Below are 72,089 nucleotides of genomic sequence, written 5' to 3' on the forward strand. Positions count from 1 at the left end.
AGGTTCAACTCAGCAACACGCGAGAGTTACAGCTACAATGTTTGACACTACTCCAGCTAAAACTTTGCCACCACAGTATGTAAAGTCGAACGTGCGCTAACGACACATGTCATGCCAAATAGATTTGTAAACATCAGATCAGACTGCTATGTTCTATCCCGCCTACAATAAATGGCCGTGTTTTTCCTTGTCATTTTTCTGTTTTTTTTTTTTTTTTTTTTTTTTTTTTTTTTTTTGGGTGTACTAAGTTTCCTCCTTCCCTATTCTTGTATCCTCATCATCCGCTGCCTTTTTTTGGTGTGTGTTCTTGTAATGCTTGGAAACACGTGATATGCTTGATAGATAAATCCCTCCTCAACTTAAAACTGTCGTCTTTTATTCGGTTAGTAGCCACTTACTAATAGTATTAGCTTTGTTAATTGCCACGTTATACAAGAGTTTGTATGAATCTGTATATTCAATTTTTTTCACTTCGAATTTGTTATTCAGGGCTTTCCTTGCTGCATTAATTCTTACCAGTGTTCGGATCACTGCTACGGTGGCTTACTGCCCTTTTACATGTCGTGTTGATGTGATTGAAGTTTATGAGTTTTGTGGTGAGAAGGGTGCATTGTTACTTATGGGGCATCTTCTTTGAAATGCAAGTGTCCTGAAGAGTTTGGTCGTCTCTACTGTTTACGATATCAATCTGAAGAAGGAATTGAGGATCCGTAAGGAGCTGTTGATGCTTCCAAGTATTTCAAGGGATTGTTGTGTAAAAATGAACAAGGGTAACAAAAACATCTCTTTAACTCGTATTCCATGTCAAAGATTACGTCTATATTGACAAATTTGGTGGGAACGGTGTAAGACAGTTACCGTCGTTCACAGGGACATGGAAAGGAGCGAAACAAAGGGTTCATTCCATTTTCCCCTGTCCAGCGGAAATCGGTTGGATTTAGATAAGTGGCGGAGAAGGAATCCATTCTCTATTCTTCCTGCTACCATGTATGATCCGGGGAGTTAATTCTAATTTCTAAAGAATGGTGTGTAAGGGTGTTATGCAAACCAAAGTACTACATAGGCGTGAAGCCCTTGTGTTACCTGCGGGTAAGGAGACCTTTTTATTTAAAGCTTTTTCTTCTCTTCCTTTCTTCGAACCTTTTGGTATGTATTGTCCCCTAACTATAGACCTCTGAATGGGAGAAAGAGGTTATTAATTAGAGATGCGACTTTCATTTCAAATAATTTATGTAAATATAGTCATATAGATGTAAAGTGTATCATTTAACAGAAATTCAAGTGGGATTTGATCTACTTTTGAAAGGTCTGGATTGGAAAAACCTCGTCTTTAGGTATCTAGAATAGGAGTAAATGGGTAAAATGGTGGTGTTTGAATCCTGAAAACTGAGAACTGACTGTTTTGAACTTTTGATGCTGTTCTTCTCATGGGAATGATGTGATACACAGACTGACAGAAGGTCTCTTCTCTTTCCATCACTGCTGCTATGCGCCGTGCATGTGTTCTGGATAAAGCGTCGTCTGGGAGATAATAATGAAAAAAGCGGCTATTTGGAAGCTCTCAACTCTCCTGTCACATCTTACAGAAAATTGAAAAAGGGCCAAGAACAAGTGATTTTCCTCAGGAATGTCTTTCGTATATTGGGAAAGAACTGTTGAAGTTTCCGGTCCCCAGTTTGGAACGAAAATTCTCATTTTGAGAGAGGTAATGTTCTTGTTCCTGATTGCTTTTTCTTTGTTTGCGAGTTCACTCATCATTAATGGCACATACACTACCTTAGTGAACTGAAGGATGATAACATGGGTATTTTTTGCTTCGGAGATAGTTCTGGGACTGCTGGAATTGCAGGAATATATGTGAGGGCAGATGATGTGCAGTTGATTATCACCTTACTTTCCTCATGAACGTGACGTATAGTGGTTGTATGGTTAGTATGAAGGTTGATGGATCTTGGATTAGCGATAAAATGGTAGCGTTTGGATGGATTGTTCTTTTCCTTAGAGGATTGAATGTTCGTATCTTGGCAGCCTTTACAAGCGAAAGCTCTTGGGAGTCAGGAATGTTCTCTATTGCTATTTTTGTGAATTTAAAATCGAAGTCACAAACGAAAACAGCAATGCCTTGCTATTTTTTCGCCAATAATTAAGTTTTGGCTACTAAATTGAAGTCACAAACAGAGACAAAAATTTGTGTTTGTATGGAATACATAATATTGATCTTTATTATATAAAGTATATGAAACAAACATCACTTGAAATTAAATAAACAGCAGCTGCTTTGTAATTTGTAACTAGTGTACTTTTGAATCAATCATCTTAATTTTTCCTAATTTTTCCTAAGTAGCTGTCTCACATCTTTAGAAGCATAGTTGTTTTGGTTGTTATCAAAAAAATTTGTATGAACATTCTCCAAGATACTCCAAACCCTTGCTAACTCTTGATCATCGTCATCATAATCAGGAGGGGCGGCCCCATTTTGGAAGAAGATATAGGATTGAATTTTGATGACGTTACGTTGATCTTGAGGCGCCCACATGTCTGCTACATCGTCAACAATTAAGGTAACATGTTGATGGGATAAGACAATGTTGAGAGATTTTGTGTTGTCTTTGGCAGAATACTCATTAGAGATGACGCTTGAAAAGCGAACTGAGTCGGATTCGAGTACTTTCACAATCTCCTTAGCGTAATCTTTCTTAGCCATTGTGTACATGCTTAAATCGAACAATTTGGAAGCCTTTTCAAGGAAATCACGAACACCGGGCCTTAACTTGACGGAAGTCTTCCCTTGCAAGATATTGTAAACATCATCATTATTAGACGATGAAGATGACTTCTTCTTCTTGTTGTTGTTTTTCTTCTTATTATTGTTCTTCTTCTTGACATTGACATTGACGTTATTATTACTCTTTTCAACTGCGTGAATTAGAGTATTATCAAGATCAAGAACGAGATGGAGCTTCTTACGGAGCAAGAGTTTATCGAGATCAAGGTCACGGAGATGTCGAATAGCTTCGGCGGTGAGGGATAAACCGCAAAAGAGGTACCCAAACGGAAGAGTAGCCGGAATTTTAAAGTTGTCGGACTTCTTACAAAGGGCGCATACCTTTTTTTCTATCAAAGCCGTATGTACACATGCTTGCTCCTTTTTACAAACGGCGCATACCTTTTTTTTCTATCAAAGCCGGATGTAGACATACTTGCCCCTTATTAGGGTTTTTCTCACCATCACCATCGATTAGAGATAGAGATGCTAATATATCTTTCATTCTCTCTCTAAACTCTTATTCTCTCTCTTTTTTTTTCTTAAAAAAAAAATCACAAAATCACAATTTTGGATGTATGCCTTTTCCTGGGTACATGTTTGCTTTATATAGGAAACGATCAAAACAATAGTGATTGTGTTTTAGGAAAGTTATTAGACAAGTTTTCTGGAAATTGTTAACCTCTTTTATGCTTTTAGGAAAGTTAGATAAGTTTTTGAAAGTTAATTCTCTTTTTCTACGCTTCTAGGAGAGTTACACAAGTTTTTGGAAATTATTAACCTTTCTACGCTTTTAAGAAAGTTAGACAACTTTTTGGAAAGGGACGTACTTTTTCACATACGCATTTTACTCTTTCACATACGACTTTTACAATGTTACCCTTGTCATTTTTTCATTCCCTCACTCAATTACTTTTTTTCCTCTCTTCCCTCATCTCCCATCACCACCTCCGTTCACCACCTCTGGTCATCACCTCCGATCAGCCACCGACAAATTTTGCTCCGGCCAACATTGGCTGCACTCCCCTTCTTCCGATACTTCTTTTGAAAAAATTCAAGGTAAAATCATACTGATTTTGGAAAGCACGTGAATTTTTTTTTTTTTTGGTTATAAAAAGGTAAAGCACGTGAAATTGAAAGCAAATAGAATTGGTATGCTCTCTGACAGTTAGTGGCAAATTCATCTTCTAAAGTCCATTTAATCACTTGCTCCAGAAATGTTCTACGTAGTATGGAAAATTTGGATCTATTGCAACACAAATCAGCAGATTAACTTGTTACTCCATATTTATTATACTCAATTCGTCTCTTAATTTCTGAATTAATAAAGATAATAGATGAATCGAAAAGACGGTATAGTGAATAAGATAAAGATGAATCGAAAAAACATTAGTTTTACTAATTTATAAACCCTAAAAAGTAAATTATTTCGTTAATTAGACAATTTTAATCCATTGTTCAATTTTTTTTTGAGCAATTAGATTCGATTTGAGTGAAAACCTACATATAAAACTTACTTTGGTTAGGTTAAGAAAAAGGGTATACTATGGTAACTTAATCTACGCACCCAAAGGTGACAATCGTGTTTGATCATATCGGATTCGAATTATGCTGGGTCAGTGATGGGTTCGGGTCGGGTCGTTTATGTCAGGTCATCTTCAGGTTGGTTTATCAAAGATATATTTTTTTGTTATATTTTTAGTTTTGTATGATAATTTTATAATTAAATAATGGATAGATGTATTAATTGTAGTTTTAAGTGAAAATTAATTTAGATGAATGGCAATTTGTTGTTATTTAAACCATTATTAACCTAACTTGTAAATGTAGAATTTGAAACTTATTTTTTATTTCTTTCTCAAATGTGTTAAAACAACAGGTGGCAGCATCTATGAATGGAATGGTGAATTACGAGAATAGGTAATTGACAGCAAATGCGAATTCAGAAGAGCCATCAACTATCTGCCTTGTTTCCTTCCCTCTAGGTGATTACCCCCTTTATTTCCTTATCTCCGTAATTTAGTTTATATGTGATATATTTGATACTTGTAGTTGAACTTTTTGTAGCTTTGATTATGAATTTATGATGGGTTTTCAATCTAGTAAGACTCTTGAATATAAAAGAAAAAAAATAAGAACTTGTGACTTACGAGAGTTGAATTCATATCTTCTAGATGTTTTCTCTACAAATATTTACAGAGTACTGTTGTTTTTAGGCTATTAGGATATTGTATTCATATCTTCTAGATGTTTTCTCTACAAGTAAACTGAAGTCTGCAGTTGTTGCTATGGTGTTTGAGAGTTGTGAATAAGTTATAGGTGTATAATGGATGATGTTTGCTTGTGTTATACCTGTGTAGTAACTCTTCCATGTTCTTATTATTTTGTAATCAGAAACTATCCTTCTTTACATTTAACTCGCGGGTTGATAAAGATGATGATTGAGTATTATATTGCCTTTGTAATGTCCTTATTTTAGAAAGCGTGGTTTGCTATCTTTATTAGATTTGTGATTGTATATTCCATACTTTCTCAATAATGGCATTGATTTGTTAAATGTCAATTATGAAGGTGAGACGACTTTAAGCGTAATCACCGCTTTAACGTGATTGGAGCTAAGAAGAAGGCATACAAGAAGGTAAGCTGATATAAGTTTCTTAATTGTTTGTTATACAACTTTATTTCTCCTGCAATTGATTTGACTATAAGTTGATTCATTGTCTTTGATGAACTTCATAAGGTTATTGTCAAACTATTTGCCTGTTACTCTTTGCCATGTGGATGAGGAGTCGGGTTGTAGGAGAAGGAGAACCGCAAACAGGAACACACACTGATTAGTCTTTTAGTCTTGGGGCGAGGGCTTTTTAGCGGAACATTAACGCTTACGTAGCTGAGTGTTTCTCTTAAATGCCCTTGATGTTTAGGATGGTTGATAGGAGTGTTTAATATAGATGGAGTAGTGAAGAGAGTAATGAGTGGAAGGTAGAACAGTGAGCGGTATAATAAAATGGTGCTCAAGTCTGGTATTATATTAGTACCCATCTTCTGACATCTTAAACCGGGATTGCCTAATTAGATATGACCACGTAACATTCAACACACACTATGCTTGTGCACAGATGGTCTAATCTATTTCTCAGTCTATCTGTTTAGAATTCCGGCAAACAATCCCTCTACTCCTTGATTGCAATGGTAATTCCCTACTCTATCGTGTTTGCTTGCCTTTTGATCGATCATCTTCTTCCCTGCAAGTGCATGTGTTCTAAATAAATGGCAAACTCAAGGTATTTAGTTTAAGTTACATTTGCTGCATATATATCTGACCTGATAGTCTTCACTCTATAGAACTGCAAAAATTTCCAAAAAAGATGCTACAAAATAGTACATGGTAACTCACAATAGCACTGTGTGTTAATTCTACAAAATTTCCAAAAAAAAAAATGCTGCAGTATCCCTCGCAATAGCTAAGGTAGTTTTACAATTTAGTGCAGACTCTCTCTGCTGATCATCATACAACATTTACTCCATAGCCAACGTTTCAACAACACCCAATTTCATGGCATGAGGAAATATGGGTGCAGGGCAGGTTCCATATGCATCCATGCATCCAGGCATGAGAAATGCAGAGGTTAATATATGAGAATGTCAATCTGTCATTCAGGCAATGTACTCATAAAATGTTCCAGAAAACCAATGCAGGTTAAATAGCCAAGCAAATGTCTGCTGTGTCATGTACGATTTGTAGTGTCTTCCTGTATGTGTGTACGCACTTCTCCATGTGTCGGAATCGAGGAGTAAAATAAAATAATTTAAGTCTTTTGACATAATGTTGGAAAGGATTTTCATTTTGAGTATGGATTATTGTTCGTGGAGGTGTCCGATCTTTGAATTTAGTTAGCTACCTTTGTCTCTTTGTTAATGATGTTGTGTGGTTCAGAGTTACCATTATTCTGTGGTTCAGAGTCACCATTATTGAATCAAATATTGTAAAGCATTTTCATTTTTCTGTGCTTGGATCATTGTTGTTGGAGGCGGCTGACTTTTGTAGTTTGGACAGTTTCAATATTTTTATTTGTAAATCCCTTATTTATTGTTCTTATACTTGTGATATTTTTTATCATCGTTTTTGTAGTTGTAGGGTTGAAGGATAGAATAAATAACAAAGTCCATAATTTTTTTTTCAGGAATCAAGAAGAGGCAGTGGAATCAAGAAGAGGGATGTTGGATATAGCACCTGTTGTGATGATTACGACAAAGATGATGGTTAACATTTGGTTATTTTCTCTATGATTGTGTCTATATGAGGGTTTCGGACTTTCGAGTGTGATTTTGGACCTCTTTTATTCTGTTCGCTTGTTTGGCCTCCGTTCTCTGTAGAAGCTGGAAAGTAAAAATGCCACCTGAGCACCATAAGAAGTTGCGAAAATGGTGAGAACGCTCACCTGTCCCAGGCTTTGCACTGTCTTAATTACAGAGTACCAAATAAAACACTGTCTTAATTACAAAATGATATTACATATTTGAAACGGCCTAAATTTCAGTATCAGATTTAACTTGAAGTGGGTTTACTTCCATATTGGTTATGAACAAACAATATGTAGTGGAGTATATCTTTCATAGATGACTTGTGGATATTTTTAATCACACAATTGTTTTGGCATTGTCACATGATTGTAGGCTGAGTCTGAAAGAGAAGCAGGAAAAAACAAAAGGGGTTTCAGATAGGCCTATTTGATGTAAGATTTTTTTCCATAATGTTCTTAATCTTACACTTATTATTGATTTAGCTGTATCACCAAAGTTCCTGTAGGAAATCAACCCTACTAACATATAAGATAGAATTAGGAAGACGATCAGGGACCATATTAAAAATTGAATTATGTTGCCAGTTAGTCCTGCGAATTCGGATTTGTTCACCTCTGATGCCCTTCATGTTGGGGTGGCCAATCCAAGTCCCACATTGGAGAAGAAAAGGAGTATTGCCTTCTTTATAAGAGACCCGCCACTCCATTGGTATGAGGCCTTTTGGGAAGGAGCCCAAAAACAAATCTGTGCGGGCTTGGCCCAAAGCGGACAATATTATACTAATGTGACGGTGTAGTGGAAGCGGCAGTCCCAACACTTCAAATGTCATAAGTAGCTGACCCAAAGGGTACTTACAGACAACTATAATGTAAAGTTAAGCTTAGCTGTTTGTTACATGATTTAATTACTCAAACAACAAAGAGATTTTAGCAAACCATTATAATAAACCATTATATTAGGCATTTAGGCTGAGTTTATCCCAAGTGGGAGTCTGAAGCTCAGACTTTGTTCAGATTCACCAAGTTTATGCAATAATGTGGAAGGCACTATTCATTTGTCTCAACTTGGGTCTTGGATTTCAAAGACTCACTTTGAGACAAGTGAATAGTAGTTTGTGAGTAAAAAAACGTACTCAAACGGATCCCACTACTTAATTTAGAGTTTTTTTGAGGAATCTGAGGGATAAACTTGAAGAAATAAGGGAGGATGAATTAAGTCTTAAAAACAAAAAATTTCACTGTTGTTAAGACTTGTATTAAGTCTAGGGTTAAACATAGTCTTAAATGATTGAAGTCACTTGGATGATTGGAGTTACGTATCGCCCCCATTAAACGTTTTCTCACAATAATCTACTCACCTTAACAAAAAAGTCCCCAGGGAAAGTTACTGTACTCGAACGACGTCGTTTTGCAGTTTCACCTTTTTTTTTACCTGTTTTCTCATATTTGGTTTCTCTCTTCGCTATTCCCCACTCGAATCCTCACCTTCTCTTTCCATTATGCCCTACCTTTTTCTCTGTGTTCCCTTTCCTCTCTCTATTAGCCCAATTTTTTTAGGGTTCTTCGCTCGACTCTCAACTCACTCACACTCAGCAGTTCTACAGCAATAATGGCTGAGTAATTCAAGCATTCTAATTAAGTAGTCTGAATCTTTTGTTGTCTTTTGTTGTGTTGCAGATCATCATTAATCATCATTAAGTCGCCTGGCATTCGTTCTTCATTGGAACTCAATTCCATTGAGATTTTGGGACAAGACCTGGAAAACCATCTCCTCTGTTTGTAGGTGAATATGTTTCTATCTTTTGTTGCGGATTATTTACATTTTGCTTCATCGTTGGTATTTTTAATCTCAAGTTGTTTTGTTTCTGATAATCGTAGTTGTTGTGTTGGCAAAAAGTTTAAATCTTTCATGATTGATTAAAAAGATTACGTCCGATCGGATGTGTTTTAGTCCCACATCTATGTTAGTATGTTGGGTTCTCCTGTTTTAGTCTTATTTTAATCTGCCTTTAGATCAGGTTATTCTTAATTAATTTCTATTTTGCTTGAGAGACTAGGTGGCCGAAACCTCTCCGTTGCCAACTTTATTAGCTAGGAAACTATGTCGCTTAACTCAAAACTTGAGGAGTGTCCGAACAGTAAAGACAGGACTATGAGGCTCAATTAATTGGAGTTTAAGAAGCTTAGAACAACACAAGTATTTTTGCTTCTTTGTATCATTATACATAGCAGGGATTCTAGAGTCTAGGGTACACCTGATAGGGAAAAAGAAAACGGTTATGTTCTTTCTTTTGTTTGTCCTGCACTCCTGCCTGCATGTTTTTACTACTAATAGTTCAGTAGTTTCATTCTAACCATCACTAGAATGTGCTTAACTTAGACTTCTAATCAATTTATGCTTACGAGATTGACGCAGGAAGATGACATCATTTGATCTCGTCTATTTTCAGGAAAATATTGAGGATAGTATGGAGTTAAACGTAAACAATGGGAGCGCATGCAGCCAAGAGGCTAGATGGATATTTATTATCAGGTTTGTTTTCTTTTGTGATAACTAACCTTGTTTGACGAGTCCATAATTGTGTGAATCAGCAGATGAATATTGCTATGATAATTGATAAGCATATGGTATCGTTCTTTTTTGCTCCTTTGCAGGTTTTGCACTATGCCTTCAAATATCAAACAAACCCAAAATTGGCTACATATGAAGCTATGTATTACAATGGGTAAGGTTTTGAGCTATGTCTCTTTTATATCTACGTAACAAATGTACGACTTGTGTAGTTGTATATATATATTATTGTTTTAGGCTCTGTTTTAATTTCTTCTGAATTGCTGTTGCTCTTTGTCGAGACAGCTTTTAACTGCTAAAATGAGAAGTAAACCCAATTGATGGTCCATGAATATTTACTAATGTGTGTAGTGATAAAGAAACCATATTGGACATGACTGGCATGTTTTTTTTCCCTTACATATGCTCTCAGCATCTAAGAAAATGCTCCATCTCCATGGTTTAGTAATAATACGCAGTTAATGTCTTCTTATACACACACATCAATACGAGGAACCATATTCTGAGGTTCTTGAAATCAACGGGGGGAAAGAGCCTAAGAAATCATTGTACCAAATATACTTTCTTTTTTGAGGAAATGTTGAGAAATTGGTTACTTGGTCTGATATTGTTATCCACTTGTCTTGTATTCGAGGATAAGGTTGATCTCTTATTGGTGTTTCGATAGTTCTGAGTTGATGTTCTTCAAGGCCGAAAGCAGATCTTCTTCAACAATGTATTACTATTATCTGCAAAGTAAGTCCTGAACTCGCACATTCTTCCTCAAAGCCGCTGCACGTTAATTCGAAAAGCCACATTGCTTTTTCTCCGATTAGTTGACATTCCTTTGTTTTTTTTTTTTTTCCATTCTAACGGCACAAGGCAGAGCCTTTAGGTTCCTATGAAGGCAACGAATGCTCGTGTATAGTGCCAAGTTATGGTGTGCCCCGAAGTTCGATTCGATCGGGCTTTCCAGAAGAAGGGCTCCTAGCACAGCCGCTCCTGAGACGCATTCTGCGGCGAGCAGGTAATAAGGGGTTTACATCTCGCCTGAGGAAAAGCATAGAAGGGAGGGGCTTAAGCTGCAGAATGAATCTTTTACCATAAAAACGGGTTGGTTAATCTGTTTTAAGTTTTTTTTGACAGTTTATTTTATGGAGTTTAGTTTTGCACATTATTACCAATTATATTTACAATTTCTTCTTACAGAAATGAAGAGGCCGGGGAAGAGGAAAGATTGCACATCCAGCGCGAGTGTATCAGTGATACTGCTGCAGAGGTTTGTACTTTAAAGTTTCAACTTTATGTTGCGAAGGATAGCAGAACAAGAAAAAGAGAATGTGACTGAAAGAAATGGACAAAAAAATCGAAGCAGAGAGATTTCAAGATTTAGGTCTTCATAACTCATCGCAGGTAACTTGCATTTGGTTGTTTTCTCAAGGCTATTACTCCTGAGAAAATGTAGTTTACTTGATCTAGGGTTACGTGGTAAGACAGAAACTTGTGTGAGTGGCAAACAACTGGTGCTAATCTGTTTCTCGAGTATCAAACCAAACCGTAAAACCGTCATGACTTGCCTTCCTACGATGAGCTTTTCTCACGATGTAGCCACATGTCCCACATGGTTAATGGCGGAGTCACAAGATTTTGTTTAGGGTGTTTCGTGAAAATTTCAAAGTTAATGTTATGCATTCATTATAATTAAGGTTTTAATTTTTTTTAGCAAAATTGGTTTCAAATACACAATAAATTTTGATTTCGGTTGTTCCTGACCCCGATGTAGTTGAACAAGTATCCACTGATTCACAAGCTGTTGACGAGTCGGTTTCACGATTAATAGTCAGGACTATTATGTTTCAGCTACACTGGTTGGCGCTTTACCACGGGCTGTTTATCAGTCAATTTCCGAGGGTAAAAATCCAGAAACCCTTACAAATGGTGGGCTCAGATGATTGTGTATATGTGAGTATGTTTGACTGTGGGAGTTGCCATAATAACAGTGGTACAACTGGACAAGGCTTGTCCTATTTTTGTATCCAAACTCCAAGGACACTCTAGAGCTGGTTTGGTGGAGGAGCGGTTTGGAGGGAAAGGGACGGGAGCTAGAAGTTAAAATTTCTTTTTTTGGTTAGCAAAGAGAGTTACAAGGAGGAGCGAAGGGGGAAGGGAGGACCGGAGGGGAATGAAGGGATCTATTTTCTGTCCTGTCCTGACCTCCCTTTCCTTTCCCTTCACCCCTTCCTCTCTCTTCGTTCCTAAAGTTATATCCAAGAAACCTTTTAACATTAGATGAAATGAGAAACAACAGGTAAATTCATGGACACTAGGAATCTATCACAATCAGTTGTACATCTCATGAACTTTCTACATGAAGAATGCTTATATACAATGCCCCATTTGCCAACCGTTGGGACCATATCTATGTACATAGTTTCTGCATGCACAACCCTTTAGTAATGGGAAACAGACACTATACTCATGGAGTGGTGCAATGTAGGGGTAAGGTATACTCTCTGTTCCTATGATGTCATGCCGTTACTTAAAATTTGTGGTCTGATATGTCCGAATCGCAAACTATAAATTATGTTCTAGATTGGGTCGACGATTACATTATAATCAGCTTTCTTCCTGTTATATTTGTATTTTCTTTTCTTGTGTTTAGCCTGGCTTAATAAGTAAGTTGAATTTTCTTTGATTTCGATTTGTGTGGAAAAATCGTCTTTTTGCAAAAAGATATCTCGTGCATTAACTAGAAAGAAATAAATATCCGAGGTTTGACAGATGATTGAGAAGTGATAAAAACCTTCCGGAATCTTGGTTCTGGTGTGCTCCCATCTCGAACATGGAGCAGAGGACCATAATGTATGACAAAATGGCAAGGGATTTGAATGAGAATGCGGTAGCTTTCCTAAAACACGGCAAACTTATCAGTCACTTTCACTTAATGAACTTTTTATTGTAAAATTGGTAGTGTAAGTTGTAACCCCTAATCAAAGGTAGGATCTTAAGGTGGTTGTATCTTGTGATTGTTTTTTTTTTTTTTTTTACCCCTACTTGTTCCTTTTTCGGCAAGTATGTAACAATTCAACTCCTATTTGCAGCCCGCTAATCTGCGGTCGAGCAAATATTTTGTATTAAGATCCAGAATATTCAGCACCACTATCGTATGTATTATTTGGATTAGTAGTGTCCTCCTCCAGTAAGGCAAGATATTGTATTAGAGTATAAATAACGATGCTGATTTTTTAATGAAAATAGACGAGAACTTGAGAATTTATAAGTGTCTTAAAACGATGGGGTTGCAATCGGTTAGAAACTGTTTGTTTAATGCTTTGCTTACACATTATATTATCATTGTTATTCAGGGTGTGTTTTTCATGATACAACTAGTGAAATGAATGGCAATGGAGTATTGGTTTTACATTTGAGTTGCTTTAAAAGGGAAAGCACCCTTTAATTGGATGTATAATATGGGTAATATTAGATTAGTAAAGACTAATCATTTAATCAAGATGCACATATACAACACACATACTATTACAATTTTATGAAGTCAACCATTGACATAGGACTTAGAATTTGGGACATGGACATATTTCGGAATTTTAGTAGTCGTAGGTACGATGTACGACAGTGGGTAGTTAGTGAACACAACAATTCGATCACTTTTGTTTCGTATAAAGGCTTGTCCTTATTTTCGTACAATTTTCAATAGGAAAATGTCTCCACTTGATCTAAGTTACACTAGTTAGTGACCATTTCTACTTTTAAGATTTTGTAAGTGGACATATCTCATATCTGAGAAAATGATGTCGGGTTAAAACGAGTTAAAAAAAAAACTGCATTAATGACGTGGTACCGAGACCGAATTGAGTATTGTCTTTTGTATTAATATAGATAAGATTATACCAGGAAAACAACACAAGTAAAAATATTTGTCCTTTAAATACTACAATAGTGGACCCCATAGTAAAAGTAAGAAACTAGGTAATTAAAAGTCAAAAGAAGAATAAGGGCAGTGGTGGCTTACACGCAACAAACCCCGTGGAAGTGTACATTTTCCCCGCGGATATATCACTACCCTATATATAATAACTCTAGAACCGCCATCTCAATACTCCAGTTTACACACACACACAAAGGGAAAGGTAAATATCACACTCAACACCTCACCGTCGACTCCGCCGCCCGCCGCCCGCCGCCCGCCGCCCGCCGCGGATATATCACTACCCTTCTCTCTCTCTCTTCGTCGGTGATCTCGTAAATTCCTACAACAATTTCGCCGGAGAATTCCGTCAACCGGCGAACTCCCCTCTCTTTTTGATCGATCTCATACCTCCGCCATGAATCCCGAGTAGTAAGTTTCTCTCTTTTTGATCTCAATTTCCTTTACTTTTCGTTAATTCTTGTAATTATCTTACAATTGATTGATTTTTGTTCGCTATTTTGTTGTTTATTTAGATGTATATGTGCGTTGCAATTGATCCTTCGAATTTTGTCGGTGATCGCGCGTTTCCTTAGATTATGATTTTATTTGATATTTGATGTGATTGTTGATCCTTGGAATATATGATTGCGGAATTTATTTATTATTTTTTTTTTTTATGTATCCCTTGTCAAAACAGTTGTTGATCGAGGATTTTTGTAGCAGAAATTAGTATAGTTTTGGGTTAGTGATGGGGGAATTGTGGGTTGTTCGTATGATCTTCGCGAGTTGTTGTTTGAGATGACCTGAAAGTAAGGACTTTTAAAGATTCCCGAGCTTCAATTTGAGTGTTGCGTCTTCATATTGTTTTCCTCTCCCAAATTCAAGAAGAGGAAAGGGGGTTTTAGTTTTATTATTTTAAGGGTTGCTTAGTGGAGTATATTGGCGGTGAATAAAACACATAGAAAGCGCCAAAGTTTTGGTTTTAACTTTTGTAATCCCGCGTCATGTAAGGATATGTGAGGCGCTATTTTGGAACGCTACTTGAAAGCGCCTCATTTTTAAGCGTTATTTGTCCAAACTCAGTACTTTCTATAAGAGCGCCGCAAGTCGAGCGTCGCCACAAGTAGTTTTTGTAGTAGTGAACCTTTCTCTTGATGAACCCGACATGGAAATAATGTTCTTTGGTGATGATGAAATTGGTGAGTTTGATGATAATGCTTTGGGTAATGATGTTTGATGGTGTTGTAAGATTTGAACTTTGGTTTGTAATTTGGAATATTTATTTATTTTTGTAAGACTTGAATGTTTATTTAAATTTGGGTTTGTAATTTGGATCTTTGTAATTTGTAAGACATGTTTGATTTTGATGTATAAGACAATAATATTTGTGTTGTTATTTTACGAGTTTGTAGCCTTCAATTGACCAAAGTTTAGATGTTGGTCATAATGTTCATCAAATTCCCTTTATTTTAATATGTATATTGATTTTTTTTTGCCGTGTCCGTGTCCTAAAAATTTCCAAGTGCCGTATCCCCGTGTCCGTTTTCGTGCAACCTAGCTCACAACTTCTTGGGAAACTCTCCAAATAAACACAAAAAGTGACCTATATTTTTTGGGAGACCTCCCCTAAAAGTAAGATTCCCAAATGATGAGAAGGTTGATGTAACAAAGGGGAGCCCGATATGAGAAAAGAGAAGGTATATAGTGAGGCAATCGATTGCCTTTGCGAATGCTTTAACAACCCATTTATTTTAAAGGGTTGACACACACGAGTGAGTCAGTTTGAGTTGAGCTTATTATCACAAAACTGAATAACCTAATTCTTAAATTAACCCGAATTATTCTCATCACTCGTTAATATATCTACGCTTTCCAAACGTTGAAAGACTTGAAAATATGTTACTGACATGACCTGAAATTAACGAGTTCTGAAGGAGTCTCATTGGTAAAATTAGGTCGAGACGAATACACAACAAAAAAATTGTGTAGTAATTTGATGATTTTACATATGCATTTTAAATAGTTTTGTAGTAAATCTCACCAATTATATTCAAACTTTTTTTGCAGGATACAGGAACAACAACATACTACATACTACGACTACACCCTCACTCTTTATAATCTTTCTGTTTAACTCGTTTTATTCTCCCTTGATAACATAATTTTTTTGTTTATCTTGTTTTATTCTCCGTTGATAACTGTTTGTTGCTAGTTTGTTTTTCCTTTTTTTACAGGTAACAAATATTAGGAGCCTCACATTTTTCCGAGCCCGAAAAGGTACGTGTCTCATCCTACATTTTAACTAAATATTTTTGCATATATATAGTAACTAAATTAAACAAAATAATTGTCAAAAAGAATTGAAAGAATAAACCTTAGAAAGTGTCGAGTTAATATTTTCCTTATTTGTGTTTATTCTATCAACAATTAGTTACATTGAAAAACATAGAATAAGAATGCAAGAGTTTGGAGAATATATATGTTCAAGTACTTCTTGGCAATTCCAAAGGCTTAACAAGAAGAAGAAAGAAATACAATTAATGATATAAGATAAACATGATGAGTAGGGCTGAGCAAAAGCGGTTAACCGCACCGGTTTTGCAATTCGGAGCGGTTAACCGGTTTTAAAAGTTGTCATTTTCTTGCACTGAATCCGAACCGAATTAATTCGGTAAACCGGTTTTTTTTGAGAATTGAAACCGAATCCGGAAACCCCTGACTTGTTTTGAAAAACCTAAGTTTTCCATAATAAATGTTCAAAGTTCATGCATACAACTTTAAAATAAGTCTTTATACATAAAGAAGTCCTAAAATACAAATAAAGTAAAACACATACAAATTAACTTGAAAGGTAACAAATTACATAACAAATTGTCCATAATCTAGAACTCCAAAACAAAATAAAAAACTTGCATCTTCGAAGAAGACATCAACCATCCGTCTCATCAATAACCATAAGAGGTTGTTGTAACACAAAATCCGCCATATCTACAATTTTTAAGGAAAACGAAAGCAAAAATTAGATATTCATATTAACACAACACAATAATGAGTTAACAATTGAAATGTAAAAAAACAACTACAAAACAATGAGTTAGCAATTGAAATATAAAAAACGAACTTGCCTTTGTCTTCTTCAATATTCTCCATCGCAAATAAGATCTCTTCAATAATCATTGGAGTATGGGAGGTACGAAGCCAATCTTGGGCACATATAAGAGCTTCCACCATTCTAGGGTTCAAACAAGTACGAAACGAATCAAGAACCCGACCTCCGTGTAAAAGCGGACTCTGATGCCACCGTAGAAACGGGAATGGCTAGCACATCCCGAGCCATTTTAGCAAGTATAGGGTATCGTTTTTGGTTATCCTTCCACCATTGCAAAATATTAAGAGTAGAGTGCCTACTTTCCCTATCATCAGTCAAATACTTCTCCCATTCACTTTTACTCTCATTCTCTGCCCCACCCATTTCCATTTCAAATTTGTTCCCCAAGAGAGCACCAAAGTTAAATGTATCATCTTGATTATTAGTTTGGGGGAATATATTAGTAGTGGTGGAAGAACTAGATGCACTGTTTGAAGTTTTAGGAATAGAGGAAGCATAAAAATCAAAGAAAGTCTCAAAGAAGTATGTAATATTCATGGCGAGAAGACGGCCTTTATCATTACCATATATGGTTTTAACCATCCATTCCACATAAGTCATTTTATATCTTGGATCGAGAATAAGAGAGACAAACAAAAGCAAATTGAGATTCTCAATCTTACCCCAATACTTGTCATACTTCAACTTCATTTTAGAAGCCATATTCCGAACTCCTTCATCCTTGTGACTAAGATGTTGAGAAATCACTTCACCAACCCCAAATATAATCTCCACATAATAATTACTAGTAACATAACGACTACCGGACAGCTTTAATGTTGCATCATAGAAAATTTTCAAGAAAGGCAAAAAGTAAGACACTTGTTTCCACTCATCAATTGTAAGGTAGTCACCAACCTTCTTCATTTCCTTTTGAAGATTAGAATCTTTTACAAGCAAACACCCAAAAGCCTTCTTAAATTTTATCGCAATATCAAGCATTAAGTAAGTGGAGTTCCATCTAGTTTCAACATCCAAACATACAAGACTCTTACACTCTATTTTCTCTTCCACAATACAAGCTTGAAATTTTTCCTTTCTAGCGGGTGAAGCTTTCACATATTTACAGAGTACGGATTTTAATAATTGCATTCTCAAGATCATGCAAGCCATCTTTAACAACCTTGATTTAGAATATGAGCCGCACACCTCATGTGTAAATATTTCCCACCCATAACATCACATTCTGAGTTATTAAATTTTCTCCTCAAATAATCAATCGCAACATCGTTGGAGCTAGCATTATCGATCGTGATTTGTCAAAATGTTCTTTAAGTTCCATTCACTCAAGCATTTCTCAACAGTTTTACCAATTATCTTACCCGAATGACGGAGAAAGTTGACAAAAGTTGATGATTCTTTTATGCAAAACCCAATTATCATCAATAAAATGAGCAGTGAGACACATATAGGCTAAATTTTGACCCGATGTCCAAGCATCTGTGGTGAGACATACCCGAGAAGAGAGTCGACCAAAGAAATCATACAATTTTTTTCTTCCTTCAATAAATAGAGCATAACAATCTCTAGCCAATGTGAATCGTGAAGGAATAATAAATTGAGGGTTCATGTCTTTACAAAAACCTTTAAATCCGTCTTTTTCAACACACATAAAAGGCAATTCATCAACAATTACCATCCTAGCAAGTGATCTCCTAGCAATTTCGTGATTAAAAGTCCATACTTTTGGAACACTGATAGTTTCAGCGGAACCATCATCATTAATAATAGTGGTCGTCTCAATATTGATCAACTTTTGTCTCTTATCCACATTAGCTGGCGCTTTTGGACATCTAACAAGATGACCACTTAAATTACTTGTCCCATTTTTGGAAGAGGACGCAAAGTTACGATTACGAAGAATTGCACTTAGCAAAATTAGGGTCGTCGGTTTACTATAATGACACCAAACTTCGAGGCATTTTTCTTTTATGAGAAGAAGACTCACTTTGACTTTGTACTTGGAACTTTAGGAGGTCCGGGTGGTTTGTTATTCTTTCGAGACCAAGTGAAGCTCGACGATGAGAAGTTTGAACCTCATCCTCTTCACTTTTGTCATCCAAATTGATCAACCTTTCATTATCGTCATTCTCATCAAAACTCGATGACATCTACAAAAAAATTTGAAGCTTTAGATGATAATAAAGCAAGAGCTAAACTCGATGACATCTACAATAAATTGATCAACCAATCCATAAGTTCTGAGACTATTTCTAAAAAAGAAGACCACCATCAAGAACGCCAAGACCACAAAGAAAGTGACAAACATGAATGTTGTTGCGGTTATGTTAAGAGTTAGACACCATTAAGATAAAAATCGTGATGTGGCTTTAGCCCTCAACCTCAAGTCGCGCAAATCGACATGTCAACACTTCCAATTTACAAATCTCTATCAAGCAAATAAAAAGGAATATTGGAGTGGGGATGCATGAATTTGAAAAATCGGAAACAGTAACAGCAAATCTATAAACCCTAACAATGAAAAACAAAGTAAAATCCGAATCAATTATACAATCAAACTAAAACATAAAAATCGAAACAAACAAATCATCGAGACCGAAACAATGAAAAACAAAGTAAAATCCGAATCAATTATACAATCAATACACAATCAAAACAGTAAAAATATATGATTAAAGACGAAAAAAAGATCAATATGATGTATAAAAGGATGAATATACAAACCTTAGTAGTTAAGAGCTCGAAAATTCCAGTGAATTAATGGTAGATCTGGAGTTATTTTGAAGAGATTTTGAAGAGAAGAAGAGGAGAAGAGGAAGGCTGCGTTTGGTTTAGGAATTAGGGTGGTCTCAAATGAAAAATGAAAAAGAGTTGGGTTTGGAGTTGGGTAACTGGGTTTACGCATATTTGGTTTGGAGTCCACGTGTTTTTCTTTTTTTTTTGAAAATTTTAATTTTTATTAATGTGGATTAATGTGAACTGACACATATACTTGCCCAACGTACATTTTTCAGATGGCCACTGTTGATGTTGAAGATGAAGAAGATAAGAATCTAACGGAAGAGCAAATTACAAAAATCATCCAAAGAGTGAAAAATGCAAAACCATCAAAGAGTGGAGGCTTTGCAAAAATTTGGACTTTCAAAGATGAAGGCTTGGCGGTGAAAAGAGTAAGCCGTGACTATAAGGATCAATATGAGGTAATACATTATTGCAATTTTATTTGTTCTACAATTAATTACAACCTCCACATCGTACTATACTCTTTATTTGGCAATACTTCACGTTATTTGCATATAAAAGACTTCCAAGTTCCAATTACCCATCTTAAACCTCTTAATGATAGCTTGTGCATATTTCTTTTGTGAAATAAAGATACCTTCCCATGCTTGCTTCACTTCCAAACCCAGGAAAAAACTAAGGCCTAATTAGTCATCTCAAATTCTTTTTTCATGTTCCTATTAAATCCAACGATCATAGCTAGAATGTTTTTGGTTATATCATATATATAGAGAAAGGATCATCAATTCTCATTTTGTTTCTTCACAAATAAAGTAAGTTGGAGCTACCCATAAAGGGCATTATTGAACCTATAAACTAGATTTTCCGTAACATATCATGATTCAAATGGATCTTCAAACCCATGGGAATAAGACATTATTGTCGTACAAATTAGCTACAAGTCTTTTACCTTTTGGTCAAGTAGCATTCATAGGAAGGGGTTTATGGTGTTCTGGGAGAATTTGGGATCCATTGTAGTGCGTGTGCTTGCATCGAATGCTCCCGTTGTTCCTTGCATTATTATTCTTCTGGAAATGCTGCTTAAGTTTTGAATTTTATTAGCACTTTCTGAGCCTTGGAACTCCCCCTTTAAGTTAATAATTTAAATAGCTCTGAAGAACTCCCCCTTAATTGTCTCCCATATTTGTGTTGCCGAAGATGCATTGACGATTCGTGAAAATTTTTTGTCGAGCTGTCAATCTAAGTATTTTAAACCCGTGTTTGATAATATCTAGCTTAGAACCCAAACTTCATCTTAATACACCCACGTAATTTTCAACTATGAAAATTTGTGTGGAAGAAATTGCTCACGCTTCAATATTTTTTTAATTTTTCTTTTTTTGGGGGGGTGGTGCATTATAACATATGTTTGATATATCTAGTCTAGAAGATTTAGGTAGTATAAACCTATGTTCCATAAAATCTATTCTAGAGCACAAACTTCATCTTAATACACCCAAAATCGTATTTTTCATCTATGAAATTGGTGCGGAAGAAATTGTCGACGCTTCGACATATGAGCTATTTATACTAGAAGAACTTCTATAAAGCACTTAAGACATAAGTCTAAACCCCCCTACATTAAACTTACATTAAACTTATTAGGACTAGTAACAACATTGGGTTACTTTGTAACCTTACTAAATTATTAGTCATATCTTTCACCATTTTTATTATTCTAATTTTGCTAACTATATATTTTAGTTATTTTAATTTTGTTAACTATGTATTTTAATTATTTTAATTTTGCTAATTATATTTTCTGGCCGAGCTAAAATCATTAGAAGTCTCAAGCCTCACACAAACATAATAAAACTCTGGGGAAGCTTTGAAGATCACAGATATTCTTACCTATTGCTAGAGCACTGTTTATGGAGTTTAAAGGAGGTGCTTGATGGTAATTACAAATCTTAGTCATTCATTTTACTCCTCCCATTTCATCTTCCTCGCTTCAAACATTCTACCCAATTATCCACTCTTTTTCTTGAATCGGATTTATGTTTTGTTGCAACATTATTCGTAACCTACAAAATTGTAGGCTACAAAAAATTAGCCCTACTTGGATTTGTATCTAATTAATTTGATACAAAAAACCTGATGGATAATTGGTGAAATCAGAGTTGTCACTTATTTATTATGACAATTAAGGTGCGATAATAGATGATTTGGTGAGAGTTTAATTAATTTGAGGAAAAAGAAACTTTTTTACTCTCTTAGAAAAAGAGCATGTTAGGGAAACATTATGGGAAAAAAAGTATATGAAAGAGTAAAACACGTACATGGGAGAGCAATTACGAATTTAAATACGTAAACAAAGATAGTCCGTCAATGTTAGGTTTAGAAACCGCGTGAGAAAAATAGAAAATATAGGAGTTTTTAAATTATATGATACACAATCACACTAATTAATATTTTTTTGTGATTTCTAACCAGATAATGAAAAACTAAAACTGCTCAAATGGGAAGAAACAACTCAAATAGCAAGAGGAATAGCAAGAGGCATTAACCACATGCATGACGCAAGAATCACACACTGCGACTTGAAACCAGCAAACATCATGCTCGCAAAGGTTCGATTTCCACATTCATTGACATTAATATAATTCTAATTAAGGAGTGAGGGAAGGGATTGAGAATTATGGGATGACAAATGAGAGCATGAGAGACAAATTTAGGCTTCTATTTAAGCCTTTCGGGTCGTTGGCATACTTTATGGGTCTTTAAAGTTCGGGTATTTGACCCGCGATGATGTTAAGGTGAACCGAAACCAAACCGATTAAAGTATATACGAACCGCATTCGGTGAATTAAACACAAAAAAAGAGCGATTTTGGGTATATACGACCCGCATATAACAAAGTTACATTTGGGTAACTTACGGCAATGGAGAAGATGATTTAAGGATGTCTATCGTTTATAGTTTTAACAAATTGATAGATTGATTGATAGGTCAGGCATGCGAATCATCGAAGAGTTAATACTCCATCTCACATTGATCTTCCCACTTTACCTTATTTATTTATCCTCATGTAAACAAGGTAATTACACACTCCCCCTTAACTTGTGTTCCTAAAACAGAATTCGAACAAAATAAAAACATTCTCGTTTATATCCCCCCTCCCCTCAACACTCTACCCTCCCAAGTAGTAGTCCCCGCACCTTGCACGCCAACCATCACCACCTACAGCCTACCGTACTTACATCACCATGAAACTCTACCAATGTCGGCAGTCCATGTGCACCCAAAACTTCCATATGTATAGTATTTGGTTTACAATTTCCAACAATATTTCTATTTTTCAATTTCATGGGCAAACACCATGAAAATCACCAATGATGAACTCTAAAACTGTATTTGTAGCAATTTAAAACAAAAGCTCAATTAAACCATTTGCTATAAAGACTAAATTAAAATATTAAATTACCATTTGCACTAAACGTTGTGAATTGCCACAACCTTTTTCCTATTGAAGATGCCGCAACGAACATAGCCCTAGATAGCACGGACACTTCTCCTAATCGGCCTTCACGTGTCGGACACCTCACCATTCAGACACGCGTCAAAATGTGTCGGACACCTCTAAAGGCGTGTCTAACTTTCATCTTTTATTTGGGCACGTGTCCATGGTATTTGTACACTTTCAAACGAAATCAAGTTGAATTTAAGGTAAATAGAGTGGATTGTTATACGGTTGAATTTGGTAGGGAAATAAGTTGAATTTGGGGCAAATGATATTCTTTAGACGAGTAATGAGATTTCGAAATAGATTGATTATAAGTTGGATTTTGGTTTTGGAAATGTGAATGAGTTATAATTAACCTCAAATTTTACAATCACTTATTTAAATTTAATATCATATACTTTTTCAAAAATAAAATCACACATATATAACTATGAAATATATATTTATTAAAAATAAATAACGTGTCCCGTGTCCGTTTTGGTGCTACCTAGACATAGCCACAAACTATTTCCCATAATAGACTGGTGACAGCCAACTCATGACGACAAGAGCTTGAGGGACTACAATGAAGGCGGTAGAGGAACTCATGGTGATGGTTGTCATGGTGATGTTTGTAGTGATAGAGCCGGGTAGTGAGTTAGAAATGTTAGTTGGGTTGTGGATGACTGAGAGATTACTAGCGGTGGGCAGAATTGTTCATTTACGGTAGAGATTGGCATTATGATCAAAATTAACATGCAAATCGTGCAAATCTGATCCTAAACAAGTTGTTAACAAGCACCCATACACTCACGGGAATGATTGGCAGCAAAACAAAAAGCCTCTTATGATCAAAATTAACATGCTCACACATCATCAAACATCTTATCTGCACATACATTAACATTAAACAATTTATCATTGAAAATTTTGAGATATGGCGAGTGTATGAGGGGTTGAGGGATGAAGAGTCGAGGGTGGCTGAACAACCCAACGGTGGGTGGGTGTAATGGTGGGGGTGTCTAGTGAGGAATATTGAAAGTTTTATAACTGGATTTGCCGATTAAACAAATTATGTTCACTTAAATAAAATTATTATTCAAGAATGAGTGCCATATAGAAAGTAGAAAGGGGGAGATCAAAAAGCAATGGAGGGACTACTAAATAAGGAAAAAAGAGCATAAAAAAAACATCCCAAAAGGGAAATTTAAAAAAAAAATGCTAAAACTTGATTGAAACTTCAAGTGTGATAGGAAGTTATGCCAAAAAGAGAAAGAAACACAAGACGCACAAAGTCTTGAACATTAGGTGGGGAGATTAGAGACACACTAGCAAATCACTACTAGACCCAAAATTATAGTCTTTTGCAATATGAAAAATTCTTAGGTCCTCCTGGAGTACAATTAATGTGTCCTCCGTAGCCAATAGAAGCTTTCATTTCCAATATTTTACTTAAATTTGCCTTCATATTTGTAACTTTTAAATTGAGATGAAAACTCCTATTGGCTAGAGGAGGACACATTAAATGTCCTCCACGAGGACCCAAGAATTTTTCTTGCAATATCACCTCATAATGGATGCTCAATTAAGAGTTAAATACCTCGACGTAGGTTTTCTTCAACCTCAAAAAATGACCTAGTTACTCCTAAATCAAACATATAAATGAGTAACAAAGTGTTTTGACAATGTGTGAAGTTGGGCACCACAAATATACTTCTGAAAGGCAAGGGAGACAGCGTGGTACCCAAATTAGAGTTGAGAATCGGTAAAACAACAATCAAAACAAGGCTCCTTAAATCAAATATATCTTCTCTCCTCTCTATCTAACTTCTGAAATAAATAAAAAGAAATAGTGGGCAAGAGCTAAGTGTCACGTGAAGAAAGAAAAGGAGTCTTCCCCTCTTTGGAATTTACATCTACTTCCTATGTGAAGATGCTCTCTTCTTTCCCATATAAAGAGCATCTTTCCAATCTACTCCCCTAGATTTTTACGTGGTACCCTAATTCTACACCAATACACCCTAGACTTTTCTATCAAACTCAATTATGCCGCTAAGTTATGTAAAACATTACGTAATCTATTAGTTTCATAAATTGTGTAGCTCTTATACCCGCCTTTAATGCTTGATTCCATTATCTTTCCTTAATCACCAATGTCAATCTTTCCCTTTTTTAAAGCCATACGTGAGAATGCTAGTAAGCTAAAAGAAAAATCCTCGAAAGCGGCATTTGATTAGTAAAAGGGTAAAACAAAATATGGTATCAACAGGGTGAGAAAAAAAGGAAGGAATGAAATACCTTCTTCGATTGTTTAGAAAATGCAAGTAATTGAAAAGGAAACCATAATACTCAACAAAACCCAGCCCTCACCATCAATCATCAATCATCAACATCAACGACCATAAACATCACCCACGTAGGCAACATAACACGATTGTTTGCCGCAAATTTGACGTCATTTTTCGCCCTTGTAATCCATAGCCAACACCATAACCCCATAACTACTACTGAAAATCCCCTCCTCACCACACAAAACACTTTGGTGTTATATTTTGAAGAAAAGGATTCACCCATGTACTTTCATTGTTTGTAATTAATTCATTCGATCGTTGAATTAAGGTTCGTTTCTGTGTTATTTACACCCAATATACAAGATTTCAAGGTTCATTTATGTGTTATTTACACCCCATATATAATTTGCAACTAATATTATTGGATTCGTGAACATATGTAATGATATTTTGCCTTAATTACGAAAAAATACTAATGTGCAATATTGTGTTATTTTTTAGTTAGACTTCATTTCTAACTAACTTAACAAATAAGACCTCTTAACTTCCGGATCATTTCCACAAATGTTAAAAATAATATACTAAGGTTTGTACCACTTGAATCATTAATAAAATTAATATAGTTTTTCACTTTTTTGTACTTAAATCATTAACTAACAAAATCTTCTTTTTTTTCTATTTCTTTTTACAAGAACGACAATCCGATCATTGAGGACAATGTAAGGATCATCGACTTTGGAGCCTCATGTTCTTTCGGCGAAGATGTGACAATAGCGACAGATGCATACTGCAATGAAGGTAAATTAGTTGTTTGTTATTTAAATTCAAAATTTCAATATGAAATTCCTTTTCATTACTACCACTCAAAATGAAGCATTTAGAATCCACGAATATTTTTTTATTAATACAAATGCTTATAATGCTTACCTAGAAGTGTCAACTTTCGACCCATTTTTTTTAAGGTAAGATAAGATCTGACAGAGTCCAGCCAATTTGACCCGAACCCAATATAAACTTTTGAAACTTTACCTTTCTTCATACAACGACTAGAAGCGTCAACTTTCGACCCATTTTTTCTAAGGTAAGATAATATCTGACAGAGTCCGGCCAATTTGACCCGAACCCAATATAAACTTTTAAAACTTTACCTTTTTCCATATTACCACTCAAACAAAGCATTTTGAATCCACGAAAGTTATTTTTTTATAAATACAAATGTTTATAAAGCTTACCCTAGAAATGTCTCGACCCATTTTTTAAAGGTGAGAAACGAATACTAGGGTGGAGTGACCCATTAAGTCGAAGATAATTTATTAAAATATTATAAAATTAATATGTATATACTATACTATATACGATTCAACAAATTCTTTACGTTTATTTCTTTGCGATGTATGGCAGGCCATTTTACTTTTTTACTTTTTTGCGCTTTCCTTTACCAATCCCAATCACCCCTTCCGCAACCAGTAGACATCCTTGTTCTTTACCCACCCAACCCAACCGCTTAGCTTTTCAATGGACCACCCTACAGTAATGGAGCCTAACTCAGCCAAACTCGACGAGAAACAACCACATCCACAACCACAATTGTACACCAACTAACACCTGTTAGACCACACCAGACCGGGCGCCACCCTTTCGTCTGGTTTCTCCTGTCTTCAATGTCGACATGGTCGTGTTTGTTGAAGAGTGAAATGTAATGGTAGATGGGGTTATGGACAAGAGTAGGTTATTAATTAGATCGGTAAAGAAGTTACCTAAATAAATACGTAAAGAACACGTTGAAACAACCAAAAAGGAAAACGTAAAGATATAGAGTCGGAAGGAGTATTTCACAGAATCATAATAAAAAAATTCACTTTAATATTTTAAATTACAAAAATAATTAGCAAGTCATTTAAATATTTAAAATTAATTCTTCAGATATAAGTAAGTTAACAAATAAATATGAAAGTATTCATATTACATTAATAGTGGTAAATAAATAAGGTTTGTGATAGACGATACATCTCAACCAAAACGTTAAGACCTTAGGGTGATGGTTTAGGTCCAATCAATATTTCAATATCCTAATACACCCACTCACTTGAATGTGCACACTTCAATGTGCCCAGGCTCCTCCATAAAACTCATTCGTGAGATATTGGGGGCTTCAAGGATTTGAACCTGTGACCTCTAGTATAATTTAATATCTTAATAGCTTGACCCCTAACTCGAGCATATCTTTTGACTAAACACACTCAACCCATTCCAGAAGAATATTTAACATTATAACTTTAATTTAATTACAGGTGAGCAAGAGCAAGGAGAGAAAACGAAGGCTAGTCCACAACGAGACATCTATGCATTCGGGTCGATTCTGATCCATCTTTTGTGCCGCAACTCTGAAGTACGAAACGACGTAAACGCGGAACAATAAGTATTCAGAAATACGTCTGCGCAATCAAAGATAGCCAATTCGTCCATGGGAACTTGAAGAAGAAACACAACAGGACCGAAGTCGAGAAACTAGGAAAGCTGACAAAAGATTGTGTTGCAGAAGACCCCCAATCAAGGCCCTCAATTAAAGAAATCCTCACTACTTTGGACAACTTATCGAACTAGTATTTCCTTGTTTTATTATTACACATTTATTACAATTTTATATTTGTTATTTTTTATGGATACTTGTAGATGCTCCCGAGGAAATGGTGTGGGTCTTTCTAGACACGCAAAAAGTGTTCAACTTTCCTATTTCGGATATGTTGAACCACCATTTCTTGGGTAACGGCTTTTCCCTACGCGGTTTTGCTCTTTGAGCTTCTATTTGTATTCACCACTTTTTGATTATGGATACATTTTGATATAGTTTGATAATATGATAATATCTTTGCTAAAACATTTGCGTTGTACTCCATATCTTTACTTAACTTTGGAGAAACTAATGGTCAAAATGAGTTCGTCGACCACCAAAGTCAAAGAGGGAATGAAAACTATAACTAATGGAGATAATAAATTGAAGAGTAAAATAAAGAACCCTATACAAAAATTCTAGAAATACGTAACGTTGAAGCGATTATGTCAGATTTAATACGCAAGAATCATAGGTTGTGCACCATACAATGAAGACCACTATTGATTTAAAACAAAAATTGCACATGGACACAAAAATTGCACATGGACTTAGGGGAGAAAAAAAAAAACATAAGAGAAGTAAAAAAGATCACAACTTTAATTGAATTCACTCGACAAAGTGGAAAGTGGAGAGAATACCTGCAAAATAGAACGATCCCATGATGCAACAGAGCAAATCCGCGCACATCCTGAGATTTTGCAACAAGATAAAAAGGATTGGAATTTTATCATATTGGTTCAATCACGGCATAAAATTCATAATAAAATAAAATCTTCTAACAAAAAAAACTTAGAAAGTGAAGGAAAGAAGGTACCTATTGAATCCAAGCCGGCAAATAGTAGCCTCATCGGCAGCACAAAAAAAAAAAAGATAAATCAGATGGGGTATAAGAGCATTAAAGCTTGGATTTTTTCTTATCCTAAAATTGATTTAACACGGAAATTGTTTGAAAGAAGCAAATTTTAATTGAATTCTATAAAATCCAATGATGCAAAAATCCTTTTTTTACGCAAGGGACTAGTTTTCGAGAGTGATAAAATCTCAATTGACACAAATCGATAGTATTAGCTACCCAGATTTGTATAAAAGCATTTGAATTGTTTCCGTTGTCGATAAAGATAACAACTTTAGTGATAGAAAACCATCTGATTAGATATACAATTGATAAAGTTGACATCTTTGGAGTCGGCGAAACAATGAAAGCATCAATACGAACCTATAAAGCAGTTTTGCTACAACCACCGAGAGATCCGATGACTCAAACCTGCAAATAGATAGATTCGATGATGCAGAAATCTAAATAATAATTAAAAAAACAAGGATTTAATTTTGGCAAATACAGACGTTAGATAGATCCGATGACACTAACCTGCAGAAGCAATCGAATTATTACCGTTGTTGTTGATAAAGGTAACAACTTTTGTGATCCGACAACCCGACAGCCTCCCTCCTCTCCAACCGGTCTTCGTCCTCGTCCGGATCTGCCAAAAAGGCCGGATCTGCCAACCCGAAATACCCTCCCTCATGCCGCCCTCCTTCCTCCCACATCGTCACCGACAACAACCTGTTTGATGTGCTGTTTTTTCAATTTTCAGATTTGTTGTGTCGATGCCCTTATCTTTGTTGTTTGTAGGATTAGTTTCAGATTGGTTTTGATATAGTTAAATGCCAAGATTACTATCTTTTGTTTGTGTTGGTTGGTGTTGGTGTTGGCGGTGGATGGTGTCTTAGGGTTGTCTTTGGTTGGTGAATGATAATATCTTTTTTCCTATCTTTTGTTTTCGGGAAACAGGAAATCAACTCGCCAACAATAATAGGATTTGTATATATTTCATACTAGTTTGAATGCCGTTAATGTAAAAGTGCGTTGCGGCACAGGTAATAAACTTATTTATAATGCGAAAAAAAACGTTATAAGGGTTTAATGTTTACATTCTATGTCTAATGATTGGTTTACATATTATTAAAATATCTCTTACAAAAAAAATAAAAGATTAATATATACTGGGTTAACTCTTATTTATAATCATATAATTACCATACCTTATACTAATCTTTCGATGTGGGACAATTATATGGTAGTTACGTAAAAACATTTAGGGTAGTTAAATGTTATATCTCCGTTCAAACTATAGACGTGTCTTTGAATGTGAACCAAATTCCAACGCAATACTACATGGTTGAGCAACATGACACCCCCTATAACAATAGTCTTCTTGCCCCCATCTTCTCATTTGAAACAAAATCTTTCACGCAGATCCCTATTTTTCTTCCCTATTCACACACATGATCTAAAACAATCTCATCCCTTGAAAGATCGATCCTTGTCTTCGAAACTTCTCTCAAATTTATCCAACCAAGTGAAAAACTAAACCCTTGTTCTAGAAAAATCCACAATCCAATAAAAACTAACCCTTGCTCTCGACAATGTTGTTAGAATTAAGATTTTACTTTAATTTGGATTAATGGGGTCAAGATTAAGTTTATCAATATGATCTTTTGAGGTTTCTTGTTATTATTCATGTTACCTATATGTTTTAATAATGCAAGCGATATTTTCTTTGATAAAAAACCTTATTTATTATCACTATCCTCGTTAAACTCAACACCCTCCACAAATAACCCTCCCTCCACCCCACTAATTTCCCCGCAAAATAAAACATCAGCCACTGTGATTAGTTCTTACTACTTGAAACAACCTCGTCCAATCCACTATTACTATCACTACTTTTTTCATCACGTTTTACATCTAAGAAGTCATAAATCACATTCACCTCCATGAAACACCATTCTTTACTCCAGTTGATATGGATCCTCGTCTACCTTATCGAAGACAATTTATTTCTCCTTCAACAAAGAAAATTTTAAGAAGCGATCTTCCCTCTTATCTCTCTCCCTTTTCTTTCTATTCTTTTTCTCGCCCCTCCCCTACCTCCGTTCGGATACTCAAACAAAGTGTTTGGGTACTTTGTTTGTAAACTAAATAAGTTTGAATATTATATATATATACACGAACTTTGCTATTTATTTCATTTTGCATAAATAAATCTAACTACCTTCATCTCATTTTTATTGTCATTTTTTCTTCAAATTTTATTATCTCATAATTATTATCCTCTTTCTAGATCTAGTAAGAAAAAACTTTAGTCAACTAACTCGTCGTAATCAACCGCATTCCCACTCGAAACAACTTTTAGCCCACTACTTAATCCCTTCGGTTCACACATAAAACGGTCTAAAATGTAAAGCTTTCATCTCTCTCTTGAAAAGTCCATCTAACTAACAGAAAACTAACCGCTACTTTCTAAACTTCATCATTTATACATCCCGTTAAGATTAAGTTGAACATGACAAAAAATGCGTAAACTTAGGTTTTGTTTGATAACGACAGATTGAACATTTTTTTTACCATTTTGAGAGTTTTTACACTATTTAAATAACAAATGTGCTACTTTGAGTGTTGATCATCGACATATTGAAATAGTAGATTGTGGTGTAATTTTCTGTTTTACATCATGACCTTTAATTAGTATATTATAAGGAAATAAAATTTGATTTTTTTTATCTCTGAGGAAATTAAAGATCAAACTTTATTTTTATCATATTTATAATTAATATTTTTCACTTAAAATATATAAATTTATGCAAGTTCAAATAAGTTAGCTAAAAGTTATAAATCACAAATTGTACGAAGCAGTATAATCATTTTTTTATTAATATGAAATAAATGTCATAAACTTCATGAGAATATTAATGCGGTAGAGAACTATATAAGAGTTGGCAAGTACGTGACCCCCTTTTAGGGTTAAATTTTTTCATTTATTTTTTTATTTTTGCCTAAAGGTGGTTAAAGCATCGTATTATGTATGACGAATATGTCTCACCCTTCTCCAATTCGTATCTCTCCCTAAATTATAGTGATGATGTGCTCATTTTACAAAAAAAAATATATAGCATCAACATTAATTAGTTTGCTCCATATAATTGAATAGTACCGTTTTTTATGCATGTAAAATTGCCAGAAGAAAAGCTTGAGAGAGACGGTCTTCACTATGTTAGGAAAAGACTACTCTTACTCTTTTATGTGTTTTTCATGACTTTTTTTTAATGTTGGTCGTTGCTGGAATTGAATCTTAACCTTGTACATATTTCTATAATAAGTGTATCTAATTTACCTTCAAGCCTCATTCAAATCTATTTTATTACTTGTGGTACCATTTTTACTTTAAATTGTAAAACAATTGCACAATAAAGTTTTTCAAAACATTTACTCATTTGTCATAATATGATATTTCGATTCGCAAATTAGCAGCAGCAACTTTCTTTATCTTTTAATACTCCTTGAAAAATAGATACCAAACTTTGTACTTATCAATAATTTGTGAATATCTTATTTAAATTTTGATTAATATACTTTTATATAATGACAAATGAATTTAAATAATATAATAATAAATCAATAGAAATTGAAGTGTTTTGTGAGGGAAATAACTTTAAAATTAGTAAGAGAATACATATGATATTTGAAAAATAAACTTCGTATTATGTATAATTAAATATGACATTGACAATAACAAAAGACGTATGGACATATTTCAGCGTTCATTTTACTCTTTACATGCGTAAATTCCATGTAGTACGTATTATGCATGCACATTTGTCACAAGCCGGTTCGCCATATGGCCTTTTAGCCTCATAATACCTCATTTTTTTAATCGGAAGTTGTTATAAAATTGGATATTATAAATATATCAAAGGTTTTTTTCCTTCTAATTTAATAAAAAGTGAACAAATACTAATGAATAATTTTTTAAAATTAATAAATTGTAGATAATTAATTTATTTCCTGTTTCTAATAATAAAATTGTAAAATAATTAATTAATTCTCATTTCTTATAGGAAAATCATATTCCTAGTTATAATAGAAAAAAATTAAATAATTATTATCTCCTAATTCTAATAGTATAAAGGGAAAAAAAAGCCTTAGTAATTTGTTAATTTATTTCCTATTTCTAATAGGAAAATGGTAAAATAATTAATTAATTCTCATTTCTAATAGGAAAATTATATTCCTAATTATAATAGAAAAATTGTAAATAATTAATTATCTCCTAATTCTAATGCCAATAGTATAAGTAGAAAAAAAAAGCCTCCTTTAGTTATATATATTGATTGACAATTTTACCCTCCTCACTTTTACACCTCTCTTATCTCTCAATGTACTACATTGATAAAAATAAAAAAAGTGTACTGCATCGGTAGTCTAGGTTGCACCAAAACGGACACGGACACGACACGGACACGTGACACGGCATCCCATGAAATTTAGGACACGGGACACGGCATTTAAATTTAATAAAATATATATTCTATAGTTATATATGTGTGATTTTATTTTTGAAAAAGTATTGAATATATATTCTAAAATCACGTGATTTATCACTTCCTAGGCAATACAACTTCCTACATGCAACCAAACGACCCCTTATAATCAATCTATTTCGGATCCGCCAACCGAAATACCCTCCCTCATGCCGCCCTCCTTCCTCCCACATCGCCACCGACAACAACTTTGTTTGATGTCTTTGTTTTTTCAATTTTCAGATTTGTTGTGTCGATGCCCTTATCTTTGTTGTTTGTAGTATTAGTTTCAGATTGGTTTTGATATAGTTAAATGCCAAGATTACTATCTTTTGTTTGTGTTGGTTGGTGTTGGCGGTGGATGGTGTCTTAGGGTTGTCTTTGGTTGGTGAATGATAATATCTTTTTTCCTATTTTTGTTTTCGGGAAACAGGAAGTCAACTCGCCAATAATAATAGGATTTGTATATATTCCATACTAGTTTGAATGCCCGTGCGTTGTAACGGGGTAATAAATTTATTTATAATGCAAAAAAAAACAACGTTATAAGGGTTTAATGTTTACATTCTATGACTAATGATTGGTTTACATATTATTAAAATATCTCTTTCAAAAAAAATAAAAGATTAATATATACGTGGGTTAACTCTTATTTATAATCATATCATCACCCTACCTTATACTAATCTTTCGATATGGACAATTCTATTATTTATATGTAATATATTCACCAAACTTGGATTATTTTTCTGATGTGGGACAATTCTACTATTTATACGTAATATATATTCATCAAACCTGCATTATTTTTCAATGTGAGACAAATAACATACTCAGAATTACACTATCTTTTTTCCACTTAGTTCGACATCCAACCAGATCCCGAATATCGAATACGGACAATTGCTACTCATTATATCTAATAGTTATATTTAAATTTAATAATATGATCAAGTACTCTCCATTAATATTTGTACGTTGTTTTTCTTCAAAAAAAAAATCATAATTGAGATACGGAAATTTTTCGTGGTACTCCTTAATTTTGTCAGATTTTCCATGTTACCCCTACTTTTAAGAATCTACCTACGGTACCCTTGAGGTTCCATTTTTTTTGCCCATGGTACCCCCTAATGTAAAGGTTATTAAATGGACGTTAAGTTTGATGGCGTGTTAATAAAATAACAATTAAAAATAATTTCCCCTTTATTGTTTTATTGGTACGAATATCTCTCTCTTTTAATTGAAAATATAATTAACTATATCATTATAGTATTAGAAATTTCTCATGGTAACTTTGAACTTTGATAGATTACACATGGTACCCCTAATTTTAAGTTTCTACAAATGGTACCCGTGTTCACCTTTTTCTTTCTCAGAATACCATTTGACAACTTCCGTCATAAGCCCATTACTCTTATGACTTGGGGACGCCTTTTTTCTTTTGTTATCTACGGAGTATAACACAAACACTTCATTATCTAATTCCTAAATCCATATTTTATTTAATAAACTAACATTTAATACCTAAATAACAAAATACAAATAGCATGGCATGCTCAATTACTCATCTAGCTACTCATAGGAGTAATAGCATTATGAAAAAAAAATAAACACAAGGGTATTATATGTAGAAACTTAAAATTAGAGGTATTATGTGTAATCTACCAAACTTCGAGGGTATCATGAAAAATTTCCATTATAATACTGACCATTTTATCGCTCTTTCTCCCACCTAAAAAAAATGTTACAACTTTAAAAATTTAACATTTAATTCAAGATTATGTTTAAAGTCTCTTATATAATAAGTATACTTTGAGAGATTAATATATTTGGGGTGATACCTAAGTTCTAAGGATAAATCCTATTTATAATCATAGGATCACCTCAGCTTATGATAATTTTCTGATGTAGGACAATTCAACTATTTATACGTAGTATTTATTTATCACACCTACATTCTTTTTCAATGTGAGACGAATAACATATTTAAAAGTACACCATATTTTTTGAACCTAATTCGACATCCAACCCAATTTAATAATAACTAAATACTATATTATCTATTAATATTCATACATTCAACATTTGTTTTCTATTTTTTTTATCATAATAAAAATATATGCAAATGATATGAACCTATACTCTAATGATAGAAATTTTTTTAACACAATTCTAATTATATTATTTAAACGTAGTATATTTACCACACCTACATTATTTTTTAAATGTGGGACATATAAAATCAATAGGTAGAAAATATAATGATATAAACTTTTAAGAGCACTCCAAGACAGTACTTAAGATACTCAAATGATTTTGGGTTGATGGCTAAGTTCCAAGGATGCCTCTTATTTATAATCATGGAATCACCCACCTTATGTTATATTTCGATGTGGGAAAATTCTATTTTTTATACGTAGTATATTTATCACACCTATATTATTTTTCAATGTGGGACATATAACATACTATGAAATACACCATCTTTAATATGTGCAAATTATATGAAATCTATACATACTCTAATGATAGCATTTCTTACCATGAATCTAATAATATTATTTTCATAATTTTTTTACCAACATTATTTCTTTAGTTTTGTACTCTGTCAGGAGACTACCATTGGTAAAACTTTTAGTTTTGTATTTTTTGATTTTCTTGCTCATGTTCTTAACTCTTTCCCGGATAGTTCCCAACGATTTCCACTTTATTTTTTTTATATCATATCGTAGATAATGATTGAAAATCTTAAGAGTACACAATTTTTATATCATGTCCTACCATTATTTTTTTTTATATGTAGCATATTCACCGCACCTACGTTATTTTCCAATGTGGGACAAAACATACTAAAAAGTACACAATTTTACGTATTACGAAGTACACCATCTTTAATATGTGCAAAGAATATGAAATCTATGCTCTAATGATAGCATTTTTTACCACAAAGCTAATTATATTATTTTCATAATTTTTGTAACGATATTTTTTTGTCAAATGAAATGTAAAAGGTTGATATAAAAATTGGAAATATCACTTGAATATAATTTAGGAAATATACATATTATAATAAATAAAAGATTCTCCACTTTATTTTTTACATTAAAAATTATACTTTCCTAAATTGATTTTTGATGATGTGGACGCTCTCAAATCGCTCGAAAAAACTCTCTTTTATATATATATATATATATATATATATATATAGGGAGAGAGAGAGAGAGAGAGAGAGAGAAGGGTTCTTATAAGGCCTTGATACCATATAAGGCCCTAAGTCCTTATAAGAACCCTTGGATGGAAGGGATGAAGGGGTGAGATTACATCTAAATGAATGGCCACTAACCAATCTACCCTAATTTGCTCCTCATTGCAATTAAAGTTCTCACTAATCCACTCATCCTCCTCCCATAATCATAATCCCTCCCCTCTCTCTATATCTCATTTCCCTCACATTTCCTCGACAAACCAAAAAAAAAAAAAAAACAAATCTCCTCATCCTTTCCTCTCATAATACCCGACAAACCAAAAAAATATCCAAATCTCCTCATCCTCCCCACCGGCCAACCAACCACGGTCATTGGCCGGCCACCACAACACCAACCTCCTGACAACCCACCGCCACGCACCACCACGACTCCCCTCCCCGCCGCCGCATATCCCCACCACCCTCGGATCTACTCCCTTTCTCCCTCCCGTCTGCCGCATATACCCGCTGCCGCCTGCCACACCGCCACACTCCTCACACCTCCTCCCTCCCTCCCTCCACCGCACCACACACCTCCCTCTCTCCCTCCCTCCACCGACATCAACATCAACCGCACCACACACCTCCCTCCCTCCTTCCCTCCCTCCACCGCCGTCCTTCCTCCTCCCGCACCTCCTGCCGCCAATACTCCTTCCGCCGTCCTTCCTTCCTTCCTCCTTTTTCCATTTTTTTTTTTGGTTTTGTTCTTTGTTTTTTGTTCCTGTACTGCGTTTTTGTTTTTTTTTGTTCTTTGTTTTTTGTTTTTTTTTTTGTTTTTGTTCTTTGTTTTTTGTTTTTTGTTTTATTTTTGTTTTTGTTCTTTGTTTTTTGTTTTGTTTTTGTTTTTTGTTTTTATTTTTATTTTTTATTTTTTTATTTGGTTGTTATTGTTATTTGATTTTTTGGACTAAAGTTATACATCTTGTCTATTAAAGTTATACATTGTGGGCATTAGAGTTATACACACGATATTTAAATTTGGTTTTGTTATTTGGTTTTTTTTTTATTGTTATTTGGTTTATTTCAGATTTCGGGTTGGGTTGGGTTGTTGGTTTTTTTTTTTTTTTTTTTTTTTTTGTGTTATTTACTTATTATGTTGTTATTTATTTAGATCTAGTTTTTAGATTTTTAGATTTGTTTTAGATTTTTCATATTATTTTTTTTGTTTTTTTGTTGTTAATTTTTTTTTTTTACTAGAGTTATACATCAAATGCCTAGAGTTATACACTGCGTGCATTAGAGTTATACACACGATATTTAAACTTGGTTTTTTTTGGTTTTTTTTTTAGATTTTAGATTTGGTTTTTTGTGATTGTTATTTGGTTTTTTGTTTTGTTATTGTTATTATTGTTATTTGGTTTTTATTATTGTTATTCATTTTTTTTATTTGTTTGATTTTATGATTTGTGTTATGTTTTGATTTGATTTTTTTTTATTGTTTGATTTTTTTACTATTTTATGACTAAAGTTATACATTTTATGACTAAAGTTATACAATTTTGTACTAAAGTTATACAAATTTGGACTACAATTATACAAAAAATGAACTAAAGTTATACAAAAATGAACCAAAGTTATTCAAAAATCGACCAGAGTTATACAAAAATGCACCAAAGTTATACAAAAATTGGACTAAAGTCATACAACAATGGACTAAAGTTATACAAAAAATTGGACTAAAGTTATACAAAAAATTGGACTAAAGTTATACAAAAATGAACCAAAGTTATACAAAAATGAACCAAAGTTATACAAAAATGGACCAGAGTTATACAAAAATGAACCAAAGTTATACAAAAATGAACCAAAGTTATTCAAAAATTGGACTAAAGTTATACAAAAAATTGGACTAAAGTTATACAAAAATGAACCAAAGTTATACAAAAATGAACCAAAGTTATACAAAAATGGACCAGAGTTATACAAAAATGCACCAGAGTTATACAAAAAATTGGACTAAAGTTATACAAAAAAATGAACCAAAGTTATACAAAAATGAACCAAAGTTATACAAAAATGGACCAGAGTTATACAAAAATGCACAGGAGTTATACAAAAATGCACTGAGTTATACAAAAGTTAGTCCATTTTTGTATAACTTTAGTCCATTTTTGTATAACTTTGGTCCATTTTTGTATAACTTTGGTTCATTTTTGTATAACTCTGGTTCATTTTTGTATAACTTTAGTCCATTTTTTGTATAACTTTGGTGCATTTTTGTATAACTCTGGTCGATTTTTGTATAACTTTGGTTCATTTTTTGTATAACTTTGGTTCATTTTTGTATAACTTTGGTCCATTTTTGTATAACTTTGGTGCATTTTTGTATAACTCTGGTGCATTTTTGTATAACTTTGGTTCATTTTTGTATAACTTTGGTTCATTTTTTGTATAACTTTAGTCCAATTTTTTGTATAACTTTAGTCCTATTTTTGTACAACTTTAGTCTTTTTTTGTATAACTTTGGTCTATTTTTGTATAACTTTGGTTCATTTTTGTATAACTTTAGTCCATTATTGTCTTAGATGAAAAAAAGTACCTCACAAAAAAAAAAACGAGATTTAAAACACGAAATCTTAAAAAAAACGTATACCAAAAAGAGATTTAAGAAAATGAATAATAAATGAGAACTAACAAAATAAAAGACAACTAAAATAAAATAAAAGACAAAAAAAATAATGAATGGAAAAAACAACTCAAAACATACAAATTAACACAAAACGAAAAAAAAAAAAAAAAAAAAAAAAAAAAAAAAAAAAAAAAAAAAAAAAAAAAAAAAAAAAAAAAAAAACGAGTTGAAAAAAAAAAAAAAAAAAAAAGTTGGCGGCGGTGGTGGGTGGTTAGTTGGTGTCGGGTGGGGTGGTGGTGGGTGGTGGTGAATGAAGATGAGAGGAGTGGGTGATTTATTTGGGTTTTGGTTTTTTGGGATTTTGGGGTTTTTTTTAGAGAAGAGAGAAAAGTGAGATGTAGAGAGAGGAGGAGGAATTGTGATAATGAGATGATGAATGATTAGTGAGGTTGTTTTATTGAATTGATGAGTTAATTAGAGAAAAGGTGGAGGGATTAATTTGTAGCCACATATTGACATCAAATCTTAGCCTTCCATTGCCTTGATCCAATGGCCCTTAGAAGGACTTATGGACTCAAATATATAATGGACCTTAGTTGATCCTTTCTCTATATATATATATATATATATATATATATATATATATATATATATATAGAGAGAGAGAGAGAGAGAGAGAGAGAGAGAGAGAGAGAGAGAGAGAAGAGATCTACTAAGGTCCTTAGATATAATAAGTCCATAAGTCCTAATGTGGACGGTTGGATCAATCAAACCAATGGCCAAGATTTCGCAATCAAACCCCACTAAACCCCATTAAACTAATATTTTTGATTTACCTCTCTCCTCTTACCCACTAACCCATGCATGCTACACTGTTTGTCCATCAGTCCATGATCATTTCCCTCCTCATTTTCTAGACAATTCAAAACAACTTGCGGGTATTTTTCCCTCTATTTCCTGTCATTTCGTCTTCCTTTTCTTTCTTCACAATTCTGATAACTCCATTTTCATCACTACCAATTAACTCCATCCTAACAAACGCCATTTTCATCACTACAAATTAATACCAACTCGCGTGCAAACTACTTTGTCTCCATTTTTTTATAAGGTATTTTCTCCATTCCTTATTTAGTGATTTGTAGTTTGTTTTTTGTTAATTATTACCTTTGTTAAACTATCATAAAAAGAGTTCATTTGATTTTTCAATCTTCAATTATGGGTTTCTTTGATGTTTATTTGTTCAATTGTTAATTATGGTTGTGCGAGATCAAATTCGAGGTCATTTGATAATTAACAATGTTTTTGCCAAGAAAAATGCCAAGAAATCTTCCAAGAAATCTGAATCGAAGGTAAAAAATCTCGTCTTGTTGGTATAACTCTTATATAATGATTTGTAACTTCAATTAAATATCTGTATAACTCTAATCCCAATTGTTTGTCATCTCTGAGATGGATGTTGTAGAAAGTATTGACACGGGAGTTGATATCCAGGTTAAAAGTTTTGATTTTGATTTATACGTTACTAGATGTCTAACTTTGCTTACTAGATGTATAACTTTAGTACTCAATATGTATAACTCTGGTTAATTAATGTAAAACTCTGGTTAATAGATGTATAACTTTAGTACGCAATATGTATAACTCTGGTTCCTAGATGTATAACTCTGGGTTCTAGATGTATAGCTCTTCTGATTCTGTGACCAACTCCTTCTTCATAATGTCAAACTCTAATTGTTATATGTATGACTATACTTTTAATTAGTTTTCATTCATAGAGTTATACAATATATGCCTACAGTTATACAATTTATACCTGGATATATACAATATATAGCTAGAGTTATACAATTTATACTTTGGAGTTATACATTAGATGCCTGGACTTATACCTGGAGTTATTCCTGGAGTTATTCATTATCTTTGTATATGCTTACAGTTATACATTTTATGGCCGAGTTATACATTCTATGACTAGAGTTATACATTACATGACCAGAGTTATACTTTCTATTGCTAGAGTTATACATTTTATCGCTTGATCATTTGTTGAATAACTCGATTACATGTTGAATAACCTGCTGTCAACATGTATAACTCGAGTTATACAATGTATGGCCGAGTCGAGACATTCTATGGCTAGAGTTATACATTACATGGCCACAGTTATACTTTCTATTGCAGTCATTTGTTGTATAACTCTGATTACATGTTGAATACTTCTCTTTGTCATAATGTATAATCGAGTTATACAATATTTGCTTAGAGTTGTACATTTTATTCCTGGAGTTATACAATATATGCCTAGAGTTACACATTAGATAATTCTAGTTTCGGATTGTCCACTTTTGTTATTATATGTATAATCGCATCGTTAATCTGAATCCCTTTTTGTTTGTCACTCTGAGATGGATGATGCACCAATCTTGAGAAGGAGCTGATTCCCCAGGTTCAAAGTTTGACCCTTTTATAATCTGTTGTCATTTGTTGCATAACTCGATTACATTTTGAATTACTTTTCTTTGTCAGAATGTATAACTCTTGATATTTTTCGATTAACTCTATTATCGAATGTATAACTTTTCTTATATTTTGTATAACTCGACTATCTATTGTATTACTTTAATTCACAAAGTATGTCTATTTCTTTGTTCCAAATATCTCTAATTGCAACTATAGTATGTCTAATTTTGTGTGTTGTCCTTGCTTTTCCCAAGATGGTTGAGGCCAAGCCAAGGGTAAAGAGGGTGCATGAAATCACGGTTTCATGTCGACCTCAAAGACTTGTCTCTCTCATTGAAAAGCTTAATGAGGATCGGTGTGTCATTGTTAAGAAAATTGGGTTTGGTGGCCTTTTGGAACTCAAGATTAGCAACTTCCCACTTGCACACGTTCACTGTTCTTGGAGTCCTTCTCGACGGGTCATATGTGTTCGGGGCTTCGCGGAAGAAGGAGTTTATGATCGAGTAAGTATGACGTGCATGACTGTTTCTTGTTACCTTTCGGACCCAATTCTCTCCCTTTGGTGCCCGTGAGCTCGCAGAAGGGGTCCAACGATCCCGAGAATAAGGAGTCAAGGACAAATGGCGGCAAGCGTACGGGGTGGCCAAAGGGAATAGTGCAATACCCTTAGGGAAAGTTCACAAGCAACACGGAGTATGAGGAGGCGGACGATCAATTTTCCGGCTATTTGTTTTGTTTCGTATGTCTTCATTCTCGCACCCACCCCAAACAACGGGGTAGATTGGAAGCTGTTAAGGGCTGTAGAAGATCCTGAAGCCATCCCGCATTTTGATTTGGTGCTCTTATATTTTGGACATGACGGTGAAAGCGGGGTCGATTGTAAAAAGGGGGTAACATTGTTGAACGGGTGTATCCCCTTCCTCATGATAAGCTACTTTCAGCGATATGATTACAAGGGTAAGCCTTGTAATCATGATCTACCTTTGATTAAACATTGGGATGAAACTGCGCTTGTAGAGAGGGTAAAATTTGAGGTGGGTCAAGGGGGATTGGGTACTTTAACCTTGTCTAAGACCAGGTATCCGAGGTGCCTTCAAGACCCCTCTTATGGAAGGAGTGTGGACGGAGCGACCTCGGCCCGCGTGAACCCAAACTCATTGTTGTTCTTTATCGGGCCCCCCACCCCCTCTCTTCTCGCCCAACTTTACGAGAAGAAGTTCATTGAGATAGAACTACCGGCGGTGTCGAGGATGACCAGGAATTGAAAGCTAAATTTGTCGATGTAAGTGCAAACTATTATATATTTCGCGAGATGGATTAACATTTTTGACTTAACGTACCCATATATTATAATATAACTAACTTACTGTACTTCTTGGATGCAGGGTACTCACGAGCTTTATCTACAAATGCAAAGGAACGCTATTGTGTTCTATTCATGGTACGCAGATGCAACCGCACGGATAAAAGCTGTAACTAGTGATCCGACGGTCCTAAATCCTATTCAGGCCTCTCAAGAATTCTTTGAGGGTGAAAAGATTCAAAAAGTACGTCGTGAAGGAGCAGTTGCGAGAAAGGTCAAGGTTTCGTGGGTAACGCTCCCGCATTTGGAGAGGTATTTTCGAGCCTCCCAAAAAATCGACGGAATCGATGCATCTACGCGTCAAATAAGTGAAGTTCTGTCTAGTCTCGCCAATGATGAGGGTGGCAGGGGTGGTAACCCCCGTTTTGAGCCGCGTCTAGAGTCCGTCAAAGCCGACACGCCAACGAAATCGATTTGCGGTTTCATGGTCAAAGATTATGGAGGAAGTGGGAGGTGATACGATCGTTTCTAAGCCGTTGTCACTGCTAGCCCAGGGTTAGAGGATCAAGTTGTGTGCACCCCGTCCCAATTGTCAGAGAACTGTTGTTGGAGGCGCGTTACACCGAGGAGGAAATTAACCAAACTATCGGACCGTCAAAGGACGATGAGGCTCGCCTCTAGACAGGTGATGAGGGGCATGAGCACGTTCATGGGGACGGATTGAATGAAAATGCTGAAAATGTTGGAAGATTGTCGGACACGACCATGAAAGAGCAAAGCATACATTGTAAAAGGCGACGGACGGTCGGAGAATCTTTGAATCTCGGCCCGTGGTAGGTGATGAGGTGCATGAGCAAGTTCATGGGGAGGGATTGCAAGAAAATGTTGAAAGATTGTCGGACAATCAACCGTCGAGATAAGGCGATGGAAAAATCTACGGTCCCAGGTGGGTTTGGACACACAAGAATTGATGGAGTGTCTGCATTTTCTCTGCTTTGAAATGAAGGAAAGCGCATGTGGACTTCCAGCGTACGGGAGTGGTCCTGGTGGCGAGGTAAGTTTGTTAATTTGCGATAAATACTTTTTATACAATGTTTTTTTTTTGTTTATTGGTAGTGTATAACTCTAAGTTGATATAGTATAACCTTGTTGAAACTTATGTTGAGGCCTTGTAACTGTAGTGCCACTGCAACGGCCGGTTGGTACAACTCTTAACCAGTATATGACTACAGTTATACAGTATATGACTAGAGTTATACAATATATGCTTTGGAGTTATACATTAGATAGCTGGAGGTATATCTAGAGTTATACAGTAGAGTTATACATTATAGTGTATATGCTTACGATTATACATTATATGGCCGAGTTATACATTCTATGCTTACGATTATACATTTTATGGCCGAGTTATACGTTTGGCGTTTAATTTTGTTATTTTTCATTCAGGCCACTTTGAAAAAGGATGTAATTGAGAATGTTGAACAACATTCTAACAATGGGGGAGTAAACGTAGATGTTGTCGAGGGTGCGGAGATCACCCGGGGAATCCTTCAACTCGAATGTCTTGGAAATGAAATCCCTCGACTTTCATGAGCACGGCAGAGGTGAATGAGGCATTTGCCGGGGTTAAGGAGCGAACGATCGGTGCTGCCAAAGAAGGTTTGGTAGTTGAAATCGCTGGTGCTAGGGTTGAGCCGGTTGCACCACTCCCACCCCCTATTTATGTGCCGCGATGTGACATGATCCACCATCCTTTCTTTTTGCATTCAACTGCCCCCCTTCCGTGTATGGACATTGTACCTGAGAACCTAGGTTGTTCTCAGGATTGCGGGGCACCGAACTCCGACCAAAGACGTATGCTCACGATGGTTGCGTTTTAACAAGGAACGTTTCAGGACGGTGTTCAGGGTGAGGAAGGATGTAATGGATTATGTCTTTGATGAATTCCATGACCATAATAAATCGTAAGTAAAAGATAAGTTTTACCTATATTTCAATACGACAGACAAACAGGCCATGAATGCATTCCCTTGCTGCGTGTCTCAATTTTGCTAATCCTTTGTAGGGAACAATTGGTCACATATCCCTGTTCAAACTGCATAACGCGTATTGATCTCCGATCGTTGATGCCCGGAAACAGTTCGGGAAATGTCATCGATCTTTGGTCTGTGCTACTCAATCGCTTACGACGCGAACACCGCCTGCTTTGTTTCAAGTTCGTTGTTTCTTTGGCCTAGGTCACGCTGTAAGTGTGCTCGAACTCCGCAAGTTATTTTGTGACAAAATGTACGTACCTTGTGATACAAGCGCCAACCTCCGTCTATCATTTTTATAGGCCCTAGCAATTGAAATTTGGCAAGGCGGGGAAGAAAAACTTGGTTGTTGATCATTCGAAGGCTTTTGTTACTCGTGGGACATGTGGCAAGAGTCGTGTTCTAGTCCATTCCAACTGGACTCCGATATGGTGAGCTCAGATATCAATATAGAGACATTTATATACTGGAATGATACATTATTTTCGTAGAGTTTAACAGTATATGCTTAGAGTTGTACAATATATGCTTTAGAGTTAGGCATGGAGTTTTATCTAGAGTAATACCTGGAGTTATACACTACACTGTATATGCTTACAGTTATAGATTTTATGGCTAGAGTTATACATCATATGGCAAGAGTTATACAGTATATAACTTTAGCTTTTAATTACTAGAGTTATACGTTTAGAAATTTGAAGTTATACATTATTTGTCTAGAGTTATACAAAGTATATGCTTAGAGTTTTGATGAGTGGCTAACTTCACTCCATAACTCTAGGCATATAATGTATAACTTTAACCATAGAATGTATAACTCCACGCACATAAAGTACAATGTAAAGCATATACGAGTATAATGTATAACTCCAGGCATCTCGCTTAGTGCACATAATGTACAAATCGCAAGAATATCTTTGTATAACTCGGAAATTGAATGTACAACTCTACACATATAATGTATAACTCTAACCATAGAATGTATAACTCCAACTACGCACAAAATGTATGCCTCTAATCTGCTAATTATGTTTTAAAACTCTTAGATTTTTGGTGCATGTTTGTAGGTTTTCGTCCGTAAGTTTGGCGATGAAGATCATTACTCTTGCATTTGCATAAATTTCCTCTCCGAGCGGTCGAGTATCTTGATAACCGTTCTTACGAGGACGATCTTACGAAACTACCATACGGAGGGATTGCGCGTATTCGTAAGACTTATAAAACTGGTGACTAGATTAATTATCGGCTCCATTTGTTTTGTTAATACGTCTTCCCCTTTTAAACGCCTTGCCTAACTTCCGCCAGGCTGATGCAATGGGAAAGTATATGGCCTACAAAGGGCTCGAAAAAGGCAAGAAAGTTGAAGGGTTCCCTTTTGTCAACATTAAATTCAATGGCGGGGAGCGGGACATACGCGCCAATGAGCGTGGTACGTACATCATGGTTCATATGTTGTTGTACCGTGGAGAGCCATTCGACTGTACCCTAGGGATCGAGGAAAGCAATGACCTCATGCGAGCGGAAATTGTCGCAACCCTTGTCCTCGGTGACATTAACTTGGACAGGGAAGAAGTGTTATCCAGGGTAACAACTTTTAAGGAGCTTAAAGACCGTGAATTGGAGGAGGTGCGTGATAAACAGAGGACGGTAGTCAACACAAGTGGAAGGAAGAGAGGTGTTGGAATCGCAGAGAGAACGGTTCGCTAAACGACCTTGCTCTAAGGTCGGTTCAACCTTCCGACTCCACCTTCCAAAGTAGCCCTGGGCCGGACGCGTCGGTCGGGCCCTCTCATTTGTTAATAGCCACTCCGGGGGTAAGGGCGATGGCCTTGGTTGCACCAAATATTGCGGGGAACCAGACGCCAACCTTACCGTGGTCGCAAGATTTGAAGATGAACAAGGCATTAACTAGGGATATCCGGTGTATCGCAAACAAGTGGTCGATTACGTTTTCCTTGATGACTGGTCTACAAATATCCAAATGAGTAAGTCTGTCTAAAATCCTAATGTTTTATCATATTAAGCTATATCAATATAGACACATTTCCATCGGAATTCTACTAGTTCTTTGCGTATAGTATTACAAGATATGCTCGAGTTGTACAATTTATTCTTTGGAGTTATACATTAGAGGGAATTTGAGTTATACCTAGAGTAATACATGGAGTTATATGTTTCATCATTGAAGTTATATATATCGTTAATGGAGTTACACATTCCTAAAGCTGATTATACGTTTCATCGGTGAAGTTATGCGGTCATTTTAATAGCGATTACCTTCCCATTTAGTATACGTCATAGCCTGATTAACACTCTTTGCCCGAACTACAAGTGAACCACTTGTGAGTTACGGCCGACACGGAACAATTAATAGGTTGCAAATGTTGTCTATGCTCCCTGAGACGCCAATGGATGAAAAAGTGATTGAGTGTTGGTCCTTGTTGCTTAATCGATTGGAGGCAGAGGATTGCGCGATTTTTCGTTCGTCTTTCTTCGGTATCCGTCATATGGTATGGTCCTAATCAATCCTTTAATATGTTATAAGAGTTGCACATATCCTCTTTAAAACTTTCACAGTGGAAAGTAAGTCTAAAGTTATACATACCCTCCCTGGAGTTAAACATTTTGTATTGAGAAGTTATTAACAACCAGTATATACTTAGGCATTCTTCATTATCTTTGTAAGAGTTCTTGTGAAACTCCAATGCACAACCCCTATAACTCCACTTTGGTATCCTCACACATATACGCTACTTGAACAGAAATAATCTTGAGCCTTGTACGAAACCCCGTCCAACAAACACCAGGACACCGACGGGTTGTACAATACGTGGGACGTCTTCCGAACCGATCGTGGCAAAGATTTCAGCTTGAAGGTGATTTAATCTTCGTACCCATTAAGATTGAAGCGCATTATGCATGTGTGTGTATCAACTTTAATTCTAGGACGATTGATCTCCGGATAAGTACTATTCAAGTCCGCGGCAATCGGAGATATGCAAAGCATGTCACGTTATTGTAAGTGGAATTAAATTGTAATTATGTTCAACTAAAAAGTGTTCTCACCGCTTTTACAAATCTCACTTTTTGACGTTCTTGTCTCTGCCAGACGAGCCTCATGAGCGACTACGTGGAGGCTAGGGACGACGAGAAGGACAGAGCGAAAGACATACCGTCGTTCAGTTCGTCAGATCGGTTTGCCTGGCATCAAGCAAACGATAAACGACACCGAGTCTGGCTTGTGCGCATGATGCACATGTTAATGTACGAGGGTGATAGGTTTGGTCACGTTGATCTCGAGAGGAAGGTGAACCGTCGATATTTGGTGATCCGGTTGGCGCGACGCTTCTCTAGGCGACATGAACATCATCGGGGAAGGAGTTCGACCAAGGTCAATGTTTTCATTGGCGAGAAATTACAGATCCTGAAGCAAGTAGAAAACAGACGGAAACGGCGCGGAGAGGAGATAAAAAACTGCGAAAAAATAGAATGTATCCCTTTGATTCTCGTATTCTCTTTTTTTGCAACTCTAGAATGTTGTCAATAAACTCCTTAACAACTTAGACAACTTGTTGGAATAGATTGTTACTATATGATCTTGGTCAGTCATAATTAAAATCCAAGTTTTGAGATAAGTGTTAGAGTTATACACTCTGTGAAGTAAAGTTATACAAATTATGTGCAGGAGTTATACAACACATGATTCTAAGATTATGATAAAAGGCAAAATTTATTAGACAAACTAAGAGTTATACAAAAAACATCAAGAGTTATACAAACTGTGTACAAGAGTTATACAACATATGACTGCAGTTATTTAAATGCAAATTTTGAACAAGAGTTATACACTCTGTGAAGTACATTTATCCATATATGGGTAAGAGTTGTACTTAAAGCCACTGAAATTATAATTCCTTCTTAAAGCCACTTTTAAATATTGGATATGTTGCCATGAATGAAGTCATCAAAATAATGTAAAAGAGTTGTACAACATTAGCTTCAAATTTCACACACCATATTACTGAAGTTATACAACGGAAGGTGCAATCCCCCTTCAAAATAGACAAAAGCTAGCTATTAAATACCGTTCCGTCTCACCGGATTTTTTACCTTTTAAAGAAAAAAAGATTGTAAATAATTTGTTGAGACGGGGGTATTTTTTCTACTGCCTACTACTACAACATGTTAAGTTTCTCTATTCTTCTTCTTCGTTGTCTTCGTCTTCTGATTCTTCTTCTTCTTCTTCTTCCTCTTCCTCTTCTTCTTCTTCTACTCCTTCGATCTTTGGTGAAGACGGTGGATGCTCGAGAGAATGGGTTAGGCGATTCCGTTTATCGTGGTGTGCCATTTGTTTACGATTATTACACATGCGCTTTGGCTTAGAAGCCAAGGCAATGGCTTTAGCCTTAGCTGACACCATTCTTTTACATTTTGCCTTTGTTTTTCGATTGTTTTGGTGGAAGTATTGTTACCTCGTCACTGGCGGGGCAACCAAGGATTTGCTCAAATTCCTGTTGCTTTGTTAAATCCTTCTTGTACGGTAAAAGTTTCTCCTTGAACTCTCTAATTAACGAGCTTAAGTTCACAACTTCAGTCTCACTCGCGCCACGAAGTAAACCAATGGTAGAATGAACTTCTGACCACAACTTCACCATCGCAACTTCTTTTGCATCAGCGCTACTATTTGTTTCCATTTGTTCACCATCACATTTTGATAATCTGAATTGCAATGCATCCTTTTTCCATCTTGTAGAAACGTAATCAACTGGAATTGTCTTCATGCCGTTAGCCGACAAAATCCAGACTATATGTCGGCACAGAAATCCCATCCTTTCAAACATCATACAATTTGCCTTTGTGTAGCCCGTGTCCCCGTAATCCAATTAAATTATGCCGTTAGTAGTCTTATACATATAATAATAAGAGTTAAACATTATCACGCAGAGTTATACATATGGCAACAAGAGTTATACATTCTCGAAAGCTACAGATTATTCAAACTCTAATCGAGTTATACTACAAATAGTCATAGATTCGTGAAAAATAGAATTCCTAATGTTATTCGAAAGTAGAGTTATACATATGGCAACAAGAGTTATACATTATGAAAGCTAAAGTTATTCAAAATGTAATCAGAGTTATACTACATATGGCAACAAGAGTTATACATTCTGAAAGCTAAAGTTATTCAAAATGTAATCAGAGTTATACTACATATGGCAACAAGAGTTATACATTCTGAAAGCTAAAGTTATTCAAAATGTAATCAGAGTTATACTACAAATGACAACGAGTTCATTGAAAAATTGAATTTCTAATGTTATTCTAAAAGTAGAGTTATACATATGACAACAAGAGTTATACATTCTGCAAGTAGAGTTATGCATATAATAAGAAAAGTTATACATTCAGAAAACTTAAGTTATTCAATTTGTTGTTACCGGGTTGTACTCTACGTTGAAACTTTTTTCATCGATTGAATCCTTTACGACAGTCACTTCAACTCCATCGACTTCAGCATAGCCGACACTCTTACATGTATCGATTGAGCAAATGACCTCTAGTTGGAATTCCTTGAAAACCTCACGGGTATAAACATCCGACGCATATTCCTCTATGGGTAAATGCGTCCCCATTTCCGGTGTTGAGTGTCGGTTTTCATGGTCAAGTCTCTTCTGCGTATGCCGTTGATGGTCCATAGCGCTTTCAAAACGCATCCAAAACTCCACTAACGTGCGACTTTCGCTCGAACTTCTTAAAAAAACTATTAATGCTCTCGATCTACGGGTTGTCCTCATTACACCACCCATGTTCAAGTCCCCCGCAATGTGCCATCACCCATTGGCTCCTTTTTTCGTACGCTTCTGTAAACCACTCTTCGTTCACAAGACCATGCGCTACCATTATTTACGCCCACCTAGCGTCAAAGTCGCCGCTTCTATGTTGTCGTCCCATATAATGTTGTTCAATTTCTGAACGAACTCCTTATAATCCTCCTTTGTCACCCCGACCTTTGATGGCACCTTGTTCATTATATGCCACATGCAAAATCGGTGGTGTGCGATCTTGAAGGCAAGGGGTACGGCCTTAATAATGCCCGGACAACGATCCGTGATAATGTACTTGGGTTCCTTTCCTCCCATAGCATTCAAAAACCTACCGAAAACCCCTTTGGAAGGATTCATGGTCTTCGTGGGCAATCAATGCCCCACAGAATGTCACTGATCGCTTATGGTGATCTATGCCAATGAATGGCGTGAAAATCATATCGTACTTGTTTGTTGAGTATGTTGGGTAAATGCGACACTGCATCTCCAAAAACGGAGTAGTTCCTTCTAGCGGTTCTCGGCCCATATTGCGCTTCAAGGTGTTATCCTTGTCAACTTCATAATCAAAATAAAACCCCTGCCTATTTTGTGCCATATTCTTGAACCGGTCAATGAACAATTGACCGTAGTCCGTTTATGGATGAAGCACTTCACATCTCGGTGGAAGTTCTTAAAATCAGTTAAGGATGCACCAATGTTCTCGAACCCGTTTACGAACTCCTTACACATGTTGTACGTCCTAGTTGCTCCTATCCTCAACTGCAGTGGACAACAAATCCTTATCGATCTTTGATTAATAACCAAGAATTCCTCAACTATAAATCTTTCAGCTATTCTTATAACTTCTTATTATTTATAACTTTTAGGTTTACATAACTCTATCATCTCGGTAAATAACTTTAGAAGTTTGCCATTTAATTAGTGGATGTTTGTTTAATAGTAAACTAACCCTTGAGTTGTACATTATCAAGTACTTGTGAAAATCTTCTATGTTCGCGACATCTTTTGAAATCGACGATCCTCACTCGATACAAGCTCGTGATTATGCCCCATGTGGAATCGGTCAATTACTAGTACTCCATTCTTCATAAATAGCCTGACATGTGCTTTACACCCTACCCTCTTGATGTATATTTCCTCCGGTTCGCAGTTCTTTTTCCCCATTGCATTCCTTCTTCCCTAATCCCGGTCTCATTTTTTTAATTCTTGCCTCTCTCCTTTTGGGACATATGTGAATCCTCTCTGTTGCAAACCAAAGCAACTTTGACGATTTCACCGTCGCGCCATTTTTCGTCGAGTACTTCCGAACATCAAACCCGGTCGCCAATGCATAAACTTTATAGAATGTCACTGCCTCGTCGATTTCAAAAAATTGTTGCCCTACACAAGGTGTAAACTCACGCCAAATGCTTACAATACTCGTTTTCCGCTACCTTGCGACCATCCGAGCGAGAATCAATCATCCATGAAATGATTAAGAAATACATAACTCTACGCATATCTTTGTATAACTCTATGCACATACGGTATAACTACGGGCACAGATGTATAACTTTGGGTGTATAATGTATAACTTTAGTCATACAATTTATAACTACGGGCACATAATGTATAATGTAGTAGTCGGATAACGTATAACTCTAGTCATACAATGTATAACTCTAGTCACAGTTTGTATAACTCTAGTCATACAATGTATAACTCTAGTCACAGTTTGTATAACTCTAGTCATACAATGTATAACTCTAGTGATTTAATGTATAACCCTAGTCACACTATATAACTCTAGTCACAGTTTGTATAACTCTAGTCATACAATGTATAACTCTAGTGATTTAATGTATAACCCTAGTCACACTGTATAACTCTAGTCACAGTTTGTATAACTCTAGTCATACAATGTATAACTTTAGTGATTTAATGTATAACCCTAGTCACACTGTATAACTCTGGGCACATATTGTATAACTGTAGTCAAATAATGTATAACTCTAGTCGCAGTATTTATAATTCTAGTCATTCAATGTATAACTCTAGTCACAATGTATAACTCTAGTCATACGATGTATAACTCTAGCAAAGACTGTAAGATGTAAAACTCATTCTACACAATGTATAACTCTTAGCAAATAATGTATAACTCTAGGTATAACTCTAGGCAGAGACTGTAAGATGTATAACTCATTCTACACAATGTATAACTCTTAGCAAATAATGTATAACTCTAGGTATATAATGCATAACTCTAGGCATACTTTGTATTCTAAGAGTTATACATTTAATGAAACGGCACATTATATGGAATGCGAAGGGTTATAAGATTTCAAGCAGGGATATGGCACAACTTCCTAAACAAAATTCGTATTAATTTAAGCATCAAACCCCAAACATATTAATTAAAAAACAACTCAAAGGACACATTACTAATTATAAATTCATTCCACTATCTAAAAAACCAGTTCATTATATCCCTATCTCCACCCTAAACTCCAAACCCTAAATCGTTAAAACCTAAAATAAATTTCAAACTTCCTTCAACAACAATGAATGATGCCATTCGTAATACATGCATTATGACCGAGTACAACAAGAGTTTCATACGCCGGTTGCTGGACATCGAGAGAAGGTACAGGACCTACCTTGAGGACGCTCAGATCACACTCAAGGGGCCAAAGAAAATGGCTTGTCGGAAGCAGAGATAATGCGGCTATTAGAAGATATTGCATCTGTGAACGAAACCTCCAAATAGCAAAGGAGGAGAGGATGAATATCATAGAAGAGAATTCATCCCTATATGAACATCTAAGAACTGTATTTTTAGCAATGCATTAAGTTTATGTATCTATATCTATTAATTAAGTTCATGTATGTTAAATGTGGGTTTGTTTTACTATCCTCTCCATCATCTTCTTTGTTTTATTTTATTTAATTTGTTTTACTAACAAACACAGAAAAACTAAGCGAATAATAATTACAGAAAAAACAATGACGGAGAAAAACACATGCAAATAACATGTATAACTCTGGTCACATAATGTATAACTGCAGGCATTTAATGTATAACTCTAATCATACAATGTATAACTCCAGACAAAATGTGTATAACTCTAATCATACAATGTATAACTCTAGACACAGCTCGTATAACTCTATACATTTAATGTATAACTCTATGAACAGTCTGTATAACTCTAGTCATGCGATGTATAACTCTAGCTACACAATGTATAACTCTTAGCATATAATGTATAACTCCAAACACATCAGTATATGCTAATAGTTATACATTATATTTTACGAGTTATACATTATATACTGTATAACTCTATGCACAGACTGTATAACTCTGGGCACAGACTGTATAACTTTGGGTATATAATGTATAACTCTTACCATATCATGTATAACTATAGTTACACTCTGTATAACTCTAGGTAGATACTGTATAACTCTAGTCATACAATGTATAACTTGTATAACTCTTACCTATATATGGATAAGCTGCGGTGATGTGTTGTATAACTCTGTACAAAACGTGTATAATCGTAATCATACAATGTATAACTCTATACAAGTATGAATAACTTTAATGATACAATGTATAACTCTAGACACAAACTGTATAACTATATCAAAATTGGTTCTTTAGTAAGATTTGTACGCACAATTTAGGGTTTGAATTTCTTGTGTTACGAAGTTGCGGGGAAAATGTCAAAGAGTTTTACAAAAAACCTCGGAGTTATAACACGATGAATATAAGAACCGCATGTGTACCCTGTATTATTGAAGTTATACATATTTGGGTCAGAGTTATACTAAAACCCACTGAAGTTATAATTCCTACTTGATCAAGCTTTTAAATTTCCATCATTTTTTGCGATCAACAACAAGCTACCAAAATGAAAGCACAAATCTGATGAACACCATGAAAGTACAACAAAGATTAAGAATAATGAACACAAATTATATAACTACAACCTACAATAATGAACATTCGGAACTCACCATCGATGCAACTTCAATCTGCATATAATCGTTTTCCACGAACACTGATTGTCATTTTGATTGTGTTTTTGTGATGAACAATGACAAATTATTTATTTTCAACAAAGCGAATGAATTTTATACGGAAAGATGATGTAGTTAAACAGTTGGAATGAAATTTCTTTTCTCTTTTTGATGATTTATAATGGATTTGCGAGAATTATTCGGGTTTTTTGGATGATTTTTATGGGTTTTGCTTGTTGAGAGGTTTTGAATGGTGAAAAGAGGAGGGAAGCATGCAAAATGATATAGGAGGCTTTGTTTATTGCTATTGTCCGCGGGATTTGATATGGAGGCGATACATAAAAAAGTGAAAGTGGCCCCCTCTCACACAATCGGCATTTTCTTTTTTTTTTTTTTTTGCTCTAAAAAACACGCCCTCTCTCCTCATCCCATCCCTTCAATCCCTTCATCCAAGGGCTCTTATAAAGACTTAGGGCCTTATAAGGTATAAAGGCCTTATAAGAACCCCTATATATATATATATATATATATATATATATATATATATATATAGAGAGAGAGAGAGAGAGAGAGAGAGAGAGAGAGAGAGAGAGAAGAGATCAACTAAGGTCCACATTTATATTGAGTCCATAAGTTCTATTATGAGCCATTGGATGGAGGGAAATGGAGGGATGAGATCAACCCCAAAAAGTGTGTTTATAAGCTAATCTCACCATCTCTCTCCTCCTTCACTAATCCACTCTAATTAATCACTAATTTACTATATATTTGTTTTTCACTCATCCATTTCTCTTTCATCTTACACATTTCATTTCTCTCTTCTCTCAAACTCTAAAAAAAAAACCAAATAAATAAAAAAAACCCAAAAAATCCAAATAAATAAAAAAACCCAAAAAATCCAAATAAATCAAAAAACCCAAATAAATCACCCACTCCTCTCATCTTCATTCACCACCACCACCCCACCCGACACCAACTAACCACCCATCACCCCCGCCGCCGCCCCGCCGCCGCCGCCTCACAGCCGTTGCATTTTTTTTTTTTTTTTTTTCGTTTTGTGTTAATTTGTATGTTTTGAGTTGTTTTTTCCATTCATTATTTTTTTTGTCTTTTATTTTATTTTAGTTGTCTTTTATTTTGTTAGTTCTCATTTTTTATTCATTTTCTTAAATCGATTTCGTGTTTTAAATCTCGTTTTTTTTTTGTGAGATACTTTTTTTTCATCTAAGACAAAAATGGTCTAAAGTTATACAAAAATGAACCAAAGTTATACAAAAATAGACTAAAGTTATACAAAAATTGGACTAAAGTTATACAAAAATTGGACTAAAGTTATACAAAAATGAACCAAAGTTATACAAAAATGAACCAAAGTTATACAGAAATGGACTAAAGTTATACAAATATGGATTAAAGTTATACAAATATGGGCTAAAATTATACAAATAAGGACTAAAGTTATACAAAAATGGACCAAAGTTATACAAAAATGAACCAAAGTTATACAAAAATGAACTAAAGGTATACAAACATGAACCAAAGTTATACAAAAATAGACCAAAGTTATACAAAAAAAGACGAAAGTTATACAAAAATTGGACTAAAGTTATACAAAAAATTGGACTAAAGTTATACAAAAATGAACCAAAGTTATACAAAAATGAACCAAAGTTATACAAATATGGACTAACTTTAGTCAATTTTTGTATAACTTTAGTCCATTTTTGTATAACTTTGGTTCATTTTTGTATAACTTTGGTTCATTTTTGTATAACTTTAGTCCAATTTTTTGTATAACTTTAGTCCATTTTTTGTATAACTTTGGTGCATTTTTGTATAACTCTGGTTTATTTTTGTATAACTTTGATTCATTTTTGTATAACTTTAGTCCAATTTTTTGTATAACTTTAGCCCATTTTTGTATAACTTTGGTTCATTTTTGTATAACTTTGGTTCATTTTTGTATAACTTTAGTCCATTGTTGTATGACTTTAGTCCAATTTTTGTATAACTTTAGACCTTTTTTGTATAACTTTGGTCTATTTTTGTATAACTTCAGTCCTTTTTTGTATAACTTTAGTCCATTTTTGTATAATTTTAGTCCTTATTTGAATAACTTTTGTCCTTATTAGTATAACTTCAATCATTTTTTGTATAATTGTAGTCCAAATTTGTATAACTTTAGTCCAAAATTGTATAATTTTAGTCCTTATTTGTATAACTTTAGTCCTTATTTGTATAACTTCAGTCCAAATTTGTGTAATTTTAGTCCAAAATTGTATAACTTTATTCCATAAGAGTACAACTTCAGTCCAAAATTGTATAACTTTAGTCCAAAATTGTATAACTTTAGTCCAAAATTGTATAACTTTAATGCACGCAGTGTATAACTTTAATAGACAAGATGTATAACTTTAATGCACCCAGTGTATAACTTTAATGTTTTAAGTGTATAACTTTAGTCGTATAACTTTTATAAAAACCAAATAAATATGAAAAATCGTAATTAATCAACAAATATTAAATCTGAAAAAAAATTAAATAATAACAAAAACAAAAAAAAACTCATAATAACAAAAACAAAAAACCAAATAACAATAATAAAACCAAAAAACCAACAACCCAACCCAACCCGAAATCTGAAATAAACCAAATAACAATAAAAAAAACCAAATTTAAATATCGTGTGTATAACTCTAATGCACGCAGTGTATAACTTTAATAGACAAGATGTATAACTTTAGTCCAAAAAATCAAATAACAATAACAACCAAATAACCAACAAAAAATTAATAACCAACAAAAAAAACAAAATAACAAAATAACAAAAACCAAAGAACCAAAGAACCAAATAAAGTAAATCTGAAAAATTTAAAAAATGTACAATGAAAATAAAACAAAACTCATACAAATACGAGATCACTAACAATAAACACCCAAAAAAAAAAAAAAAAAAAACAAAAACAAAATGGAAGAGATCTGTTAAACCGAAAAAAACAAAACCAACAAAATATAAACAAAATCAAAAATCAAACCAACAATGACTGAAAAAAAAGAGAAAGGAAGAGGAAAAGGGGAGGAAGAAAGGACGGCGGGACGGCGGGACGGCGGAGGAGGAAGGACGGCGGAGTAAAGGGCCAATGGTGGCAGATCTGAAGAGGTGGTGGCGGGACTCGTGATGCGTGCGTGTGGTAGGGAGGGAGATGCGTGTGGTGGTGTGTTGTTGTTGTTGTTGTTGTTGTTGTCGTGGAGTTGTTGCGGTGGTGGAGGGAGGACGGAGCTGCAAGAAAGGTGGTAGGGTTACGGGGTGATGGTTGTCGCGGTTTGTTGTTGGCGTGGTGGATGGTGGCGGGTCAGCGTGGGGGTGGTTGTGGGTTGTGTGACGGTTGCTGAGGTGAGACGATGATGGTGATGGGCGGTGAGGTAGAGGAGGACGGTTTGAGGTGGTGAGATGCGAGGGTGGTGTTTGTTGTGGGTCCGGTGGAGGGAGGGAGGTCGTGAGGTGTTGTGGCGGGTGATAAAGAGGAGAGGAAGGAAGGTGGTGGCCGAGTTGGGTGGTGGTCAGCCGGAGGTGTGGAAGAGGGAGTGGGTATTTTTTGGGTTTTTTTTTGTTGATTTGTTTTTTTTTTGTTTTGTGAGAATGAGAGGGAAATGAGAGAGAATGAGTGAATGAGAGAGAATTGAGAGGGTGAATTATGAGGAAGTGAGAAGGGAGGATTAGAAGGAGGATGGAGTTATACAAATTAGGATGGAGTTGTACATGGATTAGGAAGGGAGATTAGGGAGGGAGATTTATGGCCATCCATTGAGATGAAATCTCATCCCTCCATCCCTTCCATCCAAAGGCCCTTATAAGGACTTAGGGACTCAATGGATGTAAAGCCCTTAGAAGAACCTCTCTCTCTCTCTCTCTCTCTCTCTCTCTATATATATATATATATATATATATATATATATATATATATATATATATAGTGAAGTTCTTATAAGTCCTCACTACATCCCTTAGATATCCCACTAAGAATGGTTGAGATTGAAAGCAAAAAAACATACTTAACACTAATGAGTTTCCTATACACTAATTAATCCCATTTTCTCTCTTTAGCTTTAATTATACATTCACTAATTCATTATCATACACTTAACAAAGAAAAGACTTCTTATGCTTCAAAGTTTATACAAATTTTATGAGTGTAATTCTAACAGAAAAAAGTGTAACTTTAACAAAAAAAATAACGATTTTGACGTAATTTATTTTGTTATTTTTAATTTTGAGATGAGTTTACGACATTTTAGTATTTTTATAGTATAACTTTAATAGAAAAAAGTGTAATTTTAAACTACGAAGCGGTTTTGACGTATATTATTTTGAAATTTGTAAGTTTATACAATTTTTTTTTTTCGAGAGAAAGTTTATACAAATTTTATGACACTTTTACTGTTTTAAAAGTGTAATTTTAACAAAAAAAAAAGTGTAACTTTAACAAAAAGAAAGCGGTTTTGACGGAATTTTCAAATTTTACGACAAATTTTGAGAAATATTATTTTGAATTTTTCAAATTTTAACACAACTAATTGTAAACTGAGTGATTTATAAGAGTAACTTTAGTCTTTTAGAAGTGTAACTTTAGTCCATTAAAGTGTAATTTTAGTCCATTAAATTGTAATTTTAGTTCATAAATGTAACTTTAGTCCATTAAAGTGTAATTTTAGTCCATTAAATTGTAATTTTAGTCCATTGAGAGTGTATCTCTAGTCCATATTAAAAGTGTAACTTTAATGCATTGAGAGTGTAAATTTTAGTCTTTTGAGAGTGTAATTTTGGTACATTGAGAGTATAACTTTAGTCGTTGAGAGGGTAACCTTAATAGATATAAGTGTAACTTTAATGGAGATAAGTGTTATTTTAATAGATAAAAGTGTAATTTTAATAGAGAAAAGTGTAATTTTAATGAAAAAAAGTGTAACTTTAATAGAGAAAAATGTAACTTTAACAGAAAAAGTGTAACTTTAATAAAAAAAGTGTAATTTTAATAGATAAAAGTGTAATTTTAATGGAAAAAAGTGTAACTTTAATAATAGAGAAAAATGTAACTTTAACAGAAAAGTGTAACTTTAATAAAAAAAAGTGTAATTTTAATAGATAAAAGTGTAATTTTAATACTAGAGAAAAATATAACTTTAATGAGGAAAAAATGTAACTTTAATAGAAAAAAGTGTAACTTTAATAAAAAAAAAGTGTAATTTTAATGGATAAAAGTGTAACTTTAATAAAGATGAATATAAGTGTAATCTTAACTTTACTAGAAGATAAAATCAACAAATAAAGAGAAAATATGAAAAAAAAATAGATGTAGGTTTAAATTTTTAAAACTAGATCTAACTTTTTCATTTGTTTTTTTTTTAAAAAAAAAATCAATACTCCACCATCACAACACCAACACAATAATTTTACTAGGGATAAGTGTAAATGTGTAATCTTAACTTAAATAGAAGATAAAAATAAACAATAGATCTAGGACACCAACCACCACAATAATTCCCAAATTTAAAAAAAAATCGAAAAAAAATAGATCGAATTTTTTTTTGATAAAAATTCTACTAGATCTCGAAAACACAATAAAAGTGCAAATTTCTACAAACATAAAAATTACGCACTTAAACTATCAACCGTATTAGAAGAGATAAGGCGGACACATACAAACATAAAATTTACGCACAAAAGTTATCAATTGTATTAAAAGAGACAATGTGAATATTAAAGTCACTACATAAATGCACACAGAAAATTCATATAGAAAGACACTGGAATAGTGGATCATCAATGTCAAATATTTATCGATTTACCTTTGTAAATTGAAGTCATTGTTGATTTTTTCAGAATATAAAGTTTAGCTTTTTGATGAATGTTTATTGAAGTTTTTAATCCTTTTGGATGTGTAAACAAATCTAGTGTAGTAGCGGAGTTTGTTTTTTTTGGTGTAAACGTGGTGTCCCATCGTCACAATGATAGTGTTTCTTTTCCATTCTCAGGCGCAGGATCGAGAACCTGACCGCCATGGTTAAGGGATGAGGTGAGTAACCACCACACCAAACACATTTGGTTAGTAACGTAGTAGTGGGTGAGGAGGGGTATTTAGATACGGAGTATATATATTGCATAGGAAGTATTTTCGAGTTTGTTTTCGATGACTAGTATAATTCATGAACTCTATCTTCTAGACACAAAACAAAAACCCACCCCACTACCACCACGGCAGCCACAACACCACCAAACACCTCCAGATCTGGAAAAAAAATAGAAGAAAAGGAGAAGAGGAAGTGCGTGGTAGCGGCAGCCGCGCGGCAGAGGAGAAGGGAGGAGGGAGACGGCAGCATGAGGAGGGAGCGACAGGGGAAGGGTCGGCCCATGGAGGTAAGGAGGAGGACTGGCGGTGGATAATAAGAAATCAATCGCAAAAATTCCCTCTTTTGCAATGATCTTGTGTAATTGCTCCACTTTATAGATTACACATTAATTGGGATTTTGGGGACATATAGTATCAGATTGTGCAAAAAGCCGCCATGGTTGAAACCTTGAGGTAAAACCGTATCAATGGAGTTTGAGGTACATCATTTTCAGTTAGAATATTAATTAAATCATCATCAAATAATTCATCCTCACTGTTTATTTATTTCCATCTTCCTTATTTTATTTATTTCCATTCCAAATAATAATAGCAATCCTAACATATGGTTAAAGGAAATTCTTTCCTAATCTCAAATTGTATTCCTCCTATTTCCATTTGGAAGCGGTTTCATCGTGTTTGTGCTGTCTTTGTGTTGTTATATATATATATCTCGAATACAATAGCAGACAAACTTATGCTTGATATCAAAATTCATCAAAAAAACAGCTATGGAGGATTTGTTTGAAATATTGACAGATGATTTACTTATTCATATTATTTCTTTTCTTCCTACAAAATATGCTTTCTTAACTAGCGTATTATCTAAGAGATGGAAATTCTTATGGTGTTATGCTCAGAAGTCTGTAGTGTTAGATGATAGTGTTTCCTTGAGTAACGCTGATGTTGGTTATAATGGTCTCGATGTTCCTGATCGCGTTTTGGCTTTTGCAAACTTTGTCGATAGGGTTCTCAAACTTATTAAGGTACCCCAAATTGACAGTTTTTTCCTGAAGATGTATCCCACTCATGAAAGGGGATTTAATCCCGTTCTTGGTTGGCTTGATGACATTGTTAGCACAAAGCAAGCGAAAGAGATACAACTCCACTTTCATCAACCCATATGTTTATCTTTCTCTGGTGTAACGTTTCCTTATGAAACTTTCAACAGTGCATCATTGCAAGTTCTTAAATTATATTTTCACAATAGTCATCCACTAAGGTCTAATTTATCCAGTTCTCGTTTGTTCCTACCCAATTTGAAGATTTTTCATATTTGGATGAATGAGATCTTACATAAATGGCCGTTTATCAACGCTGTATTTCGAGCTTCCCCACAGCTCGAGGAAGCCTATTTTGGCGGTTTTATATGGAAAACTAAGTTTTTTTGTAACCTTGTTGCCCCTTCCTTGAAACGATTGCGAATGAAATTTCGATCGGCAGAATCGTCAAATAAATTCTTAATCAATGCACCAATCTTGGAGGAGCTCCTGGTTGTGGATGAATCATTCCGAGACTATGACATAAAAACTACGAGCAATTGCCTTGTCAATGCAAAACTTGACATTGGAGTTCCCTTTGTTAGAAAATTTCCAGAGCTACATACTCATATTCGTCGGGTTTCCAAGCTTTTGCATAGTATCTCCCATGTCAAGTTCCTGAATTTGAAGGCTCATACAATGGATGTAAGAGATTGAAGCACACACCCCTCTTTTTTTTTTTTTAATTAAATCAAGAATTTTCCTAATACTTAATTTGACGATTTTTCTTCTCATTGGTTGTAGACTCTTAGCATATACTGCAACGGCAGTGGCAGCAGCAACCTTCCTCAGTTCCCTGCTTTATTTCAGTTGAAGCTATGCTTTCTCAACTACTCTTCATGGGATGTTATCCAAAAACTGCTGGAATCTGCACCAAATCTCGAAGTTCTAGTCATAAGCAAGGTTTGTTTTTTACTTCATTACTTCATCTAATTAGAGCCGTCTAATACCAACTTCATCTAATTAGAGCCGTCTAATACATATATTCTTTTAACTTTTGTCGTGTTTGGGAAATCACCATCGTCCCATTGCATTGGCTAATATTATGGCTAATTAGCCTTCTTACTCACCAAGCTGTTGCGTATGCAATATGTTCAGCGCACTACACGTGGTAAATGGTAATTAAATTTAGTACCTATATACTCACACAAGAATAATTTAGTACCGAACCTCTCAAATTCATTTGACGACCGTGGTGCTTGTTGAGTTGTTGTTGTAATTGTGGTAATGTCAATTTAGGATTTCAAGGGTAAGGATGCTCAGTTCAGAACGGATTCAGCTTGGATTCAACCAAGCAGCGTCCCCGTTTGTTTGGTGTCAAATCTTCGCCATGTTGAAGTGAGGGATTGCGAGTCTCACCAAGCAGAATTCAATCTCATAAATTATTTACTTGAGCATGGAGATGCTTTGAGTACTTTCCTGGTTGAGCTACTCCCAGCTGATTCTAGGGATGATCTAAGGTTCAAAGAAAAATTGATGTCGATTCCAAGGGTTTCAAAGACTTGTGAGCTAAAAATTTCTGTATACTCTCATTCTTCTCAACAGGGAGCCTTTCAAGGTTATATTCGGAATACCTTTTCTCAATTTTTGTCGAAAGCATGAAAGCATGAATTGGAGTCGCTTACAAAAAAAACATAACTGACTTTTTTCCGTTTTAACTTATTTTTTCTTCGTCAGCTCTGAGCTTATTTTTGCCGAAACTGACAATAATAAGATGTGCAAACTCTGAACCACGCTTTTACTATGTGTTTTGGTCTTTGATGGGATCTGAACTTTGGACAGGGTGAAGTATTAGTTCAGTATGTTGTCATTGAATAGCTTGATGACGCTTTTTAACACCGTGAATTAATTTTCCTGGGTTTCTTTTCAGTTGAAGGAAAAGTCCTTCATCCAGCAAAGCTAGAACAACAAAGGATGCCGCTTCAAGAGATGTGTTTTGAAGATTTAAGAGTGTGTACTAATTACTTCAGTGATGATCGTTTATTAATAAGCACGAAGAAGTTTAAAATTTATCGTGGAAAACTTGGTCAATCCAGTTCATTTGATTCACCAGTTCGGGATGTTGTCGTGAAGAAATTGATTATACAAGCAGGGAGTTCCTACCATGAACACAAGGAGAAGTCGTTGTGTACATTTCGTGTATGTACAATTGTACATTTGTACATCATATACAATAATTTTTTATCTTTTCTAAATATATATACTTTCCCCATTCTTTTTATCAATTTAACTTCTTATTAATATTCTATTTTGTTCTTCATGTTTTCAGGAAGAACTGAAGTTACTAGAGCATCCAAACTTCAAATATCACCCTTACTTTGTTAACATGCTCGGTTATTGTGCTGAAGATAACAATGAACGACTCGGTATAGTGTATGATTTCAAACCACTAGATTGCTTAAACAACCTCATTCCTAAAGGTAATTTTCGATGTCATTTAGCCTCAAATTTTATGATAAAAATATAAAATAGATACGCCCTTTTTGTTTGGAATTAAATAGTCATCTAAGCTTGAAACATTTCAATTCTTTTTAAGAAAAATGGAAAGAAGTTTGACAAATAATAATAATAAGCATCAGGTGAGGACTCCGTACCCATATCCATGTTGTGTCATGTGGAGACGGGGACTGTCCCAACAGAGAAGAGTCGAAGTAACAACGATTGGAACTATTGAATGCAATAACTGGATTTAAAGAACACTTTAGTTCTTAGTTCTTTGGCTGACAATTGGTACTATGACTAATTTATAGATAGCTTCACGTGGTTGCAAAGAATGAAGGTGGCGCTTGTTCTGGCGTGCATTTTGGAATACATGCATAAAAAACATGGCGATCTCCCTTCCGTAACTGCTAGGTCTTGCCTTTCTTCTGTAATTTTGGACGAGGTATACTTGTTCTCTTTAGTGTTGTTTCAAAATTTTAAAAGTGCAAGTAGCTTAGTTTGTCATTTGGTATTATTTCAACTTATTTGAGAACCAGCTAGAACAGCTGGTTAGTTTGTGGCTGCATCGGAATCAATGAAAAACAAATAATGAAGTGAAAATAAGCGAAATGCACATAAATGGAAGTTACTTTAGAGAAGGAGACCAATATTTCTTTTTCTTTCTTTAACTAAAAAAAAATTGCAGGATTATATGCCGAGATTATTCAACTTCAATCGAAGATACGACTTTTTCAGAGACGAAGACCAGTATGAAGATGGTTTTAAATCAATGTATGATTTTTCAAGGAGTGACGATGATGGTACGCTAACATTTAATTTCACAAATTCTTGTTTTATATAGCTATTACAATCAAATAATACCCGTTTAGATAGATGAGACAAAGAGAGATAACCTAGGAAATAACAAATGTTTGTCCTATTTATTAATTGTTCTCTTTTCCTTATTTGTACATCCGAAATTAATTGTCCTCTTTCGAAATATACTCCCTCTGTCCCGGTCATTTGTTGTCCTTTTCCATTTTTGGGTGTCTCAGTCATTTGTTGTCCTTTCTATTTTAAGAATGAACTTGATGAGTAATTTGATCATTCTCATTCAATTTGTTCCACTTGTCATTTACTTATTGGCCCTCTCCTTTTTCCTTGGTCTTTGTGCCAAAACGAAAGGACAACAATTGACCGGGACGGAGGGAGTAGTAAATAAAAATAGTGAACTCCCGATTTTGCATCTAGTTAAATAAGCTTCATATTACCATTATACTCTTCATGTTTAAATTTATTAGTCAAAGGGTGTTAATGGTATTTCACTACTATTTCGTAACTGTGAACTTTTGGAACAATAAAGTTGGGATGGAGGGAGTACTTGATTCATTTTAATTATAAAATGAAGATCTTCGTCTTAAACTCTTAACTCGTAGGAGAGATTAACCGATCTGATTTTGACATGCACTTTTCGACTCAATGCAATTTTGACATTCGACAACCCCCACCCCACCAGGCCACCACCTCGCAATTTGTGGTGTTGATGATGATGTTTTTTTTTTTGATGTTATCCAAGAAATGACTTGATAAATTTCCCGACACTTGCAGTTCAAAGATATGGAGAAACTCTTTTGTGTTTGATTTCCAAAAGGGTTCACCAATGCCCAAGTGGTGGAAAACACATTTCTAAATGTCGTATGATGGGACGATGGGCACAAATGCAGCAAAACGATCGATATATCTCTTCCTCTCTATGTAAATCTGAAACACCATTAGTGCATAAAACTTTGATGGATGATTCGTCATACGACATGGTTGATGGTTTGAAGATAACACGCATTGCAATGCGGTGTCTTCGTTCTGCGGTGGGGCTACCAAGTATGCATTCAATCGTCAAGTATTTGTGCAAGTTACGTGTTGTAAGGGAAAATTGGGACATATTAGATTGTGATAATATAATAGGTGAGCATCTTAATGTTTTGGGCTCTTAATTTATGTCTTGTAATAATCTTCGTTGCTATCTAAATGAAACGATTTTGTCCCAAGTCAAGTATGTCTCTGTGAATGTAAACCATTATTCCATTACACTATGTTTTTTCTTTCTTCCTCCCCAAGTCCTTTTGTGAAAAAAGAATGTCACCAACCTATTGTCCTAAATGTTCACATATATGACCAAGTTAATTTTCTTCCAAAGCTTGCAAAAACCTTTATTATAACACAAATGAAATAGGCACACAATTTGGTTGTTAGGTATAAGGTGGTTTTAAAATTGGTCCAAGACTTGTACCAAAAAAAAAATTGGTTCAAGATCGAATCACATCTCATGTCATTTCGTCAGATTGGATCAGATGTCATCCTAACTTCCTATGTTTCAATCCTTTGGTTTTCGGTTAGATTTGGTACATCACCTCCCGAGACCACCAGCAATCCTCCCTTTGATTCTATTTGGTTGAAGGCTTTGTAAATTTAGGATAAGATTATCAGTCACATTTTGTTCAAACTTAGTTCAGACTCACCTCAGACTCCATACATTATGAGTCAGACTCGCCTCATACATTATGAGTCAGACTCGCCTCAGACTCTACTTTTCCATTTTACCTTTGTTTTTTTTTTACAAACTTAAAAAAAATGACACATGAGATCCACTCATTGGATAATTTCTTTTGAAAGTAGGATGAAGACTCAAGAAAAGTTTAAGTTGAGTCTTGGATTCCAAGATTTAACCTGAGGGTAAGTCTCGAGACAAGACTTTGGTGAGTCTTGAGACAAGACTCGCTCAAAACTACCAGCAATCTTATCCTTAGGTTATTTTTATTATTTTTGACAGCTATATAAAGATGAAAGTACATCGTTTTTAGGCTATTAGAACCCTCATACTAAAAGAATAATCGTCCTTATGCTAAAAGAATAAGGATTATTAAATGTTATCGCTCATAAGCAAGGTTTGTTTTTAAGTTTTAACTCCATGATTTCATCTAATCAGTGTCGTCTGATACCAAGTTCAAAAGGGTCGGGAGGGACCTAAACCCAATAGTTTGTTTCCATGTGCTAGCTAAATTTGAAGTTTGACTCGTTCGACTACAATAAGCTATAATAATCAACTTGGACTGTGTTTCTCTATCAAGCAATCTCTTAAGAAGCTGACAAGTACAACGATCCATGGCACCACAATTACAATGTGGAATTGGGTCCATAGCATTAATGTTCTCCCACAAATTCTTGATCTTACCATAGTAATCAAGAAGAGACCTAGAATCTTGAGAAAAATTACTCAATTCTTTCTTAAGAGCATACAAGTCTAAAACATTCAATTGACCATATCGCTCATTAATGTCAGCCCAGAGAGTTTTAGCAGAAACATGATACTACAAGTTATTAACTAGAGGCTTAGCAATTGAATTCTTAATCCAGCGAGAAACAAGGATATCACACCTGATCCAAGCATTGTGCTTCTTATCTGCAGATGGAGGACAAGAACAATCATCCGTAATAAACCCCACTTTATTCTTAGAAAGAAGAGCACAGATGATTTCTTGACGCCATTGTAGGAAATTGTTCCCATCAAATTGAAACGACGACAGCTGCAGAGATGATTGATCAGTTTGTGACAGAAAAAGTGGATCATCCAATGGAGAGAAAAGCGTATCTTTGGCATGATTTGAAGATGAATTTGAGAAGAAATGTTGTGATTTTAATGTGCGGAAGCTTGTATTAAAGAATCGAATTTAGGTGATACCATATAAAACATCAAAACTCCATTGTTATGTGGAGAAGATGATGATGATGATGATGATAGAACGATAAAGGAGAGAAAGAAGATTAGAGAGAGAAGTTTGTTGTAAAGAATGTATTATTATTAGAAGTTGTGTAACTGATTACAACAGAATTGGATATTTATACTAATCCTTACTCTGACTAATCTGAAGTATATAACTAACTCTGATTAATTAACTAACTCTAACAATCTGTTATTGAGTCAGTTAATTACATAAGTACATGTCTACATAATGTAATTTAGTTGTCCTATTATTTGAGGCTTCAAACTGTCCTGTGCAACCGAACCTCTCCAATTCATTTCAAGACTCTGATGCTTAATACCAAGTACAAAAGGGGCGCCAAATACCAAGTTCAAAAAAGTCTGTGCTAGCTAAATTTCAAGTTTGAGTCGTTCAACTACAATAAGCTATAAAAATTTAGTTTAACATCGAACCTCTCATATTCTGATATTCATTTGACGATTCTGTTATTTGTATTAATTGTGGTAATGCCACTCAAATCAGGATTTCAAGGGTAAGGATGCTCAGTTCCCAAGGGATTCAGATTGCATTCAATCCAGCAGCGTTCCCATTTGTTTGGTGTCAACCCTTCGCCATGTCCAAGGGTTTCAGAAGCTTGTGAGCTAAATATTTCTGTATACCCTCAATCTTCTCAACAGAGAGCCTCCTTTCAAGGTTATATTCGGCATATCTTTTCTCGAATTCATCTGAAACTTGAATTAGAGTCGTTCACAAAAAACAATGCTGTCTTTTTTTTTTGTTAACTTTTTTTGTCAACTGAATTTAAGCTGAATATGTATATCTGCTATTTTTTTCCCGAAACTTACATAATATGATAAAGAGATAAAAACCTCACCATTATCTGGTATCGTCAAATTTTTGTCCTAGGAAAAGTTGTGCATACTCTGAACCACACTCTTTGTATGTGTTTCTTTTCAGATGAAGAAAAAGTCCGTCACCCAGCAAAGTTAGAACAACAAAGGATGCCACTTCAGGAGATATGTTTTGAAGATTTAAGATCGTGTACTGATTCCTTTAGTGAAGATCGTTTAATAATAAGAACAAAAAAGTTCAAAATTTATCGTGGAAAACTTCATCAACCCAGTTCATTTGATTCACCAGTTCGAGATGTTGTCGTGAAAAAATTGATTATACGAGCAGAGTCCTTACAATGAACACAAGGAGAACACAATCTGTAATTTTCGTGTACGTACAATTGTACATCATATACCCTTAGTTTTTCACAAAATTCTTATTTGTGACGGAGATATCCGTCACATTGTTATAACGGGTCAAATATTATTAGGGGCGTTTAATTGGTTGGAGGTCTATAAGAAAGGGAAAGGGAAACAAAGTTATTGATTTCCTTTGTTGGTGTTTGTTTGACACAAACAAAGAGAATAAAACTCCCTACCTTACCCCTCAATCCATCTAATTCCTTACCCCCCATCCCCCATGGTATCAGATTTCATTACCCATGTTACCCTTCAACCACCTTATTTACCTACCACCACACTTGCGACTCCACCACACAAGTCACCATCAAAACGCCATCACCACCACCACCATCTTCAAAACCACCACCACAGCCACCCCACATAAACCACCACCGCCACAACCACCATAACGCACCACCACCATCACCATTACCACCACCACCACAGCCACCGCCATCACCATGACGCCATCTCCACCACCACCACCAAAACCACCACCACAACCACCCCACTATCACCACCACCACAGCTAACCTACTGCCACCATCACTACCACCACGACGCCATCGCCACCACCACAGCCACCCCACACAAACAACCACCACCATAGCTAACCTACTGCCACCATCACTACCACCTTGAGAATAACAATGCTTTGTCCTTATCTATCTAAATGGGTAATGTTTAACCCGTTAATAAGACGGATAACATGTCACAAGGGAGACTAATTGTCATTTTTTAAAATCTGTTTCTCACTATTTATTTCCCTTGTTTTTTCTTCTCTTTATCAATTTAATGTTTAAGAATGTTCTATTTTGAATTTCTTGTCTTTCAGGAAGAACTGAAGTTACTAGAGCATCCAAACTTCAAATATCACCCTTACTTTGTTAACATGCTTGGTTACTCTGTTGAATATACACTTCAATTTAAGCCGTTCGGGAGGTCGTATCGGACCCGGTTTTTTTTTCTCCCGGTTTTTCAATCACGCGTCCGAGGTCATTTCAGGAGTTAACATATTCGATTCAGCCTCAAATAACGAGCATTAAACGAGTATTAATCCATTTTTCACGATTATCCGAGGTTCGACGAATGCTGGTTTATGGCACACCGGCACCCCCAAATGTCTCCCGTTGCTACTCAAATTTTGCGAGGCCACTTTATCTGACCCGAGGAACTTTCTATGTTATTTCCGGAGAACTTTGTTCCGGGACCCCGGAATTCCGAAAGAGCGTGTATCAATTTGATCCGTTCGGGAGGTCGTACCGGGCCGGTTTATTTTTCTCCCGGTTTTCAATCACGCGTCCGAGGTCATATCAGGAGTTAACCTATTCGATTCAGCCTCAAATAACGAGCATTAATCCGTTTTTCACAATTATCCGAGGTTCGACGAATGCTGGGTTATGGCATACCAACACACCCAAATGTTTTCCGTTGCTACTCAAATTTTACGTGGCCCCTTTATCTGACCCGAGGAACTTTATGTGTCATTTCCGGAAAATTTTGTTTCGGGACCCTGGAATCCCGAAAAACCGTGTATTTGGAACTTCAATTTGAGCCGTTTGGGAGGTCGTACCGGACCCGGTTTATTTTTCTCACGGTTTTTCAATCACGTGTCCGAGGTCATTTCAGGAGTTAACCCATTCGATCCAGTCTCAAATAACGAGCATTAAACGAGCATTAATCCATTTTTCACGATTATCCGAGGTTCGACGAATGCTCGTTTATGGCATACCGGTAACCCCAAATGTCTTTCGTTACTACTCAAATTTTGCGTGGCCGCTTTATCTGACCCGAGGAACTTTCTCCCGGTTTTTCAATCACGTGTCCAAGGTCATATAAGGAGTTAACCTATTCGATTCAGCCTCAAATAACGAGCATTAAACGAGCATTAATCCGTTTTTCACGATTATCCGAGGTTTGACGAATGCTGGTTTATGGCATACCAGCACACCCAAATGTTTTCCGTTCCTACTCAAATTTTGCGTGGCCCCTTTATCTGACCCGAGGAACTTTCTGTGTCATTTCCGGAAAATTTTGTTTCGGGACCCTGGAATCTCGAAAAACCGTGTGTTTGGAACTTCAATTTGAGCCGTTCGGGAGGTCGTACCGGACCCGGTTTATTTTTTTCCCGGTTTTTCAATCACGCATCCGAGGTCATTTTAGAAGTTAACCTATTCGATTCTGCCTCAAATAACGAGCATTAAACGAGCATTAATCCATTTTTCACGATTATCCGAGGTTCGACGAATGCTGGTTTATGGCATACAGGCACTCCCAAATGTCTTCCGTTGCTACTCAAATTTTTCGTGGCCGCTTTATCTGACTCGAGGAACTTTCTATGTGAATTCCAGAGAATTTTGTTCCGGGACCCCGGAATCCCGAAAAACCGTGTATTATACACTTCAATTTTAGCCGTTCGGGAGGTCGTACCGGACCCTGTTTCTTTTTCTCCCGGTTTTTTAATCACGCATCCGAGGTCATTTCAGGAGTTAACTTATTCGATTTAGCCTCAAATAACGAGCATTAATCTATTTTTCCATATTATCCGAGTTTCTACGAATGCTGGTTTATGGCATACCGGCACCCCCAAATGTCTTCCGTTGCTATTCAAATTTTGTGTGTCCGCTTTATCTGACACGAGGAACTTTCTATGTGATTTCCGGAGAATTTTATTCCGGGACCCTGGAATCCGAAAAACCGTGTATTATACACTTCAATTTGAGCCGGTTTGGAGGTCGTACTAGACCCGGTTTCTTTTTCTCCCGGTTTTTCAATCACGCGTCGGAGGTCATTTCAGGAGTAAACCTATTCAATTCAGCCTCAAATAACGAGCATTAAACGAGCATTAATCCATTTTTCACGATTATCCGAGGTT

The 72,089-nt window shown here is 35.1% G+C and overlaps 4 protein-coding genes and 2 long non-coding RNA genes across 17 annotated transcripts; 4 read left to right on the plus strand and 2 right to left on the minus strand.

The window, feature by feature from the left end:
* Positions 1-2,326: 2,326 nt before the first annotated feature.
* Positions 2,327-3,269, minus strand: LOC141593163 (RNA polymerase II C-terminal domain phosphatase-like 4). The gene is made up of 2 exons (XM_074414116.1): positions 3,167-3,269; positions 2,327-3,114 (listed from the first exon to the last, which is right to left on the minus strand). The coding sequence occupies exons 1-2, from the start codon at positions 3,267-3,269 to the stop codon at positions 2,327-2,329; spliced, it is 891 nt and encodes a 296-aa protein (XP_074270217.1).
* Positions 3,270-3,683: 414 nt separating this feature from the next.
* Positions 3,684-9,802, plus strand: LOC141591460 (uncharacterized). 2 transcript variants are annotated; one of them, XR_012520878.1, is made up of 8 exons: positions 3,684-3,823; positions 4,644-4,749; positions 5,336-5,402; positions 6,949-7,192; positions 7,442-7,500; positions 8,746-8,851; positions 9,519-9,601; positions 9,724-9,802. It is a non-coding gene; the product is annotated as an uncharacterized LOC141591460 (long non-coding RNA). The 2 variants fall into 2 exon arrangements; XR_012520879.1 differs by lacking the exon at positions 3,684-3,823 and adding an exon at positions 4,255-4,426.
* A 3,781-nt stretch (positions 9,803-13,583) lies between these two features.
* Positions 13,584-20,205, plus strand: LOC141591463 (uncharacterized). The gene is made up of 3 exons (XR_012520890.1): positions 13,584-13,976; positions 15,615-15,824; positions 19,671-20,205. It is a non-coding gene; the product is annotated as an uncharacterized LOC141591463 (long non-coding RNA).
* On the minus strand, positions 16,268-29,588 carry LOC141591461 (zinc finger BED domain-containing protein RICESLEEPER 2-like). 11 transcript variants are annotated; one of them, XR_012520885.1, is made up of 5 exons: positions 29,154-29,588; positions 29,001-29,048; positions 28,599-28,627; positions 28,423-28,472; positions 18,686-18,806 (listed from the first exon to the last, which is right to left on the minus strand). XR_012520885.1 is itself a non-coding variant. In XM_074411806.1 (2 exons), the coding sequence occupies exon 1, from the start codon at positions 17,806-17,808 to the stop codon at positions 16,807-16,809; it is 1,002 nt and encodes a 333-aa protein (XP_074267907.1). In that variant the 5' UTR covers positions 17,809-17,927; the 3' UTR covers positions 16,268-16,535; positions 16,673-16,806. The 11 variants fall into 11 exon arrangements, 1 of the variants encoding a protein (XP_074267907.1); XR_012520880.1 differs by lacking the exon at positions 18,686-18,806 and adding an exon at positions 16,268-16,535 and having other exon boundaries at positions 28,599-29,048; XR_012520886.1 differs by lacking the exon at positions 28,599-28,627 and having other exon boundaries at positions 18,685-18,806.
* LOC141593164 (serine/threonine-protein kinase MPS1-like) lies at positions 21,254-27,589 on the plus strand. The gene is made up of 4 exons (XM_074414117.1): positions 21,254-21,334; positions 21,871-22,007; positions 25,863-25,968; positions 27,462-27,589. The coding sequence occupies exons 2-4, from the start codon at positions 21,948-21,950 to the stop codon at positions 27,587-27,589; spliced, it is 294 nt and encodes a 97-aa protein (XP_074270218.1). The 5' UTR covers positions 21,254-21,334; positions 21,871-21,947.
* A 31,188-nt stretch (positions 29,589-60,776) lies between the features above and the next one.
* LOC141591464 (putative F-box/FBD/LRR-repeat protein At2g05300) lies at positions 60,777-66,271 on the plus strand. The gene is made up of 8 exons (XM_074411808.1): positions 60,777-62,445; positions 62,545-62,703; positions 63,040-63,358; positions 63,671-63,939; positions 64,070-64,220; positions 64,551-64,684; positions 64,928-65,042; positions 65,830-66,271. The coding sequence occupies exons 1-8, from the start codon at positions 61,492-61,494 to the stop codon at positions 66,210-66,212; spliced, it is 2,484 nt and encodes an 827-aa protein (XP_074267909.1). The 5' UTR covers positions 60,777-61,491; the 3' UTR covers positions 66,213-66,271.
* The last annotated feature ends 5,818 nt before the right edge of the window (positions 66,272-72,089 follow it).

Source organism: Silene latifolia, chromosome 7 (genome assembly GCF_048544455.1).
Source record: "Silene latifolia isolate original U9 population chromosome 7, ASM4854445v1, whole genome shotgun sequence".
Lineage (NCBI taxonomy): Eukaryota > Viridiplantae > Streptophyta > Magnoliopsida > Caryophyllales > Caryophyllaceae > Silene > Silene latifolia.

Excerpts from the sequence above, each read along its gene's own strand:
- LOC141593163 (XM_074414116.1), bottom strand. The coding sequence starts at position 3,269 with ATGAAAGATATATTAGCATCTCTATCTCTAATCGATGGTGATGGTGAG. Across the intron at positions 3,115-3,166 it reads GGCTTTGATAGAAAAAAAAG|AAAAAAAGGTATGCGCCCTT; the intron begins GTATGCGCCGTT and ends CGGCTTTGATAG.
- LOC141591461 (XM_074411806.1), bottom strand. The coding sequence starts at position 17,808 with ATGGCTTGCATGATCTTGAGAATGCAATTATTAAAATCCGTACTCTGT.
- LOC141593164 (XM_074414117.1), top strand. The coding sequence starts at position 21,948 with ATGCATGACGCAAGAATCACACACTGCGACTTGAAACCAGCAAACATC. Across the intron at positions 22,008-25,862 it reads CAAACATCATGCTCGCAAAG|AACGACAATCCGATCATTGA; the intron begins GTTCGATTTCCA and ends TCTTTTTACAAG. Across the intron at positions 25,969-27,461 it reads AGATGCATACTGCAATGAAG|GTGAGCAAGAGCAAGGAGAG; the intron begins GTAAATTAGTTG and ends ATTTAATTACAG.
- LOC141591464 (XM_074411808.1), top strand. The coding sequence starts at position 61,492 with ATGGAGGATTTGTTTGAAATATTGACAGATGATTTACTTATTCATATT. Across the intron at positions 62,446-62,544 it reads TGAAGGCTCATACAATGGAT|ACTCTTAGCATATACTGCAA; the intron begins GTAAGAGATTGA and ends CATTGGTTGTAG. Across the intron at positions 63,359-63,670 it reads TCAACAGGGAGCCTTTCAAG|TTGAAGGAAAAGTCCTTCAT; the intron begins GTTATATTCGGA and ends GTTTCTTTTCAG.